The sequence below is a fragment of the Saccostrea cucullata genome, unplaced genomic scaffold (assembly GCF_032062105.1).
Source record: "Saccostrea cucullata isolate Sc308-1 unplaced genomic scaffold, CSIRO_AGI_Scuc_v1 ctg595, whole genome shotgun sequence".
Lineage (NCBI taxonomy): Eukaryota > Metazoa > Mollusca > Bivalvia > Ostreida > Ostreidae > Saccostrea > Saccostrea cuccullata.
In genome coordinates this window covers 110,494-181,158 of record NW_026931109.1, presented here as the reverse complement: position 1 = coordinate 181,158, position 70,665 = coordinate 110,494, and the positions used below count along the sequence as shown (strand labels likewise).

Genomic DNA, 70,665 nt, shown 5'->3' with positions numbered 1-70,665 from the left:
GTAAACTGCTATGTGACTAAAACTATACACAGGTCAGAAGTAAACTGCTGGTGTTTTAAACTAAACACAGGTCAGTAGTGAACTGCTGTGCAAACAGGTGTTCATGTAAATACATAGTGATGTTTATATTTGGGAAATGTTTTTTGCCTTGTTATTCACAGATATGTGTAGTGCCATGTATTAATCTAGTCCCAAATTTTCCAGCTGTGCCTGCTGGTTCTCATGTTTTGCTATTATAAATAATGTAATGTATGGGTCAAAATGCAATGTTGTGAAAGCTAGTCTCCAAAAATTTACATCTGGATTAATTATCCTTTTTTTACAAACGGAGTGAATTGTTTAACTGTTTACATTTTTTTTTCTTGTATGTTAAGATTGACAAAAACTATGTGTCAAAATAGTGTGGATATTTGTCTGCATGCCAAAACCATAAGTGCATTTTGTGTGGTCTACCCTTAGATGGCTAGTCCACTTTGGTTGGCGTTTTTGCAAACGTGGTTTGCCTTTTGTGGGCTTCTGTTTTTATTTTTGAACGCCAACTTTTTGCTTGTAATGTATATATGTTTTACAATTTTTTCTGTTATTTCATACATTATTTTGACATGTAACAGGGGAGATCATTATACAACTTTACTTGTTTATGTAAAAGAATATTTGTATAAGGTTTTTTGATCTCCCCATTTATTGTATTCTTTAATACTCATTGTCATTTTCAATAAATGACAATTCACACAAATATGGAGTTGTGATTTTTATCCAGGAAGAAAGTGGAAGGTTATTAGATCTCAATATGTAAACAAGCAGGTATTACATAATACAGCATTATTGTCAAATAATAGCATTTATGTAATCATGTGTTTTATGTTACCAGGTTTTTGTTTTCTTAAAATCAAAACATATCATATGTATGTGTATTTGGCGTCTATCGGGGAATTAGCCAAACCTGTGTACATTATCCAATCAGAAGCGTGTATTTTCTTGTGTCTCAGATTAGCGCCACTTCACTGATTTAGAGGAAAAACAACAACACGTAAAATTTTTCTACTTAAGAAATCACCCACCCACCTTCCCCAGCTTTCACCATCAGTCAAATGTCAAACATTTATGTTTATGGTAAAACATGTTTGATTATTTAATGTTATCTTCTTTTCTTAAAACACAACAGTGGGTTGTGTGGGGGGCTTCTGTTTTTATTTTTGAACGCCAACTTTTTGCTTGTAATGTATATATGTTTTACAATTTTTTCTGTTATTTCGTACATTATTTTGACATGTAACAGGGGAGATCATTATACAACTTTACTTGTTTATGTAAAAGAATATTTGTATAAGGTTTTTTGATCTCCCCATTTATTGTATTCTTTAATACTCATTGTCATTTTCAATAAATGACAATTCACACAAATATGGAGTTGTGATTTTTATCCAGGAAGAAAGTGGAAGGTTATTAGATCTCAATATGTAAACAAGCAGGTATTACATAAAAATTATTTGAGGAAGGTGGAAGACGATGGTATAAGCATGCATACGGAAAACAGTATCCTGACAAAAGTAAATTAGATGTTGTGGTTCTTGCTCTTCCACATAAAAGATTAAAATCACCTTACCAAAAATTTGAAGGGCAAATAAGGGACATATTTGAAGGAAGTGTTTATACGTTATGTTGCACTGCAATAACAAAGTTTGAATAATACACGTTGTCTTTATCGTGCCACACCTGCTGTGACACGGGTCCTCGGTTTATACGGTCTCATCCGAAGGACCGCCCCATTTAATCGCCTTTTACGACAAGCAAGTGGGTACTGAAGACCTATTCTAACCCGGATAGTGAGAGTACTACAGCAATATTACTTGTAAAACCTTTTGAAGGTTTTTTTTTCTGCATTAAACATTAGATCAGCTGTTTCTTCTGATTAAGTAGCAACATCTCCATTGGCGTCAGGATCAAAAAGATTCAAAAGCAAGACATTTTTCTGGCAAATACTGTATACAGGGTTATTTTCGCCCTTTTGAACTTGTGAACAATTTTGCCCTGTTTTAAATTCGCCCAGTCATAGTTCTGTTTAAGAAATTATGAGGTGTAATTTGAATTCGCCCCGTTTTAAATTCGACCAATCAAGAAGAGGGCGAAAGGGGCGAAAAGAAAACGGGGGCGAAAATTTCCCGGTATACAGTATAAATACGATCGATGGCGTATGACAACACAATCAAGACTTTCCAAATATATATCTCGCGCAATTGCACATATGTGACCAACTGCATGTAATTGAATTTCAATTTAATTGGTATTGTCATATAAGGGAAGACAAAGTATTGTTTTAAGGGATCGTATATTATACATTTACTATAGGATTATTTCGGAATGTGCCACATTTTCGCACTTTAAAACAAACTACATTGTATACAAATAATGTCGAAAATAGGATGTCAACCTCAGTGTACTCACATGACTGCATCAGTTGAAAATTCGTTTTAAAAACCAGTTATGTAAAATTGTAATTAAATTTTTCAACCTTGTTATTTCTTAATTTTGTTTAAAGATTTTATTATGTGAAAAATTTGCTTTTAAACAGTAAAAATACGCTTCAGTTTACTATGGTTTAGGATACATTGCGCTACGTTTGTTTGTTTATTTATTCCTTAAGTCATATGACTTATCAGATAACATAATTACAAAATACAGGATGTAAAGCACAGAATTAATATACATAAATGGAATATTTACATATACTTATTTTAAGTTAATACTGCTTGTGTAAACAATATTTCCAACCAAACATAGAAAAAATACTCAGTTTACTGATGTAAATCTCTAAGTGCTTCTGTTTTTTTTTTTTTTTTTGAGGAATATCCCTATATTACAAAGTTCACTCACATTTTCAGTTGATAATAATTGTAATAATTTATACATGCTAGGTCTATACCAATAATACTTTTTGATATACAATTTCCTGTACTCATGATAAAGTGGACATTCAAAATAAAATGATACTCATCTTCAACCTCCATCTGACAACAAAAACAAAATCTATTCTCCCTAGAAATATGAGTAAATCTTCCCTTCTCGATCATTAATAAATGTGCGCTTAATCTATCTTTTGTAATCAATTGAATATCCTTGGATGGAATTGGTTTCATTAAATAGGATTGCATGCACAGCTTATTTGTTAAATATCTATAGACAAAACATTTTGAAGCCGAAGAAAAAAACCCATCACATTCTTGCTGAAAACAGTCAGTTAATCTTTGTTTGAAAATTTTTAAAAATATATTTTTGTTTGTAATATTTTGACAATACCAAACTTCTCCAAATCCTACTGAAAATAATAAGTATATTACATTAAGTAACCAATTATATCTTGTACAAAAACTTGTCTCAATTCTTTCAAGCATATCTTGGTAAATACCTTTCAATATACAGTTCTCTGACTCCAATAGTTTTAGCCAAAACTTTATAATACGAAATGTAATACGAAATGTTCTTTGGATAAAAAGAGGTAAACGACCAAGTTCATTATAAATCATCAGTGACGAAGTATTTTTTCTCACTTTCAACATAATTTTGAGATATTCTAAATGTATTTTCTCTATAGCATCAGCTTTATGGAATCCCCATATTTCACTTGCATAATTCAAAATACTACTTACATAAGTATCAAACAAAGACAGACGAGTAACATAATTAAAATGCACATTTTTCATAGACTTCAAAAGTTTAAACATACATTTCCTCCCCTGAGTAGCCAATTTTAACTGAGCTTTATGAAAATTACCTGTGTATGTCAGAGTGAGACCAAGATAAGTAAACTGATTAACAGCTTCAACTTCCTCATTATTATAAAACCATTTAATATTTTGATTCAATCGACCGGATTTCCTAAATAGTACTATTTTAGTTTAACTTAGATTTACAGATAATTTCCAATCATAACAGTATAAATAAAGAACATCAAGCATTTTTTGTAATCCCTCAGGGGAATCAAAAAACAATACCATGTCATCTGCATATAACATTAAAAACAATGACACTTCTTGGAGATTAATATCTTGACAATTGGACATGATAAAAGCATTTTCAAAATCATTTAAATATAAAGAAAAAAGTAATGGAGACAGTGCTTCTCCCTGAAGGACTCCTTGTTCTACTTTGAAAAAGTCACTAAAATTGTTTTTGTATTTCACACAACTCCTTACATTCTCATACAGAGACCATATACTGTTAAACATTTTCCCCTTGATCCCTAATGTTATGAGCTTTTTAAAAAGTTATTTCTATTTATACTATCAAATGCGTTACGGAAGTCCACAAAACAACAGTAGAATTTTTTCCCGTTCGAAAGCTGTTTATCAATTATACTTTGCAGTGCAAAAATTGCATCTGTGGTACCAACCCCAGGGCTGAATCCAAACTGTGCATCTGTTAAAATAAAGTTGCTTTCGGACCATTTCATAACTCTATTATTAAGTACAGTCGTAAATATTTTTAACATACAACTCATGAGGGTAATCCCCCTATAATTATCTGTTACATCTGGATCAGCCTTTTTAAGAATAGGTACTATTTCACCTTCACACCATGTGAGGGGAATATTACCTTTATCCAATATAACATTGAATATTCTCGTTAAAAATGGACTTAAGTCTTCACACATATATTTAAAATATTCATTTATCAAATTATCTTTTCCTGGCAATTTTCTGCTTTTTAAACAGTTTATAACATCTAAAACTTCTTTAACAGTTATATTAACATCTAGTTCATCAAATACAACATTCATATCATATTCTGTATTCTGAAAATCAGTATATGAAACATCTTTACAGACACCTAGATTTCTGAAATGTTCAAAAAAATCGTCAACACTAAGATTACAATTATTTTGTGGCTTACGATTCTTAAAAAAGTTTTTAAAAAACTCCCTAGGCGAAGTGCGCATCAGATATTCTAACTGGCTACCATGACATTGTCTAAACTCACATCTTGCCCTATTCATACATTTCTTATAATCGTTTTTACATTCAATCAATAATTGTCTATTAAAATGACCAACTATTAATAATTTTATCTGGTGTGTTATACTTGTCACACCAAGTATTTTCCCCAATATGTATAGAGTAACAAAATATAATGCAATCCCCTTATTTCCCATTGATAATGAAGCGTATATAGGGATAAAGTACATCTCATCTGAAGGTGGAATACTGTTAAACTTGACATTTATTTTGATAATTATGGATAATAAATCTGTCCTCATGTGTGTCCGGTATGCAGCGAAAATATCTTATATAAGGGACAATGTTTATCAACCGGGTAGGAATGGTGTAAAGTGTGATGGCAAATATACTTTTTCATGAAATATAATGGAGTGAGACAAACATAGTTAACGATTGAGAGGACACTTCAAATACATAACTATGAAAAGTAATTTAAAACCCTGAAATAAACTTTTAAATCTAAGGTTCTCATTTTCAAAAGTACTTAGATATTACTTAGAGAGTGAAACTGTCTTCTACATGTAGCTCATTTAACACTGCCAAATCGTCTCGAAATTAATACAATGTTTTTTTTTCAAGTATAGGACCAAGATTTTTTGAGAAATGCATTTTATTTTATAATGTCCTACCCTGGTGATGAATGTTGTTTGGCCCTTAAACGCAGAACTATATTAACAATTACTCATTCACACTTTCATTATTATATATCAAAAGAAAATATCAGGAACAGTTAATATTTGTTTATTACCCTCCAACAAAATGGGTTTAAGGTCTGATAGTACTTTTTAGCTCACTAGAACCAAAGGTACTATTTAATTTGTCCGCTCTGTCTCGTTGTCGTCTTGTTGTCATCGTTACTGTAAACTTTAGACATTTCCTCTTCCAGAAAAAAACATTGATAGCTTTCTGACAAAACGTAGATTCAAATTCACTATGAGCAATCGAAGTTTAGCATAGAAATGTTTTTAGGATTACAATCAATCTTTTTAATTACGGTAAGGTAATGCTCAGTTATATTAAGTTGAAAGCATTCTGCAGTAGTGTAATATAAATTTTGTCCATTTTATGACCCTTTGGGTAGGTGGGACAACCACGAGAGATCAATGTACAACACATGAATACATTGGAAAGTTATATTCTCAAGAAATACAAACGTATGATTAGTTATAAATTCTAGAAATCATTCTTTTGTTGTGTACTGTCAAGATTGTTTAAATCCTGACCCCTGTTGTAAGGTTCAGCCACTATGAGCAAACAAAGTTAAAAAAAAAGAAAACTAGCTAGTTTTTGATATTTAATACAATACACTTATATTAATCTTCAGGTAGAGTTAAAAGCATGACCCCAGAGGATTTGACGAGGTCAATCGTCATGGTCGATAAAAGATTTACAATAATACGTGGGAATAAGGAATATGCAAGGAATATTTTTTTCAAAAACAGCAGATTCATGATTACTGTACATGTAGTTATAATTATGCTAAAGATTAATTTTTGTGGTTTAGGTTATAACGTATTTTCTTGAATTTTGGATGATTACGTATATATATGTTCTTGAATCTTGGGCGATTACGTATTTTCTTGAAACTTAAATTATATATAGAGCTTTTTCAGTGGTACACTGTACATGTTCAAGTAGGTTTTTTGCATGTTTTTTATTTTAATATATGTACACGGTTTCTTATCATAAAAATTATTATGGACAAAATTTATCATCATAAACTCTACCGACTACCAAAGAATATGCACATGTTGTAGTAGGCGACATTATATGCAATACAGTATATTATCAAAATTTGTTACAGACATACCAACTATCAAAGTTCTGGTGATCGGGGATGGAAAAAAGGCATCGTTAATGAGAGATATAGTTTTATCAATGGTCAGCAAAACAGAAAACGTCGAATTCTATGACTTCAAGCTCGAGAAATCAAAAGAAAAAATAACGTTTATTGATTCGCCTCCGCTGAATGAACTGTTAGCTAATATAGAGTTTTTCAGAGATCCCTTTAGCCAAATTGATGCCGTCGTGTTACTTGTAAAAGAGTCGAAAATCCCAATGCCAATTTCACTCAAGAAACTGAAGGACGCATTAGGTGAAAAGTTTTACAACCGTTTGGTAATTGGAATCAACTTATTTGGCGACGATGAGAGAAAATACGATTCAATGAAAGACAATGTCTCTGCTATGCTGAAGATATTCCACAATGACCCAAAGGTATTTCAGCTACCTGATGTCGCATCAAGCGGTGGAGAAAGTCTTCTCAGCGCATAACAGAGTTTTTGGAGCGTCGACCAGAAGGAAACATCACAACTCTAGGTATGTATATTTGGACAAAGGTTAATATATATTAAAAAAATCCTTTGACAGAAATATGGCTGCATGCCTATGCTGAAGTCTTTTTTACCCTTTTAGAGTAAGTGGAAGAATACGTTGTGTTAATACCGGGTCGAGGCAAAGAAAGAATACTGAAAGAAGTTGCACATGAATCCGCCTGCGTTAAAATTGGAGAAGCTAAATTTTGGGAGGTTCAGGTGGATAGTTATTGTTTGTTGTTTCTGAACCTTTCTCTGTGGGACAAATCTTGCATTCAGAAAACCTTTCGTCAGATTTGCAAGGACGGAGTTCACTCAATAATCTTAGATGAAGCAGACACATCAACATTAAAATCTTTGAAGAAGATTCTGCATAAAGGTCTGCAAGACGTCACAACTGACGAAGACCTCAGCCAGTTATTATATGAAATGGTCACAGAGAAAAAGGTCCATAAACTGAGAAGACTTTCTTCCCCAATGAAAATGAAAGGTGAGAGAGAGAATATATATATTACATGGCAAACTGCATGGTAATCTAGATTCATTTTGTAAAATGGTTTGTAAAACCTTGTTTCTATTATTTATATTTATCACAGATATTAAACAGAGAAAGAGGGGAATACTCGTTATAAAAATTAATTAAAAATAAAATACTAGTGTATGCATCAGATAATTAGCCTTAAGGGGTATTCTTCTCATATTTTCCGTGTTTAGAAGTCCATTTGATTTAGAAACAACGTTGTTTTATTGCTTATTATACCATCCCATCCTCTATTCAAGTCTAATACATGTACTTGATCTTCTTTTTTAAAAAAAAATGCCACCGATGGTCTATACGTTAAATCTACGAAATTGTGTTTAAAATTCAGTTCTTACTCAAATTTTTCCTATTCTGAATTTTTCCTATAATTTGTGCAAAGTTTTTAAGGAAAATTCGTTATCTTGATTTTCATATATTTTGCCAACTTTATTTACAAATAATATGCTGTGTTGAATGCGGTAAAAAAAAAAAAAAATTATTGCTAATTTTTGAAAAGAGAAACACGTTTTATTGACAGTTTCTCTCAAATTCGAATGCGAAGATTGACATTTTTTGTTTAGTAAGTAAAATAAACGGCTATCCTGATATTGCCTTAAATGAAAAGGTTATAATAAAATCGCTATTTTCTCTTTTTGAGTTTCTATAAGATATTGCTGAAGAAATATATATTATTTCTGATTTTAGATTGTAATGTTTTATTTATCGGGGAAAACGGTTCAGGGAAAAGTTCTTCCATTAATACGATCCTTAGAAGGTCTGTGTTTGAGACAGGTCTCATACGGTCCGCGAAAAAAACGATCACAAAAGATGTTCAACGCTACACTTACGTGAATGAAAACTACAATGTGGCTTTTGGCAAAAACATAACTGATCGATACACAGAATTTTGAGAGACTTAAATGGAATAAAAAAATTTCAAAAAGCGATTCAATCTGGAATAAACGTAGCTGTTATGGTTTTAAAAATTGATCGATTGATTCAGTTCCTACTTGCATTCTTTGCAAAAGTCCCGGAACTTTTCCCAGTTGGAGGTTTTGATCACATGACGGTAATTTTTACCTTTGGTGAAACGCTACTTGAAAATAGCATCGACAAATTCATAAAGGCTGGTGGGGAAAAAATGAAGCAATTTGTTGAAGAAATTAACGGACGACACATCACCTTCTGTAATACAAGTCGTGATCCAACATTATTGCAACGATATCAATTTAAGCTACATTAAATTAAATATAATAACGTAATTCTTTTTTGAATTTGAATATAAAGTAAATATTTTCCGTAGTTATTGATTTCATTATTAAGATCATCTTTTTATTCTAGAAAATCGGAGTTCCTTTATCACTTCAGTTCAGGGCATGAAGTTTTCAAAAACCGTAGAGACATGGCATTCATTAAATCTGGTATTAGAATCTTTTTGCTCATAATGCTTCTTTGTTTTACTTGCTAAGTTTGAACGCTTTCTGTTACTTAATCCCAACAAAATGTCAATATAGTTATCTATAAAGCACGACAAAGCATGCTGTAATACTTTGCTTTATTTGGATACTTCAAGAAGAGAAATTTCTTAATTTTACCATCTCTGTTCATATTTTGAACAGTTTGTGCTTTACCTTTGATTTTGCATTTGTATAAACTGTTCATAGGGACATGCTTTTCTGTGGAATAAATATTTTTAAACATTTGAATTTGGCCATTTAGTTTTAAAAAAATCGATGTATTTTGATACATGTAACCCATAACGACTGGAACTTGACATATGTTTTGGATGTATACGGAAAAAATCATTTTATGTTAGACCAGGAAGTCTGAAAAGTTTAAGCTAGTTTTACACTTATCATGTGTAAATACACTAGATATAGCTAACTGCTGTTATTATAACGTAACTGGAATGCTGACTTAATCGCATGTGGACATATATAAGTTGCATTTTAACATAAACTTTTGGATCAACCCTCGTATCTTTGTTTCACTCTACGCAAAAATACGGACCATGTCTCGATCATTATTTACAAGATGAAAGAGATATAATTCAGTGAAAATTTACTTAGAAAATATTCACAAATTTTCAAAGCACTGCAAGATTCGAAGAGTTTTTTGTTGTTTTTTTTTACTTTGTTTTTGATTTAGAGTTCTTTTGCTTGATATCCTCATATTTAAAAAAAGTAGAGCGCTATTTTAAATAATTGATAAGAAAAAGCATGAAAATTACTACAAATGACTTTAAAGTTTCTTTCCAACTATACAGATATTTTTCTCTCGTGCTTTTAAAATTTTCCAAATATGTGTACCATTGTATTACAGCTTGAGTGATTATCATGTTAAGAGCTTTTATGATGATACCACCAAAGTAACTCGAGGAGAGTGTTAAATTTCTAACACTGCAATGCTTAACACACTGAGTAGATAGATGCGGAAGATGCCTTTAAAAATTTGTCTTGAAATGCGGTAATTAATTGTTTATCATCCTTACATTGAGAAAGTTAGGGAGGCTATGTCTGGTACAGTTTGTTGTAGTTTTAGCTCTGTGTTTGTTATTTTAAACATACTGCTATGTATATTGTTTGTAAAGCATTCAGAAAGTCAGCTTATATACGAATCGGATAAAGAGGACTGTGATTTACGTGAGAGAATAATGAAAATCGAGGAGGAAAACATACGACTTCGACAGGAATTTGAACGTTAGTACTCTCTCTCTCTCTCTTAATATTTATGTAATCTTTTGCCTAGCTCCTCCAATAAACTATTTGAATTTTAATTGACACTTATTGTGCTCCTGTTTAAGCTAACCTGATGTTTATTCCATAAAGCAGAATTTATTAAAAAATTTACTACATGAGAAAATGATGAATACTTGCGAAACGTACATGTGACTTTCAAGAAACATTTTGATAAATTGATGGTGATTAATCAATTAACAATATTGTAACTTGCATTAATATGTTTATTCGATATATTCCATTGGGATATTTGGACGTCTTACTGACTACTGGTATGAATGGTAAAGATCAACTAAAAACTAGGTTGCATAAATAAGAGATGACTTTGAACAGCTTTTCCATCGCCGAATTTCCTTCTTTATATTATCATTTTGTCGAATTTTTCCTGACTTAATTTATACCAATGTTGAGGCCCCTTTTACACTGAATTTGACAAAATGGATGCTTTGTCCATATGATCAATAAATAGGGATAACGGAGGCCGTATGTGGTCAACAGGGAAAGCCTTCTCCTCCTAAGCACCTGATACTACCTCTGAAATTAACAGGAATCCGTGTTTTATACTTGTTTCCAATTGTTTGCGATTATTTATTGGATCGATCGCTACCAATTATTGTTGCTATGATTTATTGTTTTTCAATGGTAATATATTGCATAATGTAATACCGGTACGCAATACTATATATTTACCTTTTCAGGGAATAAAATACTTGTGACGTTCTCTGCGACGGCCAAAAATGATGAAAAACAAACAATAAGAGGACCGAATGAGATCGTTGTGTATAAGAATGTCCTGATTAATGTTGGAAACGGATATGATCCCACAACAGGAATATTTACAGTGCCTGTGTCTGGAAATTATGTCTTTTTCTTTGCAGTTGAAGTTCAAGAAAATAAACATTTAAGTATTTATTTATCTGTCAATAATAATATTATTGCAGAGGCATTGGCAGGAAAAATTAAAGATTCCTTTAACACAGGCAGTAATATGGTAAGCCTGTTTGTGCGCAAAAATGATCGTGTATTTATCAGATCACATCCAGGAAATTCCCTTACGCTGGATATTCGATTCACGGGCAATAGTTTTTCTGGATTCTTACATTCTTTGACTTAGAAAAAAAATGACTACTTAAAGAGTGCAGTGGGAAACATTTTACAGAGAGAGAAAGAATTGTGAATGTACAAATTCCTTGTCAATTTCTCTTTTCAGCTTTGTTCATTCATGTAGAGTAAATGAATGCAAGGAAATGTGATGTTCATTATATGAATTTTTTTCAATTTCTTAAAAAATGTTTTCAGAATTTAAAAGTTAGATGTTTATTCTGAATTATTCTCTCTTTAATTGTTTTTCTATTGACCCTATAACATTTGGAATATTTTTTATCAAATCTCTACAAATCCTGATTGGCAACAAAAAAGTCGGTATCATTTATATAGTGACCTTTTTACAAATTCAATATGTTTTTCACATTACACATTGTTACATGTACAAGAATGTTTTAAATACTTTTAAAAGTTAGCTGGAATATTTATATAACCAAACTGACAGGGACTAAAACTGGCAAATATTTTCCAAACCATTTTTCCAATCCATGTTTACAATATCAACCTTACAGCTATTAGCTATTATTAAAACTTAAACTTAAATTTACATACGACATTTAAAAGATTTTTTTAAAGCTTCTTTTAAGATTAAGGCCTTTTAAATCATTGACCAGTTATGTAAAATTTAGAAATTAAAAATTTTGAAATAATATGCCAATAAGTAAATCCGTATTTAAAATACTTGATTTAGTATAGTAAACAGGTAAACTATTAAAGTACAAATTTTGATTCCATAGTAAACTACTGAAAACTATTTTTCAATATAGTATGTATTTGTAAGAGGACATGATACTCTGCATTAAACAGATAAAGTAGAGGAGAAGTAATATGGAAGTAAAAGTATGTATGTATTGAATGAAGTGAAACATATGGACATAACAATCAGTTCACAAGATTAAAGTCCATGAAACAACACAAAATAGGAGGTTGGGTTGGGTGCCATGGAGAAGTCAGCATCCACAGTTGACCGGTCACACCCGCCGTGCTCTCCTTGTCATAATCGGGAAAGACTTGAAAAATCCGTCGTCAATTCAGTGTATAAACAATAGACTAACAATTAGTATGAAAAACGTCAATTATGTGTACATGTATTTGTTTTATGTATGATGGCATGATACCAAATAAATGCTACTACTACTACTACTAGTCAGCTTTTGACTCAATGATAAATTATATTTTCTGACAAGATCATTGTATCGACCATAGAACTTACAAAATTGTGACGTTAAATGCCGATTCTCTACTCAGTAAGTCATTATGGTTCACAGGAAATATCTAATGTATGTGTCAGCTACAATTCAATATAGATATGTACTAGTATCAAACAGTATTATGTTAAAAAAACCTAGTGTCTTCCAACTAAGACAGTTGTTAAGTGTTCAGAATGTCAAAGAAATCTCTAAATTGGAAATATTTTTAAGCGCTTCACAACAAAGAGTAGGACTACAATTTTTTTCAGCATTTAATATGTATCTAAATATATATTAAATATTTGAAAGATTTTAATATATATATTTTGGTTATATAAATTGTCTGATGTGCAATATGACATGAGGAAATAAAGAATTGAATTGGCAAATTAATCATCACAAGTTATTAAAACTGAAAGGATATTCGACACAACGACCTCTTTGAGTGTAAAACTTATCATTTCTCTTCGGCTTTCAGGCATTTGCTTTTATTTGCCTTTTTGTTTGTTTGCTTGCTAGCTTCTTATTTTTAATGTGCAAATGTACTGAACAATCAATAAAACAAAATGAAAATGTTCTCTTTTTTGTAAATATACGTTCGTCAACAGTTTAAACATTTCAAATATTTGACAAAAGCACTTTTTATACCATAAGTCGGGGCTTTAAAACTTTATTAGGACATGCCATTAATGATCAGGTTTCCTCCATGGTTCAGTGAATGCAGAATGAAAACACTGTAATTTATTTTTGCATTCAAGCAGAAAGGAGTCTGCAATATCTTAAAATCTGTAATGGACGAAAGAATTGTGCATGGTATTGCTGGATTTTTATAGCATTTGTTTTTGCAGCAGTGTACGTTCAGGAAATGAGATTAAATGATCTTAATAAGGAGGTATCTAAATGCGACCGGGAACTGTTTTTAGTCAAGCAGAAATGGGAAAATGTAGAATCGAAAGCACAGACAGATTGTAAGGAATCCATGGAATTGTCAACTAAACTGAGCAATCAAATAGAAACTTTGTCTTACTGCATGCGTGGTGGTGAGCATTACCTTTCATAAATTAAAGATATTCCAGATACAATAATAATCTTGTAGATAAGATTAATCAATAATTAAATTGTCTGCATTTTTGCATTAAATATTTCTCAACATCAATTACTTTCAACCTGCTTTTAGGAATGTGCTTTAAACTTTTGACTAAGAAATGATTTCTAACAAAAGATGGGTGTGACAAATTTATTTTATTTTTGTCCTTTTTAGCTTACCTGAGCTGAAAGCACAAGTGAGCTTTTCTGATCACATTTTGTCTGCGGTGTGTCTTTTTAGCTGTCTGTCTGTCAGTCTGTCTGTCTGTACGTCTAGCTGCCTGTCTCTCTGTTAACTTTTTTTTTAAATTTTTGACTTCTTCTCAAGAACCACCGGGCCGAGTTTGAACTTGATGCAAAACATCCTTGGATGAAGGGGATTCTGAAATAGTGAGAAATTGGTTGCATGTTTTAAAAGTCTTATCCTCAAGAACCACTAGGCCTGGAAAGATAAATCTAATGTGGAAACATCCTCAGGTAGTGTAAATTCAAGTTTGTACAAATCATGACCTCCGGGGGTAAGGCACGGTCATGAATGGGAATTCAATTTTAACATTGACAAATATAGGAAAAATCATTCTTAAAAAAATCAAGAACTTTTGGACCAGAAAAGCTGAAACTTATGCGAAGGAATCCAAAATAAAAGTAGATTCTAAATTATTCTAGGAACGATATGAAGATAACGAACAGTATTCAATATCAAAGTCCATAAAACAAAACGAAATGGGAGCAAAGCAAACACAGACCTCCGAAACATCAGAGGTGAGATCAGATGCCATGGAGTAGTGAGCATCCCCTGGTCACATCCGCTGTGTACTTCTTGGCAAGATCGGGAAATAACGGAAAAATCCGTCGTCAATGCAGTGTTTAAATAATAGACTAACAATTGGTATGGAAAACGTCAGTCAGCATTTGGTTCAATGATAAATTGTATTTGCTGACAAGGTCATTGTACCGACCATAGAACTTACGAAATGATGCCTTCAAACGAGACTGCTTATATTCTTGTTTCATCAACTTGCTTGTCAATAATTTACTTCGTTTTAAAATTGTTCATACTAAGAGCATGCTTTTGCGTTTCAACTGAGATATATACACTCCGTAAGCAGGTGATGAAGGTATATTACTGCAGTAGTAAGGGACGTTAACGGTAGAAAAGTTAAAGTCATCACTTTTATCATATTGCTTTCTTGTTAGATTACCTTTAACGACTTTTTCAAGTAAAATATCTGAGCATGTAACTAAACATGACCGACGGATTAATCGGGGCCACAATAGGGAATTTTCTCAGTAACTACTGGGCCAGAAAAGTTGAAACTTTAAAGGAAGCATCCTCAGTTAGAATAGATTCTAAATTATACAAATTATGACCCATGGGGGTAGGGTGGGGGTGGTGGGGTAGAATGGGATCACCATAATGTAAGTTCAAATTTAAAAGATAAAAAGCCACAGTTATTCCTAAGATCTTGTTTTAAATTTTGAATTTACTAGGTGGAGGTAAATATCATGTTGTAAATTTTGCATTTACCTCCCCTAGTAAATTTACAACATGATAATAGAGATAGGCAAACATCTTTTGTTAGTGTAGATTCAAGTTTGTTCAGCTTGAAGTACTTGTGCTATTTTTTAGTGAAAAACTATGGAAAATTTTGTTAATCACTAAAATGTGTGTAGAAACACTATGCCATTATATCAAATGCATCTGCTTCTGCATAAGGTGATGTGATTTGCAAAAGACGTCACAATAGCCTTACTGACGCCTGACTGTAGAAATAAAATCTTAATTTGCATTAGTTTACTTCGCATTATATTACGTGCCATGTGAATGCGATTTAATTCGCATTATTTTGATTTGCATTAGTTTAATTTGCATTTATTTACTGCGAAATAAACTGGTCTTGAGAACAGGGCATAGAGATGTATACTACAGCGTATACTACAATCTGTGTTCTATGTGGGTTGAAAACCTATGCAAATTAATAATTCTTTTTGGAAACATCTCAATGAATGAAATGATCAAATGCATTATTGTTATACCTTTATTTTCAGCTAGAAGAATAACAGTGTCCTTCTCAGCGACAGTAAGCAGTGTTGAAACACAAACGATCACGCGACCAAACCAGGTCATCGTGTTTAAGAATGTTATGAATAATGTTAGAGACGGATATAATCCTGCAACAGGAATATTAACAGTGCCTGTGTCGGGAAATTACGCCTTATTCTTTGCTGTTGAAGTACCAGGAAGTACGTATTTGAGTGTACATTTGTCCGTTAATAGTAAAGATTTTGCAGAGGCCCTAGCAGCAGGAATTAATTCATATTTTATCACAGGTTATCCAATCTTTGCAAAAAATGATCGTGTATGCGTCAGGTCACATCCAAACAATAACAAGAAAGTGGATATTCGATACACTGGCAACAGGAAAACATGTCAATAAGTGAGAAAAGGAATGAGAGCATCATATGTTTGTAAATGAGATGATTTCTCCTTTTTTAAATATAGTCATTCAAAAATTTACTACTTGCATCAAAAGGGTTCACTCATTACTTGTTGTTTCTACAAAGTGCTCTCCTCTTTAATCGCTATACTCAAACTAGTACAGTGCACAAGACACAACGTACAATACTGTAGATATTTTGAACAGTTTGTAACAAATACACAAATAAAACTTGAGAATAGCGGGGGCTTGAAATACAATTTTCTACCTTAAGAAATAAAGGTCTGAGGTTCTCAAGTACCTCCTTTCTTGTTATCAAGGGTTTGTAGTTAATGAGAGAATAACTACAGAGAAAATATTAAATGCTCCAAAATAATATACCGGATGAAATGCCGCGCAAGCGCGGGAAAGTGAATTTATTGTTACCACTACCGACAAAAAATAAATCGACAGACAGTGTAAAGGTTTATAGAAGGAAGAAATACTTTGTTTTGTTCAAAATTCCGCATGAAGTAGATGTTCCTCTGCACTCCATCCCCTATTTGTAAAAACTAGAAAAATAACAATTTCATTGATTGCCATTTATTGTGAGGCCTGTTTTGCTATTTCATTACTGTTAAGGATAAAAGGATGCAGCAAATAATGAATTTTACTACATGTATTACATATATATTGTTTTTTGGGGGAGGGAGTAAAGGGAGCAAAATTTACTTTACTTGGTATGAATGTACTCTGTTGATAAGTAAAAAAAATGTTTTTGACTTTTCTTACATATCATTTAAGTGCATACATGTACATATTTATAATCCAAGTACCTGTATATTCATTAAAATTAACTACGAAGTACATCGGGTACGTTGCCACGATGCTCTCACAAAGGAAAATTCAAATTAAATTTTTACCGATAAATTCAATAGAAAAGCTTACTACATACATGTATATGTAGAAGTCTTCGATATATTCATATATTCACAGCTTAAAATGTTATCGCCTCATCTTTCATTTTACATCGGTTTCGATGAGAGGTAATGTTTTAGAGGCTTCCGTCAGAATTAGAATCAGTGAATGACCAAAACAATTTGCACATTTCCCTTTTAAATTGGTTATCAAAACGTATCTATTTTATATTATGCGTTTTATGGTATAAATAAACGATTACTTGTTGCCAGTGTCATTAAAAAAATCCAGTAGATACTTAAATCTAAATATACTATACAAACATCACTTAAGTTTTCATAAGAAATCTGGTGCGCCAGTTTCAGGGTTTATTTGGATTGCATGTCGTTAGAGATAAACAGTCAATAATATATGTTAAAATCCCGGTTCCCAACACCTGTTCGTTCCCTTTAGGACTTTGTTTTTATACTTCATTCTTTTTTTAGTATGCTATACTAGTATACAGTACCTTTCCAAACCTAGGAACTCCTTGTAATTGAATTACTTTTCTATGTAAGCTAAACTCAATTATTCGTGAAATTTAAGTTTTTGCTGCCACAAGCAGAGACGTTTCCGTCTTTGTCCTCAAAATTTCCAAAGGAATGTAAGTAAATTTTTAGATTTAGATTTAGATTGTTAACAATATACATGATTCAGACAAAAGATTAAGACTTAGAATATTCTGAAATATTGTATGAAGACTATAGAAACAGTTCTGGTAGTTACGACTTACCAAAATCAAAACAAGCCATACATGTATAGTTTCTAATATTCAGAGACAAGAGATGGAAAAAATATTAAAGTACTCTTAATAAAGAGAGAAATTATGTTAAATAAATAATTAAATATGTTTTTGCATAAGCATGTCTTAGATTTAAAAAAAAAATTATGAAAAATTATTTTCAGTTGTTTTTCTGTTTTCAATATTGCATCTTTCCACTATGGCATTTTTTGATATTCATGGTATTTAAATTTTAATTTTAAAAATCTTGCTTGTTCACATAGACCCCAAATGTATTCTTAATTTAAGCTCAGGTAATTATGTTTTTTGAAAAATTCTCCTGGTAAATCCTAATTTACTCTAAACTGCAAGGGATTATTTTCATAGTACTTAAAACAGGATGGATATCTTAGGTTAGAAAATTTAAAAATGTCCTTTTATGGATCGGAAACTTTCATAGAACATTGTCAATATTTTTCTATTCTACGTCAAAGAAATTAAAAATCCAGAAAAAAACTGTTGCCAGTGTATTGAAGTTCCACTTTTGTACTTCATATGAGTGTGACTTAATACATACACGGTCGTTTTACTTTAACGAAAGGGTAACCATATTACTATTGTATATCCTCCATTGGTCAGGCCTGCTAGTGCCTTAGCAACAATACCATCATTAACAGACATATATACTTGAATTGAATTGAACATATTTTATTGACAAAGTCAAAAGGATCGGACACAAGTTCAGAAACTTAGATAGTCCTCTCCTAATATAACATTTTGTGAAATTGCCAAAGTAAAACAAACATATATACATATGGTCTACTATATACATAGTATACAATGTAGCAATAGAAAGGAATAAATTCTTTAAATATACAAAAATAATTTGAGATGGTGAGAAAAAACTTATTTGGAAAAACGACCACATTCATTTAAGAAAGTTTGAATAGTCTTAAAAAGTTCAGCATTTTGTTCGAAAGTTAAAGAATCATCGCCCCATAGTATTAAATGTACATCTATAATATGTAAGTAATTTAATGACAATAGCTTATTCATTAAGGAATTTCTTGCTTTTACATAATGTTTACAAACAAAAAACAGATGATATGTATCTTCTAGTAGTCCACAAGAACAATTAGGACTGGTTATTAGGTTACAGGGATATCAATCAGACTTTAAAATACAATTGTGTCTTAATCTTGTATGAATTATGTTCAAAAACCTTTTTCCATAAGAAAAATATTTCTGAGGTTTTACATTACTATTTTGAAGATAGTTTTTGAAAATTTTAATAGAAGTTGCCTCCCTTGTTTTTAGACTAAGGGAATTCCACTGTCTAACAGTATCGGGAATGAATGATTTATTGTAGAGTTCTAATCTGTATTTTGGTAAAGAATAATTTAAAGAATTCCGGGTAGTGTATCCTGAAATATTGCCTCTTGTATCAGGTACTAAGTTTTGCAAGTAAATAGGGACTAAATTATTGTGCATTTTATACATTGTTATTAGTTTTGCCCTATTTCTTCTATATTCCAGTGGTTCCCAGCCTGTTTCAAAATATAATGAATTTCTTGAAGCAATAATTGTAAGCCCAGTAACTATTCTTGCAGCATATAATTGTACTTTTTCAAGATTCTCAATGTCTGTTTTTGTGCATCCAGACCAAACTTCAACAGCATATTCAAGTTGTGGTCTAATAAAAGATATATACATTTGGGACAGAATATCTCTTGACACAGTGAATTTTAATTTTTTAAGAAGCCCCAATTTTTTGTATGCTTTCTTTATAATGGTATCAATATGATCAGACCATCCTAAGTTAGACGACAGAAGTATCCCAAGATGTTTGTGTTCCGTAACATATTCCAATTGGCAATTGTCAAAAAATAATTTAGGAAAATGCTCTATATTTTTCAAACTCAAAAACACTGCTTTAGTATTCTGTGGATTGAATTTCAATAACCATTTCTTTGACCAGTCATCTAGTATTCTAAGATCGTGGTTAAGATTTTGTTCAATATGATTAATATTATTTGAACATTGTTGTAAAGAATTATCATCAGCAAGTAGTCTACAAACAGATATCATATTTTCAGCCACATCATTTACATACAATAAAAATAATAGGGGACCAAGTACTGAGCCCTGAGGAACTCCAGCTTTTACTTGTCCAACAGAGGAAAAATGATTTCTATACATGACTTGTTGGGTTCTTTTGCTTAAATAACTATCAAACCAATCTAGCACATCACCATTAATTCCATACATTTTTAATTTGTAAATTAAGCCTTTATGCCAGACCCTATCAAATGCCTTTGATAAATCACAAAACACCATACAACAGAATTTACCTTCATCAGCACTTTTTACTATAGAATGGTATGTTTCTAATAGTTGATATACTGTGGAATGACCTGGTAAAAAACCTGCCTGGTATTTATAAAATATATTATGTGAATGCAAGAAATTGTAAACATGCTTCAAAATTATTCTTTCAAAGATTTTGCTTATACAACTCAGCAAAGAAACTGGTCTATAGTTTGAAGTGATGGAAGGGTCATCTTTCTTAAAAAGTGGAAGAACATGTGCTAGTTTCCAGCAGTCTGGAAATGTTTTTAGTGATAGGGATTTGTTGAATAGCATACACAAAGGTTTTGAGATAGTTTCTTTGCAAGATTTTAACATTTTATGGCTGATGCAATCAGGACCAACGGCTTTATTGACAGGAATAATAGAAATTATATCAATGATTTCTTGCTCTTGTATTTCAATGTGTGGAAAATTATCCGTACATCTTGACACTATATTTGGGAGCTCTTGATTACTGTCATCTAACTCTGTAATTGATGTGAAATATTTATTTAATAGTTCTATTTTTTCTATGTCTGAAAATGCAAAACTTTTAGTGCCATTGTTGTCTGTAAACTGAATAGGTGGAATTTCATTTGTTGGTTTAATGTGAAAAGTGTCTTTCAGTAACTTCCAGTATAGTTTTTGATTGTTCAGACTAGCATCCTTAAGATGAGAATCTATGTTGTCATAATAGTTTTTAATAGCATATTTTTTCATATTATTAAACTTATTCCTTTCTTTGCGAAAGTTTTCCTTATCAGATTCTCTCAGATATCTACTTAAATATTTATGAAATGAGACTTCCACAGCAAAGAAAACAGCGTAAATTCCAGCCACCGGTGCTGTAAATATTCCCGTTGTCTCGTTATATCCCTCTCCGTCATTATTCAGAACATTGTTTATCACGATAATTTGATCCACTCTGTTGACAATCTGATTTTCTTTATTCCTCCCTGTCACTAAGAAAGACACTGCTCTAGTATACACTGAAATATGTGAGGATTATCAGATATTTTACTTCATATGATTAATTAAAACAATGTATTATTATCCGATAACTTTAGCAGACTATTGATTTTGTAAACTGAACTATGCTTAATTAAGTCCACAATCTTTAAAAATAATTAAATTTTCTATTTAGCATTACAGTATTTGGAATGCTTGAAAAATTTAAAATCGGCAAAATGTCAAAATTTTAGATTTTTTGTCTAATAAAAAATAATCTAATTTTAAAAAATAATTATTAAAAAATATTCAAATAGCTAGAATTAGTTTATTTTGTTAGAGAAATTAATAGTCAGTATACATGTATTTAACATTTGTACATGTTCTTACGTTGATTTTTCTATCTTAGTCGAAATATTTCGTCTTTTAAATCTGACATAAGCAAGACTGACAAACCTACAAAAAGATAAAAGCAACAGTTTAAAAAAACGTTAATCATTGACAATTATCTATTGCTATATTCATCGTATTCAATATATATACTTACGTTCATTCTTACGTAATCGAGTTATTTCCTTTTCCATTTTCATTATTTTTTCTCCTAATTCACAATTTTCTTTAACAGAATTATAAATTAGTTGACTTTCTGACTGGGGTATACATATCAGAATGCTATTAACATTCAAAAGAAAGACAGCTGGAAAGCCAAATTTTTCAGACATGTCTTCCTTATTTCTTATAAAAATTCTTTGTGTCGTTTATTAAAATATTGGAAATCTCAGTAGAAATGATTACCATAATAAAGCCCTTCACGCAAAAGACTTGTGCTTTACTCAAGTTTGTTTAGTGATAAATTCAAGTACTTCCCTATGATGGTGCTCTTCTGTGCCTCATTTCATCGCAATACAGTACTGTATATATATTTCGTCATTTTTTTAAATACATAGTGAACATTAATTTGCACAAAGAAGATACGTTTAAATATTTAGTATGCCCTCTTCAAAAGTAACTTATAAAATAGTATATGCAGTATTTTGATCAGGTTATTGATATGCTATATGTCCATGAAAAATTGGAAGCTACATACCAAAAACTATTTTTCTTATCCAAATTACTTTATTTCTTACGGTGCAACTGCAATAAACAGTGATTAAGAAATGCTACTTGTTTGAAATGTAAAAATATACTCTAAGAAATTTTTGAGAAACTGAAGTAAAAAAAATCCTACATTTCTAAAATTTTTAAAGTTGCGCAGTTTTAACCAAATTATGTAATTTTGCAAAGTAGATAACTGACTAAGTAAACAAATATTAGTTTTCAATTAAGAGAGAAATCTATCTTAGTAAAAATATTTGAATTTGGAAGATAAAAAGTTTGTGCTATCTATTCTTAGGCACCACAAGTAGATGCACCACTAGTTTATATAGAAGTAATTTAATACTTTGTACCATAAAAGACCCAGAATGAACAAAAGCATTAAAATAAGGAGTGTATCAGTTTGATTATACCCAAATATGACATGACCAAGTGATTAAGGAATGGGCTTCATTACATGACCAATCAAATATGAAGAAAACTAATAGAAATCAAGCTGAAAAGTCAATTGAAATGATATAAATTTATAGCACCTCAAGCAATTGTTTTTATAATGGTGGTGGAAGAATCTCCTGATTAAATGACCCCACCATGCTTTCCTTGTAACGATCTGGAAAATCGAAAATCCGAAGACAACACAGCGTGAAAAATGGATATTTAATTTTTCGCAAGGACTGATTATCGCGAATTTGCTCTTCAACGTCACTTCGCGAGAATAATAATTCGCGAATAGACCGTTGATCAAGCGATTTTACATATAATTCAGCACAATACAAATAAAAGCGAGCAATTTTATTTCGTGGATGATGCTTCGCGAATTATACGATAATTAATTTTACGCGTATAGTTAGGAATCTACGTAACAATTTGTATGAAACCATCGTCATTCGAATTCACGATAAATTTACGTTGAATTGTGTTTGCTCAAATAGATATTTTTTTTTTCGACCACAGAATTTGTAAAATTTCGGTTTGAAAAAAAAACACTGTTGATATCCATTATATTAAATCATCAACATATTTGTACATTGATTGTGCTGTTTTAGAAATTAGTACGTAGAACAGGTGATCATGATGTTATAATATATGTATCGTAATTACATGTACAATGTATGTGTTTCATAAGTACGATCATATAATCATACAATTATAAGATAAAACTTAATACGAAACATATATGTATATATAGAGGTATTGTGAAAAGGAGAATACAACTTTGAAATATAAAAGCCCTAGCGCTATTTTTTTTTTAAGTTATGCTCAAGGTTAAAGATTTTTTTAAAGTTAATTAAGCTTCACGGTCAAAAGGTCAACATATTTATACCAAGAAGGATATGGAGATAACGAATAGTATTCAGTATACAGTATGAAAGGCCTTTTTCACAATGATTACCTCAGTGAATATCATAGCATTGTGCCAGCGCACTTTGAAAAAAAATAAGCACTTTGAAAAAATATTTCAAAGTGCGTTAAAATTGGGACAAAATCAACGCACTTTGATTTTTTTTTTTCAAAGTGCGTTTAATTTGGAACACACTCTACGCACTTTGAAAAATTCTAGACTTGGTTTAGTAATTGAGAGTATCAATTTGTAATTATGATAACTTTTGAAAAACTTTTTTAATTAATATGTACTCATTTAACCTCATTGAGATCAAGGGGAAAAGTAGTAGAAGGTCTCTCATCCCGACTTTTTTCTTGTACATTGTACATAGTCGTCGGTAGCAGATAGAAAGTTGACCCCCCTCCCAAGATAAGCCCCATTTTTTTTATTATGTATATCTTTGCAGAAATTTGTTTGCAACACCCCACCCCCATCCACCCTTCCCTGTACTGATGCTTATGCTACACCCAAATATATGTTTTTACATAACTGGTATGACGTTGAAAACTTTCAATAAATTTCAATTTACATAAAATGCATGCAAACTGGAAAACATTAATTACAGGAAAGAATTTTCAAGGTATGGAAAAATCAAAATCGCTAACTTTCACATCCTGAAGTGAGCTCATCACCGACGAGTTATCAAACAGGTCCAATTATTTATCATACCTAAAACTTGCAAGAATATTGACGATATTAACGCACTTTGAAAAAAAAATTTATTTTTTCAAAGTGCGCTGATTTTGTCTCAAATTTAATGCACTTTGAAAAAGTTTTTCAAAGTGCGTAATTTTTCAAAGTGCGTTGTAAAAAAGCATAAGTATCAACCCCCCCCCCCCCAAAAAAAAAAAAAAAAAAAAAAAACAGGATATGTTTGTGAAACATTGAAGCCCTTGTATGACAGCTTATTGCAAGGGCAGAAGTTTCTCAATTCCAAGTTAAACTCGCAGATCAAGGTCAAAAGGTCAGAATTATTAATATCATAACTTCCAAAGAAAGATATTGTTATAAGAAATAAACCTGTCAAAAATAAAATATACAACTGTTATAATTTTTCAAAAAAGGTCAAACTTTTTTAGTTTTGGGTCACATTTGAGTGAGTGGCGCTATGGATTTTATATTTCACAGGTGTATTCTTTGTGACATGACCTTTTTAGAATACCAGCAATTTGACCTTTTCACCTACTTTGACCTCGTAGTTTGACCCCTTTTACAAAAAATTACCAAACTTTAAACTAGGACATATTTCTTCAAATGTATATTCATTGTTACGAGACCTATCAATGGGTGAAAATATTTTTGACCTTTTGACTTTAAACTCAAGGTTTGACTTGCTCTACAGACATTTGAGGACCTTCTACCCTTGCCAAAAGCTACCATACTGGGACATCAGTTTTTCACAAAAACATCTTGTTTTCCCACAACCAACGTTTGTTTGGGAATATTAGTATAATTTTAGAATTATAATGTATATTGTCGATTGTATCTGACTGTTGCCTATCAATTCAAGAGAGTGACAATAAAAGTTTTGTACTGTATTTGAAATAGGCGTTAAAGCAGCTACTGTGCACATTATTTTTTTTCATTCTGCATACTAAATGTGCATTTTATCTATTTCTTCTTATAATCTGCTTCCTACAATTTATGATACGGGAGGATTGCATAATACTGTTAAGAAAACTCTAGTCATTCTAGTTTTATTCTTTTTTTCCCTCGCTTTCTCGCTTTCAATTAAAGTTCACTTAAAAGGGTCGGTATTAATTTCGGTCTGTCTCTCCGCCCTTTCGTCCGGTCCGTTAGTCTATCTTTCTGTCTGCCTGTAAAAAATTCGTTTATATGCGATATCTTAGAAATCCTCTGAGCTTTTGCAGTGAAATTTTATATAACAATTCCATGTGGCCTGAAAAAGACTTCTATTGATTGTGAGGTCGTTTTATAGCTGACAAGTTTTATATACCATTACACATTATGTCAAAATAACGCGTCGAAAGAACATCAAAGGCTACGACCAATAATGCTTATGTTAAATTTTCTATAGGGAATTAATATTTTATATTTTGGAACAAGTATGCAATTTACTATTTACAGCATCATAAAATATTTACGGACTTATCTTCAGAAAGCGATTTTTTCCATTTCTGAATTTCATAGGAAGGCAATTAGGACAAAGAGTTAGAAAGCCATGATAACATTATGTTGAAGATGACACGATCCCTCCTTTTCGAAATATAGTCCTTCAAAACCTTTACCACTCCCATCATAAGTTCCTTGTATCCACTCATTTTTTGTTGATTCTACATGTACAAGGTACTCTCCTCTTTAATCACTACACCCAGACTAGTACAGTGTACAAGACAAAACTTACAAGAAGAGCGATAACATGAAATTCGATTTTCTTTTAAAATGTACAACTTAAAAAATAAATGTTTTTTCAAGTACCCCCTTTCTTGTTAACAAGGGTCTGTAGTCAAAAGAGAAGCAGAACAGAGTCAATATTTGGTGTTCCAATATAGAATATTCAATTTCTTTACAGATGTCCAGCCATTAATATATGTTGAAAATGAGGGGTCCTGATACTTCACTTCCAACCTTAACACCAACGTTAACACGACACGTTTCTTTTAGACCTTTGTTTTTATACTTTACATTACTTTTTTTCAGAATGCTATACTTAATTTTCCGAAACTGAGAATTCTCTTTATAAATTATTTTTCTTTATAATGATCTACTCGCTGAATTTGTTTTTGTTGTCATTAGCAAAGACTTTTTGTCCTTAAATTTTCATAAAAGGAATTTAAATATGAGAAATTTTAAAGTTGATTTTATAAAATTCTACATGATTTAGACAAAAGTCGAAGACTATTTAAAGATATTCTGAATTTTTGGATGAAGGCTATTAAAAAAGTTCAGGTAGATACAACTTAATAATACAACAAGATAACAAAATCTGCTTTTGTATAATCATGTCTCGGTTTTGATTGAACAACGTGTACCTGCACAAACAATCAATCTAATTAATAAGCACATTGTAAGTATGTTTTTCTATGCCAATGAAATTAAAAATCGAGAAAAGCTGTTACCAGTGTAATGAAGTTCCACTGTTTATACTTCGTATGCGTGTGCCTTTTAACATACACGGTCATTTATCTTTAACGTATGTGTAGCCATATTACTTCCAGTGGTGTATCCTCCATTAGTATTCCCTGCAATTTGCCTTTGCAACAATATTTTTTTTTTTGATTTATATAATTGCAAAACATATACACTTCGCTCCCCCACTCTCATACCTGTTGGAAAAGTCAAATTCACACACATGTTTAAACATATAATAGACATACGTAAGGATAAATACATAAACACCAATATACATATTATATAAATACATGTATAAACTTATGCAATATGCAATGCATATCAATCAGTAATTATATCAAGAGTTACTATTAGACACAATAAAAAGACATTTCCACTTGGACCATCTATTTAAATTAAATGTATTTCCAGACAATTTTTTTTTCGAAAGAATAGTAATAATTAAAATATTTTAAAATATCATTAAAAACAATATTATTATTTTTTCTTGTTGAATTAAATATTTCTTTACTAAAAGGATAATCAAATTATCAGCCTTTGGAAGAATATTATCATTCACAGATATATACACTTGAATAATTATTAAATGGTACTTCCACAGCAAAAAAAGTAATTTCTGATCACTGGTGCTGTAAATGTTCCTGTTTTCTCGTAATATCCACCTCCAACATTATGCAGCTCTTTCTTCGACACAATAGTTTGAATTACTCATTCGATAGTTTGTTTATTCTCATTCCGCGGCGTTACCAAGAGGGACACAGAATTACTGTTCACTGAAAAAATACAACCAATTTATTTAACCTAATATACGAGTAATTAATTAACAAAATATGCATTCTTTTTTTTCTATAACTATATTTAGCTATTGATTTTTATTTCACCTCAGCTGAGTGCACATTTTGGACGGAATTCTAAATTTAACAATAAAAATTCTCTTTATCAATGAATTTTGTTTTTACAATGCTTGAAAGAAATAAAAATCGGCAAAATATCGTAATTATAAATTTTGTTATAAAAATAATTTAATTTGATTTGTATTGTAGCCTCTGATTGGTTGATTTCCAATTATTCCAACGCAAATTATTATGTACAGTCTGGAGTGATACACACACCCTTGACTACCAGAGGAATCATCTGTATCCATGCATTCCCCTCATTTCATGTGCTCGGGATTCATGGAGAATTATAAATTTAATAAATGCATCTTTAACTTCAAACAGTACCTTGCACAAGATGAAAAACATCCTTTAAGCCTGGTTTGATGGTGGCTTATAGGTCCTAAATGGTGGTTTAATGGTTGTCTTTAAGTCACCATTAAGTAACCATTAAGCACCTTTAAGTAACATTTACACCACCATTAAGTTACCATTAAGCCAACTCAAAGTCCTTAATGGGTGCTTAAATGTAACTTAATGGTAGCTTAATGGTGGCTTAAAGGTCCTTAATGGTAGCTTTTAGACCACCATTAAGTCACCATTATGCTACCATTAAGCCACACTTACAGGTGCTTAATGTCCAAACTCCATTAAGCTACCATTAAGCCACCGTTACGCTGTCGATAATACTGTTTTTATGGGTGAAAAATTATTTTTATAGTGAAATTTTATCACAAAATATAAATGTCGAGTTCACACATAGCTTGATTTGGTATAAATAAGGAAAAGGAACGAATTCAAAATTAAAAAATAATTAAATAAAAAAAAGTCGCCAAAAGTAGGGTGCGAACTCATGACCTTCCGATTCTGGGACCATCGCCTTGACCACTAGGCTATTACCGCTCTTATTGATGATGTGAAATATTAAACCTTTATTTTTCACAAATTTTTTTTGGACTTGTAAAAGTTTTTATGTTGTTAAACGTTTCCAAAGTCTTAAATAGATTTATTAATCAAATTTTAAACAGTTTTATTTATGGATCTTCATAAAAGGCTTATATCATATTAATATTTATAAATCGTTGAGTTCGGCATTTAGCATGTTTAGATTGTAATGAATTCTTCGCTCTGTTATCATCATTATTCGAAGACATAAATACATGTAAGCATTAAATCTTGATTGAAATGTAAATTAAATATAGACAAAACACAATTAATCTATCATCGGGAAAGGAAGATGATTTTTTTTTTTAAAATATGCTGCGGATATTAACGCTTTTTGTGTCATGTTAAATCTGATCGGCTGTTCTTTTGAAATTTAAATCGATTTTGAAATAACAATTATTGAAGACCGACTAGATTTTGACAGATACCTACCGCTGCATTATATAAAAAAAATTACTAAGTAATATTCAAATTATTCATGATGTTAATGTCAACCTTTGAAAACTAAACATTTTATACCGGTATCCCCCCCCCCCCTTCAAAAAAAAAAAAAAAAAAAAAAGAGAGATTTTTTTCATGATAACATGACTTTATATTCCTGTAAATTCTGTAGCGAAATGTTGCCTCAAACACATGAAATAAAAATACAAGTATCTTATATATATATATATATATATATAATAAAAAAATCACAACACCGAAATAAACTCAACCGGTTTCATTTCCAATCTTCAGGAGTTTGACAATACAATGCTTAGTTACACAAAATCAACATTCATATTGTGACGTCATAAAGCGCCAATACTTTGTTGCGCTTTAGCAAAGTTCATTATGACGTCATGATAAGTAAGTTATTACGGAAAATTAGATTTTTTTATACAATAGCACAGTTATATTGTGCGGGTAAAAGTATATTTCTTAAATGAAATATAAGTATGCTGCATTTAAAACAGGTTTATGTCTGTTTATAAAATGTTTTTCTTTAGTTTCACGTTCTTTTTCTGTAGTATCCCTTCGGAATTTGTAGAAAGGAAAAACAGTAAAATTGGGGGTTTTATTTTTGGCACAGTTTCTGATGTGTTCGCTAACGGCGGTACACTGGTATCTTGGTTCCCTAATTTGTTGTCGGTGTACGGTCATTCTGTGTCTCAGGGTGTCTCCTGTCTCACCGATATAATTTTCACCACAACCGGCGCAGGTTATTACATAAATAAGGTTCGAACTGGTGCATGACATTGATGTTTTAATGGTAAATTCGCTTCCAGTTTTAAATTGAAATTTGGATCCTTCTGTCAGGTATGGGCAAGTACTGCATCTGGGCTTGTTGCATCTATTGATGATTGCTGGTTCATTGTTGTTAGTAGAAAAGGATGCTTTTGTAAGGATGGATTTGAGAGACGGACTTTGTCGTTTACTCTTAATGATCTGTGAAGTTTCTAATATTTTCTTCATGTCTGGATCGTCCTCTAAAATGGGCAGATTGTTCCTAATAATGCTGAAAATTTCCGGATTTCTTGGGTTATGTGTTGACACGTATGGTATGACATTTTTTGCCTGTTTATTTTTCACTGTAAGTAGATCTTTTCTTTCTTGAGATTTGGCTTTGTTTATTCCGTTTTCAATCAATTGTTTAGGATAGTGCCTTTGAAGGAGTAGTTCTTGTAGTTCTGTGAGACGAGATTCCAAGATTTCTGCATCGGAAATTATTGTACAAAGACGTCTGGCTAAATTGTGTGGGATATTATTCCTGGTGTGTCTAGGGTGACAAGAGTCAAATATTAGGTATTGTTTGGTATCTGTTATTTTGTAGAAAACATCCGTTATTAAACGGTTTTCTTTTTTTATAACCATTACATCGAGAAAGGATAACTTATTACTATCCGATTCCATAGTGAATTTCAAAGTAGGGCTCAGGGTATTGAGAATATTAAAAAATTCCATTAGTTGATCCTCACTTTTATAAAATTTTCAAAGTCCCATATAAATACAGTTTTTCTAAGTAGCGTATCCTATGGATAAAGATAATTTAAAAAACAAATTGATTTTCGGTAGTGAAAAATTAAAATATTTCACAGCGGCTTGCTCCCGATGTGTAATATTATTATAATTGTTTATTTTCTTAAGCAAAAATCAGATACACTAATAATAAAAACAAGGCATTTAATAATTATCTATTTTAAAAAATCATATAGATGTACGGTAATGATAAAACATGCCTTTTTTTATCATTAATGTAAATTTAAAAAAAAATAATTAGACAGCGGGAGCAAGACCAAATTATTCAAGTATAACCTGGTTTAGGTCGGATGACGATTTTTGTTCATAATTCACTCTGTGGAGAGTGGATTATAAGCATAAACTGACCCAAACCAGGTTATATCAAATAATTTGGCCAAGAATTACGGGTAGAGTCATTCCCAAAAAAATGAACTGCAATGTTAAAAAAATATTTATATCCATAAATTTTCCTGAAAATGAGACAAGACATTTTTGGCTTCTCGAAGCTTGTTTTAGCTTTACCTCTTGTTTAACTTATTAAAGCTGAGTTAAACTGAGATTTATTAAAATAACAAATGACCATAACTATAATCTACAATACATAATACAAAAAGTTATATAACAATTTATTGGCTGGACTTAGATCAAGGTCCTTCAATTACGTACATTATTTCTTTTCTTTTTTTTATTAATATTTTAGCAGCAAGCTAGCCCAGTATTATTTTGCTTGTATTACAAAGGCGAACGTGATTATAATATTCCCTGTTTTCACAGTGATGGATCCAGAAGGGGTCCACTGAAAGGCCCATGTACATGTAGTAATATATGTTATTATACTTTCATGTTAAATACTAAAATCTGATTGGTTTAGACGCAGTTCACAATCCGTTCTATTACCCTCAGCCTTAGCAACACACGTGGCAACGGGTAACACAACGGTGATGCCACATGCGTGGAAATTATGCGCGTACGGTTCACTGTAGAATTCTCAAAACGTCAGTTGTGCGTTTGAAAGAACCGGAATAAACTTGACGTCAATAAAAGCTTTCGTCCGATGTAGCTTACTTGAAAACAATAAACGACAGACGAAACATGCTTGCAAGTGCAGAAATAACGAAACTTTAGATGATAAAGGACTCGTAGAGTATCAAATAAACAATAAAGAGGTCAGTAAATCTTTTTCGAAGTAGCGGGGAGTTTGAAAGCTTTATCATAACCGGGTCAACCTCATTCTGGACTCCAGCCTTAATTGATGTTAAATCCTAACCAGCAAAGGTTTAGGAAGGCAGAGTCCCAAATGACATTGGGCCGATCATGCATATGTTTGATATCCACCAGGATCTTATTAAATTCCGCAATGAGAGGTTAACCAACTTCCTTCTGAATCTGACGTCAAGTAAAAGGACTCTCCACCATTTTTCATAAAAAAAAATAAAGGATTTAAGTGTTCGTTTTTTATAATCAGGTTAACCTCCTTCACTGGGACTCGTGAAGGGGTACCGGGATGATTCATGTTATATCTTCATCTTTATTAAATATTTTCCTTCTGAACTCGCATGGCTTGTGGAGGTACCGGCCTGACGCGTCGGTTGACAATGGTTTTCCTTGGGGTGTCAATTTCAACTGTTACCCTCCAAAACAGGCACCATTTATATATAGAAATTCGTTTGTGAAAACAAAATTACATTTACGGGTTCAGAGATTTTAGACTTATTTTCCTTTCTATGTCAAAAAACTTACAGGTACTAAGTCCATCATTTTTAGCTCACCTGAGCCGAAGGCTCAAGTGAGCTTTTCTGATCAAAATTTGTCCGTTGTCTGTCGTTGTCGTTGTAGTCGTTGTTGTCGTTGTCGTCGTCGTAAACTTTTCACATTTTCATCTTCTTCTCAAGAACAACTGGGCCATTTTCAACCAAACTTGCTACAAAGTATCCTTGGGTAAAGGGGATTCAAGTTTGTTCAAATGAAGGGCCACGCCATTTTCCAAGGGGAGATAATCATGAATTTGTTAAAAATTAATGGCATTTTTAAAAAATCTTCTCCAGAACCGCTGGGCCAGGAAAGATGAAACTCATGTGGAATCATCCTCAGGTAGTGTAGATTCAAGTTTGTTCAAACCATGACCCCCGGGGCAAGGGTGGGGCCAAAATGGCCGACCCAAGTTTTACATAGGAATATATAGGAAAATCTTTGAAAATCTTCTTCTCCAGAACCAGTGGGCCAGGAAAGATGAAACTCATGTGGAAGCATCCTCAGGTAGTGTAGATTCAAGTTCGTTCAAATCATGACCCCTGGGGCAAGGGTGGGGCCAAAATGGCCGACCCAAATTTTACATAGGAATATATAGGAAAAATCTTTAAAAATCTTCTCCAGAACCAGTGGGCCAGGAAAGATGAAACTCATGTGGAATCATCCTCAGGTAGTGTAGATTCAAGTTTGTTCAAATCATGACTTTACCTTCTCCAGAACCAGTGGCAAGGGTGGGGTAGTGTAGATTCAAGTTTGTTTAAATCATGACCCCCGGGGCAATGGCTGGCTGACCCAAGTTTTACATAGGAATATATAGGAAAAATCTTTAAAAATCTTCTTCTCCAGAACCAGTGGGCCAGGAAAAATGAAACTCATGTGGAATCATCCTCAGGTAGTGTAGATTCAAGTTTGTTTAAATCATGACCCCCGGGGCAAGGGTGGGGCCAAAATGGCTGACCCAAGTTTTACATAGGAATATATAGGAAAAATCTTTAAAAATCTTCTTCTCCAGAACCAGTGGGCCAGGAAAGATGAAACTCATGTGGAAGCATCCTCAGGTAGTGTAGATTCAAGTTTGTTCAAATCATGACCCCCGGGGCAAGGGTGGGGCCAAAATGGCTGACCCAAGTTTTACATAGGAATATATAGGAAAAATCTTTAAAAATCTTCTTCTCCACAACCAGTGGGCCAGGAAAGATGAAACTCATGTGGAATCATCCTCAGGTAGTGTAGATTCAAGTTTGTTCAAATCATGACCCCCGGGGCAAGGGTGAGGCCAAAATGGCCGACCCAAGTTTTACATAGGAATATATAGGAAATATCTTTAAAAATCCTCCTCAATTACCACTGGGCCAGGAAAGATGAAACTCATGTGGAATCATCCTCAGGTAGTGTAGATTCAAGTTTGTTCAAATCATGACCCCCGACCCTGGGGATAGGGTGGGGCCAAAATGGCCGACCCAAGTTTTGCATAAGGATATATAGGGAAACCTTTTAAAATCTTCTTTTCAAGTACTTCAAAGCTATGATTAGTGATATTTATATGGAATCATAGGTAGTGTAGATTCTAGTTTGTTCAAATGATGAACGCCTGGAAGGGGGGGGTGGTAAATTCAAGCCCGATGTGCTCAGGTGAGCGCTGTGGTCCCTGGGCCTCTTGTTTCACAGTCTGGTGACTCTCAAACTTTTAAAGCGATACTACATCCCTTTATCTAATTACCTTTCTGAAAGCGTACGTTATAACAACTCGATTCCTCTTCAATTCTCCTTCTGAAAAAAAAATTGTAGATCCGAGTCTGTTTCATTTAAGTATTTACAAGCTAGTAATCTAGTAATCATGTAAAGCAGTATTAAGATTTGTATTTAGAATAACAGTAGTATCCTATAATAAAAAATATATGTGTATAACGAAAATAGTGTACAGTTTTAGCATGAAAACAGGCAATTGAAAGGGGTGAAATTGGAGATCGAGTAAAATTTAAGTGATTCATCTTGAAAAAAAAAATTCAGTCAATATAATTCACATATACTTTTTTTTAAACCTAATTAAAAATGGCACAAGGAAGAAGACACTTAAGGTTGTGAAAAATCATGTATAGAATATTCTATCGCTGTTGTCTGTGTCATTTATGTATCATTTTAATTTGTATGTGTATTATTTATTCAAAAAGTCAGTTGATATTCGATTCCAATGAAAATTGTTATGATTTTGAAACACGATTGATGAATTTGGAAAATGATTTGCGCAGGTTAAAAGAAAAGCAACGTAAGTACAATGGATATGATTTTATTATTTTGTTCTTAATCTGATTTTGTTTTCGAAATACGTTTTTAAAAGTGGGGTTTTTATCACTTTAATTGATAAACATACACAAACAGTCCCAAAAGTATATCCAATGAAGTCCCAATTGTGAATACCGATTCAATCTATAGAAAATTAAATGTTGATCAAAACAAAAATATATCAATGACTGGAGAAAATAATTTTACCAAAGAAAATTCTCGACCGATCTAATAAATATTAGACCTTTGATCCGCTCCAGTTATATTGCTTCACACTTTGTGTTGCTATCTACCTGGAGCATCAAAATTCTAAATTTTTAATTTTGATAAAATTTCTTCACTTTATTTCAATACCCTGTAACATTTTCACATATACGACATCTCTATTAAACGACCAACAGGCACGAATCTAGAAATTTTTCAAAGGGGGGTTGAAGGATTTTTTAAAGGGGTGATTGATGTAGAAAAAAGTTATTATAACGTACGTGTTACATGCATATACATATAGTTAAATAACTCAGTAGGATACAGGTTTGCGTATATGGTTTTTAAAAATGGGAGGTTGATCTACCTTGGTAAAAATACCGGTATTTGTATAAATTAATACCGAATTAAGATGAAATCTTATATCTGGTACATGTAGTTGTATATAATATATTACAACAGATAATCAGTCAACCAGTTTTTATCACGTGAAATTTATTGTTTGTGAAACTAACAGGCACTTTTTTCTTATATAAAATGTGTTTGTGAAACACTGATGCCCCCGTACGGCAACACAGCGAAGATTAAACCTTTCTTAAATGCAAATTTAATATATTGGTACTCAAAGTAGAGCATTCTCACCTATATTACAATTGTGAAATATAAATGGAGGTCAAGGTTTAAGTTTTTTCATGAGTACGGAATTCTCCAAGGTGGAAAGGTCAAGTAATTGGTATCCAATGAATGGTCTTGCCACAAAGAATGCATGTGTGAAGCCCTAGCCCTAACCCTTCAAAAGTTATTGTCAAGGTTAACAATTTTTAAAAAGTAGGTCAAACTCCAAGGTCAAATGGTCAATTGAAAGGTCTTGTCACAAGAATTACATATGAAAAGTATGAATCACTATTCCTTCAAAAGATGTGGTCAATGTTTGTTTTTTGAATATGTCCGATTCCAAGGTCAAAGGATCAAAAATCTTGGTATCCGATGAAGGGTCTTTTAACAAGGATTACACATGTGAAGTATGAGAGCACTAGCCCTTAGAGTTTAAAAGTAACGTCCAAAGTTAATGTTTTTTTATAATTTCGGAAATCTCCAAGATCAAGGTGAGAAAAGGTCAAGGTAATTGGTATTCATTGAAAGGTTTGCCACAAAAATACATATTTGAAGTAAGGAACCCCTAGCCCTAACCCTTCAAAAGTTATTGCCAAGGTTAAAAATTTTAAAAAGTAGGTCAATCTACAGAATCAGGATCAAAGTTCTTGATATCAGAAAAAATGGCTTGACACAAGAATTAAATATGTATAGTATGAAATCAGTTGCCCTAACTCTTTAAAAGTTATGGTCAAGGTTTGTATTTTAAAAGTTGGTCAAACTCCATGGTCTAGGTTAAATGGTCAAAGTTATTGATATTCAATTAAGGGTCTTTTCACAAACATAACATATGTGAAGAATGAAAGCACTAGCCCTTACCTTTCAGAAGTTATAGCCAAGGTCAATTTTTTTCATACCTACGGAAATCTTCAAGGTCAAGGTCAAAAGATCAATTTTGTTGATATCCAATGAAAGGTCTCTCAATTAAAAATATATATATGGAGTATAAAAGTCCTGATATTTACTGTTCAAAAGATATGACCAAAGTAAAAATTTGGAATGTGGAATGTGTAAAAGTGGGTCAAACTCCAAGGTCAATGTCAATGGGTCAAATTGGAAAGGTCTTATTACAAGGAGTACAAATGTAAAAAACGAAAGTCATAGCCCCAATTAATAAAACGTTATGGGCAAGGTTTTGCGGACAAACAGACAAACAAACGGGTAGACAGACACACAGACGGACAGGACAAAACTATATATCCTTGAAACATCGTTTGCAGGGCATAAAATTAATCCCATTCCTAGTATGGCGTAAATTTATAACATAAGAAAAATAAATAATATCAAGCGCCCCCTTTTGTGAAATGTGACGAAAACAAACAGTTATTATGTTCAAAAGTCCACGAGAACAATACAAATTGTATATATATATTTGCATATCCACTTCTCTCTCCCACTATGAACCTGCAGGCTTCCACTGCGTTCATAGCACTATAGACGCAATTGCTTCCCCTATGAATGCAATTGCTCTATTACACTCGTGTAGAACAATTTCTACTAAACTTGGAATCCGCGTTGAGAAGTATATATATGAAATGTTTCATAAGAGGAATAAAAATAAGTTTTTAATAATATTCTTCGAGAAAAAGGAAATTCGGAATATTTAAAATTGCTGATTCATATCTTTAAAAATTTAATTTTGGTCAATGAATTTAATTGTATAATAAAACTTTTTAAAATTTTAGAGAACTGCCATATTTTTATTTTTTCTTTTCATGCATGTTTGTACAAAGAACGATAACTCTACACACTTGGGTAATAACATTCAGAAAGAGAAATTCTTTAACTAGGCCTAGTATATCTATTTCAAGAATGATTTCAGCTATTAAAATAAATAGAAAAACTAAAAAAAAAATTAATAGAAAAGCATTCTGGAGTAATAATCATTATAAAAGCATTCTCATTTTTCACCATAGTGTTAAATTATTGGTTTTTGTCAGAGGGTTTTAAAAACGTTGATCGATGACGTCACAACGGCATCAAAACAAAAATGTGATGACAGCGATGTTTGTATGATCCAGATAACTGTGTTTGAGAGGGAAGTACTTTATAAATTGTTTGTGATTTATTAGAGAAAAGGAGCATTAATCAGGTTTACTGATTTTAAAGCCGTATGTTTTTCTTTACTGAAGACAAGAAGCTGCGTCCTTATGTAAGTCAGGATTTCCTCTGATACTCTTGAAAAAAAAATCAAAGAATGCAAATATAAGTAATAAACAACGATTATTCAGTGAACATGGCATTATGAATAGCAATAGCTCTGCTGGCATATGCCAGCAGAGCAATTGCTATTCATAACGCCATGTTCACTGAATAACGTTGTTTATTTCTTAAATATATGCATCGCCCAAATAGTGTAACAGAAATAAACAAATGTGAATATTTTTTCAGATCTATATACTTACCCGTGCGGTAAGCTTATATATGTTATGTTTGTTTGTACATATGATTTCATGTATCCTTTCAGAAGAAAGACAAAGTGTGGCCTTTACAGTGACTGATTCGGGGAATAAATATGAAACGATAACCGGGGAAAATCAGCCAATTATTCTAAAAAACGTACGTCTTAATATTGGAGCTGGGTATAATTCTACAACAGGCAGTTTCACAGCACCGGTGGAAGGAAATTACGCATTTTTTATTTCTGTCCAAGTATTCAGAGGAGATGTGCTTCATGTCGTCATGACTGTGAATGATAAATTCGCACTAGAGGCAATAGCAGGGGTACGACATGACCCTGATGATACTATTAGATACTACACTGGTGGCAACATAGCCATCATTTCACTGAAAAAGAATGATGTTGTGCGCATCAAGTCACAACAAAATTATATTTTTTCAAAAAAAAATAATACTTCGATATTCTGGAAATAACTTTTCCGGATTTTTGATCCCATTTTAATTAAATCTAACATGTATCATGACGTAAACGTATCTGAATCAGACTTGGGAATTCTAACAACTTTTGTTTCATGTTTGTATAAATAAAGCTTTTGCCGTACTTATCATTTTTATGCATTTTATCGGAAAAACAGTTTCCCTTCCATAACTTAACTATAACCCTTCAAACAGATGCTAAACACAAATGCATACCTGCTTATGACTTTAATTATAATATTTGTCGTTTCAGAAGAGATGGGGATCATTGTATAACCTTTAATAAATGTCAAATTTTGTGTAAACAGCTTTAGATTTAATAAACAAAGGAAAAAATAAGTAATAAAATCAAGGCTGAAACCTTTTTGTCAATTTTACCTTTTCTCGTTTTATTTCATGTACATGTATTCATCATTTGTTTATCTTATAATCTTCCATTCCTTTAATCTTTTATTTATTTGTTTTATCCTCAATAAATAATATACATATTCATATGCAGTTTTTCTTATGAACATAAAAGAAAAGAGTATTTAATTATAAAGGGATTTCACATTTTATTTAATTGGATGTCACTTTTGTTGAAATTGTTTGGTATTTCCTTTTTCTTCGACAAATACCAGGGGATAGAAAGAAACAACTCCCTAATAAAAAACATATCCAATCACTAATATGCGAATGAAAAGAGTTAAGATAACACAAAGTGTCGATTTAAGAAAAACTATAAAAAAGAACTGTACAAATCTGTAATAAGATCCAAAAATCAGACTACTGGTAACTCTATTAGATATTGGGGTACTATATAACAACTTCCGTAAAAACATCTTAAGAGGCACGTATTTTATAACGCTTTTTATATATAAACTTGTACTTCCGTGAAAATATAATGCTTCCTTTTCCCAAATAATGGACAAAGTACCATTTGTCCAAAATACACTGAAGCGCATTGAAGTGGTAAATTTTCCGCTTGAATGGGACATTTATGTCTCTATTTAGAACATTGATTGTCGTGTAAGGCACGCCCATTTCTTGAAAAATGACAAAACAATCAAATAGTTCACTTAACTACCTGTAGAATAAGTGTTCTACAATAAAGCGCATTAAAGTGGTAAAATATTTCGTTTGAATGGAAAGTTAAATTTGGGTGTTTTTTATCGAATGTCAGTTGTTACATAATTACACATATCTTTAGATACGAGAAAGAATAATTGTCGTAATACACCCCACTCATTGCGACTAGCACCATAAGTTACACTGAAATGCAGATTTTAAAACTTAGAAGAGAGAGTAAAGAGCCCCCGCTTCTCTAAAACACGTATTGCAACAAATTTGTACATAATTTGGAATTAATCATGTATATTGGAGTTTTCATAACACATGTATCGGACGAATCCGTGCTTATTCGTTGTTTATGTATAATGTCAATTTAATTAGCCATTATATTTATGGAATACATGTTCTACTGGTATTCGAATGAATCATTTAACCGATTTTTCCTTATTATAGAAATGGGTGTGTCATGATATGACAATAAACGTTCTGAAGATAGCTCTAAATAGTCCATTCAAACTAAAATTTTACCACTTCAATGCACTTCATTGTATAAATAAAGTGGCCAATCAAAATAATCTACATGCATGTAAATACCGATTTCGACCAGTACATTTGTTGTGGTTATCCGAATAAACGAAAAAATAATAATTATGCTCGTTGCAATACGTGTTTTACAAAAGCGGGGTCTCTAATTCTCTCCTCTACCTTTCAAAATTCTCCGTTTTCGTGTAACTCATGTTACTAGTCGCAGAAAGTGGGATATCCTAAAGCATTAAACCGAATATTTCCTTTTCGTCTCGAAAGAGATAGGAGTGTCGTTATGTAGCCATTGACGTTTGATACGAAACACCAAAACTTTCCATGCAAATAACAAATTTACCACTTCCATGTGCTTCATTGCAACGCTACTCATATTGTGTTTTGTCAATTTATAAAAAGAGGACACCATTCAATACGAAGTTCATGGTTCAAAATTTTAAATTGGTATTTATATCTTTGCTTCTTACTCTGATTTAAATAACTTTCTTTATGATAAAATTAAGGTAAATTTATAGTTTGGGGAGTTGATTTTGAGTATTTTGCAATTGAATTTACGCGAAGTATTAAAATTGTGAATAAAGAAATGACGTTTTACAAGTTATCAATACTTTTTAAAAAAATCAAAGAAAAACTTTAGGCCCCTCTGTCTCCTTTATTTAAGGGACCAGTCCCTGATTCTTTGTGTCCTTTAATTAAAAGATCGTGATACACTGCACAGTTTTTGTTCTTCATGTTTGAACAATATATCTACATTTAAATGATATTGTTGAAAAAGTGTTATAATCTCTAAAATTTCCGATCTTTTTCGGACCATATGGCGACCGCCGACATGCGGCGTTTCAGGGGAAATTGAAAGGCAAAGGGCATATCTACAGACATAGGTCTATAATTACTGAAAATTTCATGTTTGCGTTTGGAGCTAATAATGATCAAATCTGGGGACAACCCGACCTTCTAAAATCATTAAATCAACAATATATTCGGACCGGGAGGGCGTCATCAAAACGGATAAATTAAAAAAGTTCAGTTGGTGCTACATAAATCGTAAAATTTTTATGGAAATACAACTAGCCATATTTGAGTAATTGGTGCACAATCCACTGAAGGCAGAAGACCTTAAAAATCGGAGAATGAAGCGTTCAAATCACAAATGAAATACATAGGTCACAATTGAATGAAATATCAAAGCATCACATTTCTTATTTTGGGACAAAAAAAAAGAAGTAAACAAAAAACATCATTGTGAAGTCATTTCATGTTGGTTTTTGTTGTTTCGATTTTTTAATTTTTTTTTTTATTTTGGTGGCATGAATTTAGACATACCGACAAATTGATATCTTTTACAAATTGTGATTGAATTTAAATACAATAACTACTTTTTTTCTACTACTACAGCAACCAGAAAACAAATCATAACACACCAATATTTTCCCTCTAACTACCAAGAATCGACCACAGGAAAAATATTTTAACGTTTTACCTCAATTGCCCACATTATTTTTCGAATTATCTCAAAAGTGTTAATCCGATTGTAAACATAATTTTGTACAATTTTGTTTTTTTTTTAAATCATTTTTTTCATATTTACGTATTGGTAAAAAAAAATCAGGTTAATACGGAATTCTTAAAAATTAACCAATTTACATCTTATTGTATCTTGGAATTGTATTTAAAACTGTGCTTTTATTATTTAATATAACATACTTTTTGGCCGAGCTAGCAAAATAGATGCCAGTCTTGTAAACTCGATTCCTTTAAAAAATAAAAAAAATCTATGGGATTTAGAATTGACTCAAATAAAAGGATGATATTTATTTCTTATTCAAGCCAAGAGAATAGATTTGTATTCGTGATGATCCAAACAAATGAAATTGTATTTCTTTTAAGAAATTATACATGATATTTGTCTAAGGGATTTGTGTGGAGTTTCTGCCCATCAGGATTTTTAAACACAATTTCACATGTTGTGTTAAAAAGAGCTAGGTTCACTTTATGCATAACATGGCACTGTACTTGTATCAAATTATTCACTATCACCCTTTTCCCATTTCATATATCCAAATGAAGAAGACACTTGGCACTTTCATTTCCTATAATAAAATTTCTTTTTGAGATTTCAGATATCGGAAAACAGGCTTTGAGAAATAGCAATGTTCTTGAAATTTGCAGAAAACATGCGTATTTGACTACTTTCAGCAAAGAAATAAAATATGAGCACAGACCACGATCCAAAACATAAAACATGGTTTTTTTTCATCTTCAGAAACTGATCTTTCATTTTGTTTTAGAATATTTTTTGATCAGAGGTTGTGTTCTATACGAAAAATTAAACAAAAAAGATACTTCAACTGTGAAGTTACAAAGGCCATTCACAAAGAAATTTACAGGATATGAGGAAAATGACACATTTGCATTGACTAGAAGGAAAATTACGTCACGATTAATAGAAACGTGGTCACCAACACTCCAAGTGATAAATACTGGTTTTGCAACCAAAACTGAGTAGTTTTGGTTTTTCAAAAATTCTTAGTGCCAAATTAGCCCAAAGTGTCTCTTGCTCTTTAGAGCACCGTTCAAAAATAGGAAATCGCTTTTATCTAAGTATTTATACACCCCCGGTATCTTTTTCTTGTGACACTCTCTCTTGCTTTTTATTACCCCTTACAAAGGAGTTGTATAGGATATACAAATGTGTTTGTGTGCGTCTGTGTGTCTGATAGTTAGTCTTGTGCGAAACGAAAGTGAAGTGATGTGGATAAGGATCGTTGTCGAATGCTTTCATGAGTTATAGATATGTTTTTTACAAGGGGATGCTCATTTGCTTTTAGGGGAACTTTTTTGTACAATATATACAGAAGAACCAGTAACAAATCTAAGTAATTGTTTCTCAAATCGTTAATAATATCCCTACTACAATTCAAATGATGACATGTATTTATCGTCCCTCTGCATACATTAGATGGTTTAAAAAGAAATACTTTGAGAATTAGCATGGATGTGAGGTAGGTGACCATTCAGATGTACTTAAGCATAACTATATTAAGCTTGTGACTCGTCTGAAGTCCATACCTTTTTTCTGCTACCATTACAGTATATACATCATTTCTAAAAGGGAATACACATAGTTTAAATTCAGTGCTTTCTACCATCTTAGTACTTGTAGTTAATACTTCTACCAGAAGACTGTTGTATAATATCAATATATTGAGAAGTGAATGATGACGATTGAGATAGAAACAATATCATCATAATTAATTGAGAAGTTTTGATCTTCCCGACTGCAGTAACCGTGGATAATAATTTTAGATTGATCGATTGATCGATTGGTTATGGTTATGTTGCTTTCGTCTTGCTCTAAAAGGTTTCACTCATTTAGAGATATTACCATCGGCTTATACGATCTCATCAGAAGGATTCGCAACTTTTAACTTCAAAGTGCTGAGAGGTTGGCGAATGAACATTTGCTACATGTAGATATCAGTCAAGACCGAGTTCTGAACGCCTGACCTTCACAAAGTGACCGCTCTACCGAGGCAGTCAGCAAAGTTGGACAAACAACTTACCGACCAGAAGAGTCGAGTATGTTTAAGAAGTTCAAGATAACTTTCTGGGTATGCTGGAGGCGGGTTGATTCAGCATCAGGGATATATTTACCCCCCCCCCAAGGGGAACTTGGCTTTGGCCTTATTCTTCTGTATCCAAGTGCATCTCAATAAAAGACTGATTATAAATATATATCCTTCATTGATAATATTGTAGCTGGAGCTTTAGTGGATAAATCTGAAGGACATTTGCAACCAGAAGGAATATGGTGACTCTTTTTGTAGAAAAAGACCAAGTATACATTAATTCACATCTGGATAATGACCAAATAGTTGCTCTTCAACAACAAAACTTTATGATTAACGTTATGACTTCAACTTTTCTATGGTACACGTTATGACTTCAACTTTTCTATGGTACACGTTATGACTTCAACTTTTCTATGGTCAACTTTCCTTATATTTATGTAATAGCAATATACCATTATCTCTAGTATATGGAGTTTATACCTCCCATAAATTTGATACACAAAAAACATGCTTTACGCACGAACGATTTCTAAACAAATAAGTTAATGAAACATAAAACAGTCTTGTTAAAAGTCATCATTTGGCTTATTCTATGGTCGACACAATGACTTTGTCAGCAAACACAACCTATCATTAGGTTAAATGCAGACTGATGTAATTCTAAGGTCTTTATTTTCACAAAGAATTCTCTACAAAGAAGCATATTAACAAATCAAAACTTCTTACTATAAAACAGCGATTGAACAGAGTTCAAATCCCAACGATATGTGGAACTATCTTAATAAATCAACAAGTAATTCAAAGAATATTATTATTATTAAAGTACTAGTTATATAACAGTTTTAAAAGAATCTATATTTTTTTAATATCATTGTTATATCAACATATCTTTGGGATTTCCTTGCCAATGGGTATGTGTTTGTTGTTTTTTATGCAATGAATCAGGGAAAAAAACTAAAATTCTAGATAGTTGGATTGTGTTTTATTTTCTTAAAAATAAAAAAATGCAACAATCGTCTTAGAACCAAAAACAGTTTTTTTTTTCTTGAGAACAAATCCTGCCAATATTGGGAGTCTTCATTAAGTTCCTTTATTGTCCTTTTCTGTCAATACTGCAATAAAAAGAGTATCATCAGTACAGAGTTTAAGCAAAGTTAATAATTATACAGCAAATATTTCACACTATTAAAAACAGACTTCTCCAGCCCTAAATGTCATTTGTTCGTTATTGCTCCCTGCATATTTTGGGTGAGTAAATATTATGCTTATTATTTTAATCTTCATGTGAAATATTATTGTAAGATTTACAATATCAAATTACTACGCATCGAAGTATTATAAATCATCACTGCACTATGTCAAATGGGATGTGTAATTATTGAGTTTGTTTTACTTATTCTTAAACTAGAATATTTCCATTCATCTTTACTATCTACGTGATAATTATGAAATTTAAGTGAGATAATTTCTTGATAATTCAACCAGAATGTTAATTTCGACAGGTGAATGTTCAGGAGTCTTACAAAGTACAGTGAACTAATTTAATTATATAAATCAGCATCACTTATGAGCATTAGTAGCATCAGCATCCAGCTAGCATCAGGATCAGCATGTAAAAAACAGCATTACCAGCATAAGCAAGCAAACGATAAAGCAGCATTGACCTACTTAAAATCAGCATCATCCTATTAGCATTAGAAAAATCAATTATTTTTACAGGGAAAGAAAACTTCTCTTAAATTATCCGAATAATTATCACATTTAGTGAAATATTATGATTAAATTTTTATAAAAGGCACTTTAATTATTGCTTTCAATGGCGATGCTTAAATTCAATTACCTACTTCCGGTAGCATGATGCTACTTTCTGTAGCATTGACCTAATTATAAAACAGCATCAGGATAAGGATTACTTGCATTAAATCAGGAAACTAAGCATAAAAATCAACATCGATTATCATACTGTATCGAAAAAAAAATAATTTTCCTGCACTGTACACATGTCAATCTTGTGCGGCTGTGTTTGCGTCTAATGACAGTGGACGGGGACTAATGAAGTAAAAATGAAAGGCCTAGATAACTTTTAAATTTATATTTACAATTTTATTACATATATAAAGTAATGTAAGTATATGGAATCACTGACAAATTTGTTTGGTAAACCAGGGATATAAACTCTGGCTGGAAACGTTGGATAATTTATGCATGACGTGCTTTGTCTTTTGTGAAACCTAACAATGATAAACTGATTGAAGACATTCAAATAATTGTATGTTTCACTTTAAAAAAAATCATGACACTGTATCCCGAATGTTAAAAGAGCGTTTGACATACATATCTTAAGAAATTAAAAAAAAAACATAATTAGTTAAAGAGTCTGTAAAATTTTTGAAAAAAAACAACTTTTGTTAGCCTTATATATGTAAAATACCTTTGAAGATTTCAATAGCCGTTTGAGACGATCATTTTCGTTGATAAGCATTTTATTTTCCCTTTGCATATTGCTTTCAAATACCTAAAAAAAACAACAGCTTTGATACAAAATACATGTATGTTTCAATTGACAAGGTTCTGCAAAAATATCGTCTTTGTTAGTCATTCTCATTATTACAACTCAAATGTACATGTATTTTTTAAAAGAACAAAACAAATAAGTTTTAATTCTAAATCTAAATATCTATCTTAAACTTAATGTTCACATGAAATTACCACTCATTGTTATTCATACCAATTGAGGTTATTGTTTTGATACTAAATTTGATAGTGGTTTGTCTACTTCATCAATGCACAGGGCTTATGGCGGATATGACAGGTCAAAAGGAGATGTTTACACTACTAGATACATCTTACCACCTAATGGATTTCCGGGATTCTGTATTCACACAGTTCACAAATTGTAAGATTTTTGAGATCGATTAACCGACTTCGTTATATATTCAAATAAATACGCCTAAAGAATAAGCGGAATTTTTAATACAGCATTCCTATGAATAAATTTAACATGAGACAATATCAATATGATAATTTACCAATTTTCAGTTAATTTTACTTATCCAATTTAGTTTATTCCGTATATATGAGCATAAATAATTAAAACCATTCACTAAAAGTTTGTTTTAGGCATACATGTATTTACCTTCCTCCGCCCCCTGTCTCGTATGATGGCCGACAGAGTATAAAGTATTGGGTTAAGAGCAGAATTCACCGGTAAAACAAGCACTATGATCCAGGCGTAGACTTCCAATGAAATGTCAATACCATAAAACGTTAGCATACCTAGAAATGACAACATACCCAGAAATGTCAACATACCTAGAAATGTCAATACCTAGAAATATCAATACCATAAAATGTCAACATTCCTTACAAGGTCTATGTCATAAAACGTTAGCATGCCTAGAAATGTCAATGCTATCAAATGTCAACATAGTTACCTAGATATATCAATATCATAAAATGTCAGCATGCCTAGAAATGTCAATACAATAAAATGTCAACATACCTAGAAATGTCAATATCATAAAATGTCGCAATACCTAGACATATTAATATCATAAAATGTCAACATACCTTGAAACGTCAATACAATAAAACGTCAGCATGCCTAGAAATTTCAATACCATAAAATTCCAACATACCTAGAAATGTCAATATCATAAAATGTCAGCATGCCTAGAAATGTTAATATCATAAAATGTCAACATACCTAGAAATTTCAATACCATAAAACACGTCAGCATGCCTTGAAATGTCTATACCAGAAAATGTCAACATGCCTAGATTTGTTAATATTATTAATATTTTTTTTTGGCAAAGATGCATGAACAATCTTTTTAAAATCTTATTTTTTTTATTTCAGGTTCACATTACGTGTATGTGTCTCGTACTCTTTATCATCTGTTTCGAATAAGGATTCTTAAGGTCCGATAACACGTTCCTCAAATATTTCTTTTGTATCTCATTGTATTGTATTAAAAAATATTCATATTTCTCATTCTCTTGTGATTTCTAAATTGTTTTAATTTTTTTTCAAATATAAGTAAAAGTACATAAAAATTGTGATATGAGCCATTCCGATGATAACCTTTATGGGATATATAAGAAGTATCACCCTGAGGTATCTTGACCAAATTCCTGGTATGATATCCTTTTTGTGTGTGTGTGTGAGGGTGTGTGTGTGTGTGTGTGTGTGTGTGTGTGTGTGTGTGTGTGAGGAAACTTATTTAAGTACCTAAATTTAAATTAGTAACACATTCTTGGGTAAAGTTATTTATTTTTTAGGAAAAAGTCATCTGGCCTTTAAAACAATATAAATCTATATTCAGTTTCCCTATCCTCTATCATTCTGACTTTTCGGTTTATCAGCAAAACTAAATAACATTATTGAGTTTAAGAAATCATTCATACTGAGTCTTTTTTCTTAAAATTATTAATTTAAAAAACAGACATAAAACAGGAATAGTGATGGCATTACATAATTTACCTCGGTAGGATTTTTCTAAAGAATATACTTGACAAAGCATCAGATATAATATCTCTTCTCGAGATTAAGCCAGAATTACGACAAGAAAATCAGTCATACCCAGGAAAGTCTCTCTATACATTAAAAACCAAAGGAACTAAAGGTCATTGAAGATATTTTTGAGTAACACTAATTTCGAATCCACCAGTTACCTACAGGTATTCTATACAAATCCATCAGTAATTCCAATAAGTAACAATTATTCCTACAGTTATTTTGCACTGACTTACCGATAATTCCCACAGGTACCTAACACAGATTTACCAATAATCCTCAAAGGTATCCAACACAAACTTTCCTATAATTCCCAGAGGTATTTAGAACATACTTACCGACAATGTCTACATGTTACAAGCACAAACTTACTGATAATTCCCAAAGGTTTCCAACAAGAACTTAGGCCAGCATTTTTTTATTTTTAGGTTTACGAACATCAGAATGAAAAAGTCCGGTAGGAGGAGGAAATAAAAAAAATAAAATTTTTTTTGGATACATTATCGACTTTTCTAAATTAATTTTTGCTTCTTTTTTTATGCTCTCCTAACAGGCTCCTTGCCACTGGACACATAAGGGTTACAAGGGGAAAAAAGAACCCTTAATTGTTTATTTCATCTTCTAACAGTTGGAGACAGTGATATAAATGATAAATCTTGTGATGTTGGACAAAATACAGATAAAAAAAAACAAAAACAGTTTTTTAAAAACTCTTTCAATATATATGTATCTTCATATTTTTAATATGTATTAGGTGAATGTGTTGAAATTGTTCTTAATATACTTGAGACCTAAAATAATAATTCCTTTCTTAAAACAGACAGGGAGTATTGGGGAGTAGGATGGAATTTTTTTCAATTTGAATTAGTGTAAAATAATTTATCTGGCTGCCACAAACGATACTACATGCCTGTCTATATTTGTAATTTTGTATATAGTTGTTTTTGAATAGTTGAAACATTTTGTTTCTTTGGGCAAAATTATTGTTTATTTCTTCCTCAAATCAAATGGACTTAATCTCTCCCATAGTTTTATTCATTACATCTGATGCATAAGCGACCCTTTTCTGAAGAATGATGCTAAGACTGAAAGCTATAACAGAAAACTTAAACAATGTCTCTGACAATAGCTACCATGGGCAGATTTTAATCTGTGGGAGGAAAATAATTTACAGACAGATGACAGATACTTTTGAATACGGATACATTATCTCACCAACATGTCATTCTGCAACAAAGTCGTCAGCACTTTATTTGTTCTCTGAATGAATGAAACGTTTTGAATGGCACTCCTGTCGATAAATATTTACATTAAACCAAGGTTTAGTGCTGTTATGGATTTGACAAATCTACCTTCGTTACCCGCCATCATGCATTTTAAAACCGGAAGTACGAGTTCGTAAATTTGAAATCTCGATCCCGACTCAAATTTGACATTGGAAAGAATAAAATCTGATTTTCTCAATTTTATTTTTTTTCTGAAAATTCAAAAACTTGAGCGGCGGGTTTGTAAACCTAAAAATAAAAAAATGCTGGCCTTAACAATAATTCCCAAGGATACCTAACATAAACTTACCGATAATTCCCACAGGTACCAAACACAAACTTATCGATAATTCCCACAGGTACCCAACACAATCTAACCGATAATTCCCACAGGTATCCAACACAAACTTACCGATAATCTCCACAGGTACACAATACAATCTTACCGATAATTCCCACAGATACCAACACAAACTTTCCGATAATCTCCACAGGTACACAACACAAACTTACCGATAATTCCCACAGGTACACAACACAAATTACCGATAATCTCCACTGGTACCCAACACAAACTTACCGATAATCTCCATAGGTACCCAACACAAACTTACCGATAATCTCCACATGTACCCAACACAAACTTACCGATAATCTCCATAGGTACCCAACACAAACTTACCGATAATCTCCACAGGTACCCAACACAAACTTACCGATAATCTCTACAGATACACAACACAAACTTACCGATAATCTCCACAGGTACACAACACAAACTTACCGATAATTCCCACCGGTACCCAACACAGAAGATCAGTGATCACTACGGCAACAACAGACTTGGCTAGTGCAATTTCCCTTCGGCGACGGTTTGAGGCTTGGCTCTTCCTTCCAGATTTATTTACTTCCAAGATAATCAGAAATTGTCCAATGCTGATACCAACGAAAATAATGAAATTCAACCCAATAAAAATGATCATGGAATATTGCCAACCACTTTGTCTGTGGACAGATAAAGGTAAACTTACACATATAGGAGACTGGGCATAAAAATCTTTAAAGATTAACAACTCCATAGCCAAAATAGGAAATAAAGATATAGAAATAGAAAGAGCCCATGAGAATACAGATAACATGATGACCCATCTTCGTTTGTTTGGATAAAAAGGATGTTTGATTGCTATCAATCTGTCGATAGTGATAAGCAACACAAAAAGAGCTGACGCTTCACTTGACATTGTAGCTAATATCCCTGCAAAAGTACAAACACTACTGTGCCGCCATTTATAGTCCTCAAACCCATATACACCAGTATACATAAGATTTACAATAGCTATGACATATAGATATATCCCCATGAACAAATCAGCAATACTCAGATTAAATGACAAAATCAAGTATTCAATGGATGCTTTATCTTTAAATGTAGTTAAGTTACTTATGAGAGCAACGATATTTCCAAAAGTAGCCAGAAATGCCATATACCAGATAACAACACTTAGAACAGGAACACTGATTAACTGCTCACAAGAAGATATTGTATTCTGAGGGGCAACGCACTCCACTTCATAGATGCTACGTGGTTTGGCACAACATAAAGAGAAGACATCCACTTTGAGAAACTTGAGGTTGAAAAGGCCAAGGAACATTCCTTTGATAGACATTATATCATTATTGTGTAAGAACAAATTCTCTAAGTTTTCCATGTTTAAAAACAGTCCTTCTCCAAAATGTTTTATTCTATTATTAGATAGATCCAAACTAAACAATTTTTTTAAATTCCAGAAAGCCTTTCCATGGATATGTTCAATCTTATTGTTGTTTAAGTATAAAAAATGAAGGTTAGTTAAAGATATGAAGAAGTGTTTTTTGACATTACTTATAACATTATCTGATAAATTAAGAGAAAAAAGCGACTTTAAGTCTTTAAAAGCGTTGTTCTCAATGTCTTGAATACGATTGTTCTGCAGAATAAGGATTGCTAAATACACAGCTGCTTTGAAATCTTCCTTTCCTATGATTGTTATTACATTAGAAGAAAGGTCTATAAATTTTACGATATCCAGTTGAATTTGAAATTGACTTATTTTTGTTAAGGAACAATTTTGCTTCGTAAAATAATTTAAATCAAATATAATTTCCATTTCATCTGGAAAAAAACTTTCCTTGTCGTTTGAAATTATTTCCTGTAGTTCTATCGGACTTGAATGCCGAATAGCTACAGATATTTTAAGATGTCTTGAAATAAATACATACTTTAAAAAATCATAATTTGATAAAGCCAATTCGAAGTCATTTTCAAACATTTTATTGAGAAATATTTCAAAAATTTTTATTTTGATATCTTCAGATGTGTGTAAATTCATGTCGCAATAAATATCATAAAAAGATAAATTTGCATCTAAACCACTTATAAATCTCCTACCTTTCAAATCAGAAATCTCTAATTTACTGTTAAATTTGCTTGTTGTATAAGTCATCTGTGCGTACTTTAGCGAGCAGTTTATTAATTGTAGCGATTGTAATTGCTTGGAAGGTTTAGTTGCTTGGACAATTAGAAGAGTTTCAATAGAACTGTCACGAATTTGTAAATATTGGAGATTAACAATGATCCTTCTGTCTAGAAGAAAATGCTTAATATCTGACGCAATAATATTCAATGAATACACAAAAGAAGAATAAAGTTCATGAAAGGAAACATTGTCACACAAAATATTTCTCCATTCAAAGTAGTGATAAAAATTTGATTGGTAGCTCACACACTCCATTGGGACTTTAGATGATAATGGAATGCAGTGTTTAGGACATTCCTGAAAACATGTTTGTAACCCAGAAGACATGGATGAGATATTACATTCTCCATCTATAAAATTAAGACATTTTTTTACGAAACCAATTTTTCCTTTTACTACGCTAGAGTTGTCAAAGTCAGCCATAGTTTGATTAGCTAAGATAAAACCAGATCCTGTAAAGTTTTCGTGCCAAGTCCTCATAATGAAATCCTTTTCCAAATCATGTCTGCTATTTTTGGTAATGTGATCCCCTATACACCCATTGCATATTAGGAATGAATTTGTCGTACTCTCCAGATCAATAGCATGATCTAATGTACCTAAAATTAGAGTAAGCATTACATATGAAGGTTTCCTTTTTTAAAATTATTTCGCATATTATGATTATGACATTTTGAATAATAATTGAAATTTACTCTCAAAAAATCTTACAATTTTCTTCGTCACTCTTGTCGTTACAATCTTCCTTTCCGTCACAAAACAAAGTACTTGGTATACACTCTTTACTTCTAAAGCATCGGAACTCTCCATTTTTGCAGTGCACTGTGACTTTATTGTAGGGAAAAATTCAAAATTTTGTAGAAATCGTCACATCATATATATAAAAGTGAAAAAAGTAAGAAATCAGGTAGATAATTCCTTCAAAAAGAAGAATAAAGTACCGAACTGTACAACCAGGGATTCAAGTGAATATAAATTATAATATTACATATAAACTTGACATTTTATTTTGTCTAATTAGAATAAAAATTGTCGGTCATGTAAAAATGAAATAAATATTAAGTAAATATTTTTATCGTCTTTTTTGGAATCGATTTAACAACAGATGATCTTTACAAAAAGGAAACTGCTTAGTTCAATAAAGTTTTTATAAAGAAAATTAAAGGCCTTTACGTTTATATTTTGAAAAGAGTTGTCGTTCGCATGACACAGTGGTAAGAGCGTTTACTCTTGAGTCACAGAGTAAGGGTTTAATCCTTCAATTTTAAATTCCTAGGTCACAACTGAGGGATAAAGCTATTTAAACCAAGTTTTTATGTCGCAGTAAATGCTGGCACAAAAATGATCCTGTGTTTTGGCTTTGACAGCCACACATGTGTAAAGCCACACACAGGTGGACTTTTAAAATTTTTATAGTTGAGCTTACTTTTATACTTGGGCTTTTATGGTAGCATGATATTAATATTTAGCTCAACATTGAATAAAACGAAAATAACGGGTTATTTAATGTATAAGTTGTCCTTGAGGAAAACGTATCTCAATTCCCGGTCGTCATGTTACCGCCCCTAACACCCTACATATGACCACTAGAAAAATTATCAATTCTGTACTTCCGAACATGATACAAGTTTAAATCTCCAAGTTAACCGTCAACTGTAGGAGTCAGTGCTTCTCGTAAACAACAATTACAAAAAACAATAGAAGATAAAATGAACATTGATTATAGTCATAATGCAAAAGAAAAAAACGAACTAAAGAAAATTTTATTGAGTGTATAGCTCACCTGTACAAGGTCCCTTCTCGATGAATACGTCATCTATAATTACATAGCTGGCGGATTTATTGTAAAACATGGATTGGAAGACAATCTACAAACGCGAACAGAAACTAAATAATTTAATCAAGTCATGCACTCAAACAATGCATATCGTGCAGCAGGGGTTTCAAATGATCCTCTAAAACATCTGTGACGGAGGATCAGAATTTTTGTCATTAAAGGGATAATGCATTTTTCTGCCAATGTTTACTCTTGACATTTGCTCTATGCATCACACATGATTCGGATTACAAAAATCTTAATACAAGTCAGTGTTTATTATGGCAAGCCCTTTTGCTATTTATTCGGAAAATAAGATCTGTTTTAAAATTACAGAGATATCTCTCATTTTAACCTTGTTAAAGATATATTTCTCTAACTTTAAGAGATATCTCTCTCGCTTAAAGAGATATCTCTCTAGCTTATGAAGATATCTCTCTACCACGTAAAAGAGATATCTCTTTTAACGAGAGAGAAATCTCTTAAAATTTGAGCTGTTTCTCTTTTAATGGAAAAAAAGTTTTGCTAGAAAAAATCTCTCTTTCAAATGTGAAAGAATTTTTTTTTATTTGAAGAATCACTAAAGAATAAATTTTTAGAAAAAGAGCTTGTCATAGTTTATAATTATTGCCTTACGATAAGTATGAAAAATGATTGACAACAATCGACTTAAGAACCCTCTCTACACTGCACACTAAAGAGTTATGATTCTATGGTAATTTTCTGCAGTTAGAGTGATCTGCCCTTAAATCTAAATTCCAAAAAATAGAAATTTACAATATATTACGCAATTTGTAATTACTTTTAGCATTCTGAACATTTTAAAGCCCAAAATAAATTAACTGAACATGATTTTTACATGTATTTTCTCTACTGAAGTAATTAACAGTGATTTCTATTCAGTGATACTGTGTTGTCTTTGAACATTTTTCCCAGGGGTAAATGCCACACATCATATAGTGAAAATTAAATAAATAAGCTTAATATTAACTGCTTTATACAATATATTTTTCTCAATGTCCAAAACAAATGCTGCCACTGTGTAGAGAGGGTTCTTAAAGATGGATTTTTCTCATATTTATAGCATTTAAAAATAATTATTAATGAAATTTTTACAGGTTCAAGAGAAAAATATAACATTAACTGATAATATGAATTATATTCAATTTGACCATTTTATTTTAGAAGCAAAGTCAGGTTAGGGTAATATTTTTCATTTACATTAAGAGTAAAAATTTAATGTTGTTAATCATCTTTTGCAAAATTTTATTTTAAAAACTTGAACAATCCTTGTTTACATTACATGTAGTTGACACGTCCAAATTGAAACAAATGATTTTACAAAAAAGATATTGGATTACACGATTTTCCCTTTTTTAAAAAATTTTTTGTTAGGGCAGGGAGGGGGGGTGGAAATTTTTGTTTTATATAAACATTCTTCGTATATTTAAGTTTTTCTTTTATTTTCACATATTGTTACATGTAAGAAGTCATATAAAGATTAAAGGTATTATGGAACAGTGAGCATCCCCAGCCGACCGGTCACACCTGTCGTTTGCTCCGTGTTATAATCGGGAAATAAAGGGAAAATCCGTTGTCAGTTCAGTGTGTAAATAATAAACTAATAATTGGTATGAACAAAGACTCAATGATAAATTGAATCGGCTGACATGGTCAATGTATCGACTAATATGAATGATGGCTTTAATCGAGAATGTTGATATTCTGTGTTCAGAAACTTGCTTATCGATATCTTGTCTTGTTTATGGAATTGTTTATACGTATCGAATGAACTTATAAATATAAAACCCGTATATACAGTTGATAATGGAAGTACATTGAAGCATAAGTAAAAGAAATTCACGATTGAAAAGTTAAAGTCATCACATTTGTCAAAAAGCTTGGTTGTTTAATTACCATTAATGTCTTTTTCAAAAATAATTTATATATATGAAACAGTGTTTTAGACTCTCGTCTGCTAATAACAGGTCGCAACTGGAACCCTAGATTGTTAAATCTTGTCTACAAAAACCACATAGATATTGTCAATCAGAAACTCAAGCATCTTTTTGATGTCAACTTCAGACTCCTTGTGTATATCATCAGATTGGTTTTTAACAAAATAATTTTACAAATGACAAATGACAAGATAATTAATTAACGAATACGGTTTTTATTTAAAAAGCAGCTGTCAATGATAGATAAAAAAAACATGAACTTTTAATTGATCGTGGGAAACGGTTGTATATAAAGTAGAAAATTCGGAGTTAATGTTTTTGATTTTGGTAAAAGTTTCAACTTGAAAGACTTTCTGATGTAAATGTCAACGACTTCACCTATCCCGATAGAGAAGCAATGATAACAAACGAGCTCTCCGACATTCGATATCACATACAAGATATATTCTTTAGAGGTTAAAATTAAAGTATTCCTTCTATACAACACACAAACAACAAAGCAGGCACGTAGCAACGGGTGGGGGGGGGGGTGGGGGTGCAGGGGGGTCTCCCCCTTTTTTCCAACATTACTTATTCTATAGGAAATTTCATTGAAAGGCTGGTTGTCCCCCCTCCCCCAACTTTTTTTTATATAAGAAAAATGTAGCATAAAAATGTATACTGAAAGAAGAGGGATTTCCCCCACTTTCAAAAACGATGCTGCGTGGCTGCAAAGGAGGCCTGATACTGATGCAACGTCAGGGATTGCTACTCAACATTGTAAGGTTAAAACGACGTCCAAATAGATTGTTTTTTATGTGCGGTGTCTATATAATAGTAAGATATATCTTAAAAGAGAATAATTAATCACTTTAAGGTAATAATATAAATCAAAATGGTGGACAGAACGTTGCGTAAATGTACTTTTTTTCCATTAGAGCAGTTCATTGTGACGATTTATTTCTAATTTTCTGCCATGGTGTTTTATTCCTTATGAGGTCACACTATGAAACTCTACAATAGCATAGATTAAAAATTGTAATTACATTTGTATGTGTCATGATGATCATTCGGGAAAAAACATCAACAGAAAAGCAGTCTATGGAAAGAGAGACGTACCGATAGAAAATTAACACGTAAAATTTGATGGGTACAAAATTCGTATATATATTAATAGGAAATGCACATTGACATAAAACTACGAATCATGCATTATAAGAACGTTTGACCTTATTTTAATTAGCTAATAGACACTTCTGCAAGACATTCTGATTCTTTTATATTTTTCATTATAACTTATAAAATTGAATGAAACCTACATGTACCTAAAGTAATTTTTAAGTACTTCTAGCGGATATGAATTTTAATAAATTTTGCCTCTTGAATTCGGAATAAGTCAATAAGCTATTAACAAATACACTTTTGATATGACATCATTAACACATCGGGATATATTCGCAGGACATAGGTGATGCTTCATTAGACATGTTTACATATACATGTAGAAACTTTTCATTATCTTCAGAGAAAAGTAATTGTTTAAAAGTACTCAGTGCATGTCAAATCACATTTGTAAATTTACCAACAAAATTTTCTTTTTACTCCCATAGAAAATGCGGTACACTATATACATTTTTATTAAATGGGACATCTTAAAAGACTTTTATTTAAATGGATTTCTGTATCTATTCTCTAAGCATATATTGTTAACAAAAATATAACGTCTTAATGTGATGAAATAGAACGATCCTGTGACATTTCTAAGAAATGTGAAGAGATATTTCTTTTTTTTTTCGAGAAAAAACTCTGTTGTATGTTTTTCTCTGTTACAACGGGACAAGTAGAAATCGACATTATTCGTGTGTTTAATGTACTGTCAGTATATAGATACCATTGGAATAATATTTTTATTTTTGTAAATTACTATTGGCGAGGAACCTTTTATTTCAATATATAACACCACATGTTTATTATCAGAACTATACAAGAAATGTAACCTGAAAACGATTAAAATTTTAATTTATTGTAAGTAGCAATTTCTTGACGTTACGTCACTGCAAAAATCGGAAATTAATTTAGTTGCTTATAATACCTTATATTTCATTTTCACTGGCAGGTTAATAGACACCCTCTGGAAGTACTTTTCGACCGTGTGTTTCCTGTAGAGACTGACATCACTATTTTCATCGACATCCCTGCTAAGTACTTTGTGCACATTGCTATCATTTGGTACATAAGCCACAACCAATGAAGCATTTCCTTATAGCATATACGAATAATGAAAGCATTGGATAGCATGATTCCATGGCACCTCTTTACTCAACAAATAAAAATTTTGTACAAAATGTCTATTTGGGGGGTCCATTTCACCCTCTATGAATACAGGACGCATTAGTGCTGTGTTTGCTGAAGACATAACAGCTGAACTCTTCAGATAAACTCCTTGAAACATGAAAAAAGAATTCAGATTTATTATGCAAGTGTCAGAATATTCGTGCATTCAAATATGTTACATAAGAAAATTCAATTATGATTATATGTACAAAAACTAATTTAATAATGATTTTATTTAAAGTAGGTAGGGCATTGATACCATGTTTTTCTATAATAGAGTTGACAATACATGTACAGATCTTTAAATTTTTCGCAGTGCGTTTTGTATTGATTAGCTGTGCTTGTTTCAATATTCATACTTTATATATTCAACAACTGTATATAAAAAAAATTGTTGAATTTGGAAATAATCCAATCATCCAAGCAAACAATATTCAAAACAATAACTGAAAATAACGTGGAACTAATAGGCATCGATAAAATGACTGAAAAAACCGTGATTATTTTTTAACAAAAACTTATATAACCTAGAGGTTAAGAAATGAACCAAGTGTAGTTTACTTTAGAAATGTACATAATCATTATTTGGAATGGACGTTTTGAGCTTGAATACAATTTGCTTCATTACTTAAAGTGAAGCAATATCAAAGGTTATACGAGTAATCTGTTCCAAGACATTTGGACAACTAACTCGGTACCAATAGAGTGGAAAAATGGACTAATTATAAAACTACTAAAAGAAGAAAAATCGGAGTCCAACAACTGGCGTGGAATCACACTTTACCCACAATAAATACAGTTTTTACCGGAGTGTTTTTAGACAGAGTAAAACAACAAGTCGATGTACAACTAAGAGAGAAACAAGCAGGGTTTAGACCAGGAAGATCATGTTTGGACCAAAGTTTTGAATTAAGAAATATCTTCTCTATACCTTAACTTTGTAGACTTTGAAAAGGCGTTTGGTAGTGTACATAGAGAAAGTTTAAGTAAGCTCTTGAGGTAATATGGCCTACCTCCGAAGATTATTGACATCATCAGGGTACTGCATAAAGGATTTCATTGTATTATGATGGTTAACAATGCCAAAACAGAGTGGTTTTCATTAAAATCGAGACTGAAACAGGGTGCTATGCTATCCCTGTCACATTTACGGTGTTTGTATTGTTTATTTGTCTTGTTTGTATTTTAAATTTACTGTAATAATTTTTCTAACGTTGTTCCGTAGTTTCTTTCAGTTTTCTAATTCTGGACCCCTTCGAACACCCTCTTTGGTACCTCTACATTACCTGTATTTATATACCTGAGTTTAGGCTTCCGCCCTTCTTAAAACCGGCTTTTCAAGATGTAGCAGCACGAGCTCTGACTGACCAAAATTTACTGTCCAAGTTTTGTAAAGTTAAAGTACTGAGTATATTTTAAGAGTTATTACAGACACTGACTTCTGAGGTGAGTAACATGTTTTATTTACATTTTCTTCTCTGTTTTGTTAATTAAACGGTCCTGGGATAACTTTGTTATTTCAACGTATTTTAAAATTTAGTTCATTTGTTTGAATGGTCGTTCGTTTGTATAGTTTGTATGTTTGTAAAGTTACTGTGTGTAAGTGTAAGTTACATGTAAAATAATGTAATTATTGTGTAAAAGCATTTAATACAAGTTCTGTAATGCAGCGCTGTGATGTTGACCCCATTATTATTCCATTTTCGTGTATGGTGGGTTATGTGGGTAATAACTTGTATGTAGCTTTGAGTATTCAACTGTGTAACTTAATGTGTTTACAATTGTTGTATTATGTAGGTCCCGTTGGACGTTCTACGTTCTACGTCGTTTTGTGTATGGTGTCAGTGTATGGTGCACAGAGTATGGTGTGATGTAGAAACTTACCGGTGTGTGGACAGACAAGAGCCAGAATACTATGTACAATAAGTTGTCTATATAAATGTGAAAACGTTTTTTGAGTTTTTCATTATTTGGAGATCACTAGGGAAAGAACCCGCAACAATCCCCTCTGCTCTTCTTAGTGGCCATAGACTGGGTCATGAGGGTATCCACCAGAGAAAAATGACATTAGATGAAGAATGGAAAACAAACTGAATGACATGCATTATGCCGACCTATGTCTCATCTCATCCACCTGTCAGCAAATCTAGGAGAAAACAACGAAACTCTATACAACATCTAGACGTCTAGGCTTAAACCTAAATTTTAACAAGACCAAAGGAGATGGGTGAACTTACCGCGCAGAAAACCCGCTAGCTAGAGATATATAAAAATCATATTCAAATTGTGAATTTAGTATTTAGAGTAAAGTTTATGAAAGTTTATGTAAATTTTTATGAAAAATGATAAATGATAAAACAAAAAGTTTTTAGGAATATTTTTCATTAAAATTTATTCTTTTATATAAAAAAATTTACTGTGGTATCCATTGGGTTCGAACCCTGGCAATAAAAATCCTACTTTGTATTCTCTATTGAGACTAGCAAGCTAACCACTACGCTACACAAGTCCTGACGAAGTGTGGCATTTAAATCATGTTTGTGATATGACCATTAATTTGAGGGACTTCGTGTATTTCTTGAAAAGATGCGAAAGTTATGTCATAAAAATATATTTTTAAGGTATAGTGGGTCTTTGCTCCATTATTTTGGAAACCAAAATATGTATTTTTGTATGTAAACCTTGAGGATTAACTTTCAAAAAAATGGAGAGAAGACCCACTCATATCGAAAAATAGTTTTATAGTGTGAAAAAATGACTCGTTTTGTCCTCTTTCGTGTGTGTATAATATTTCATAGGCAAATAACTTCAATCTTCATGAGATTTGTGCAAGTTGTAGAGATTTTACATAAAGCATACTTTAATGTTACATGAAATATTAAGGAAAATTTTGATATAACTGAGATTTAATTTTTCACTTTCATGTTTGTTGCGCTATGGGCTTATCTCTCGTCATGTTCACCCATCTCCTTAAAGAGAATCATTGCACGGAATAACAACTCCGTACAAGTTGATAAAGAGATTTTGGATGATGTAGACACCGTCACATTCCTAGGCAGTATTGTAACAACATCATGAGGTACTGAGCAGGACATTACGTGAAGAATCAATAAAGCTCGTCATGTGTTTGCCATCTTAAAACCGGTTTTAACATAACCATTAGGACAAAGCTTAGGATCCACAATAGTAATGTAAAATCAGTACTATTATATGGATCAGAATTTAGGAAGATGTCAGGATAGGAAGACATTTTGGTGGAAATTGTAAGAAAGTGGAGATGAGTCAGACGGCCGACGGCAAGAAAAAAAGGGGCAGGCCAAAATCAACATGACGAAGAACAGCTGAGAAAGAGCTGAAAGAGATAGGGCTGACTTGAAAGGAAATAGAAAAAAAAGCAAAGGATAGGGATGGGTGAAAGGATTGTATGGCTGCCTTATGTGCCACATGACCCAAGTATGTAAGTACAGTTTGCTTTCTCTATATATTTTCATATCGAGAACAAAATAACCATGGACCTCTGCAAGAAAAGAAGAATTTATAACATCATAAATATTGTGTTAGGAATGTATACATTCAAAATTAAATTTATAAATAAATAAATTAATGTTAAGAAATACAAAACGCTTTGTAACAGATATATATTCAATAACAAATGCTGTTAACCTTTGATAGATGTAAAATTCTTTGTGTCCCCGGCCCTTATTCTGGTCCATGGCATGCTTTCCCAAATAACAAAGTTTGCAAAATGATACCACGAAAGACAATCTGTTAGAGTTATTCTGTTACGACACATGGCAACGTCTTCATATTCCTCAGTGTATACTTCCCATCCACATAAATCCTTCTCAAAGTCGCAATCAACTAATGAAAATAATTCTCTGTTTACTTTAAGCTGAAGGGCAGGATAATGAAAACAGTAAAAGTATATTTTACATGCAACTCAAGCACTGGAAAACTCTGAAAAAATTATAAACACCTTAGCTTTGGATCTCCTTCGTTCTAAAAAAAAGAACAGGTAGCTCTCAATCTCTCGAATTTAACGGGATCTTAAAATATCGAGAGGTAGATGGGTTCGAGAAATCGGAAGGCAAAGGAGATCAGTAATTTTATTTCCGATCATTAAGATTCAATAATAATATTTAACAGAAGAATTCTTACACATATTCCTTCGATATATAGTCCTTGCTGAATTGATAATACGCTTGAACATTTCGAGACAAAAAGAATGAAAAGATGTGCAGAACTTCAAAAGATACGGTTTTCGAGAATTTGGCACTTAAGCTCAAGATTAAGTATATAACTTTAGACTAATTTTTTGGTGTTAGATACGTCATAATTAATTTCACTTTCTTTTTCCCATACTTTACGGCTTTAGCAGAATTATGTGGAAAAAGGGGTATTTACATGACATTCAATTTGAAATCATATGAAAAGTGAACCGGATACCTTTATTAAATGTGATATTGATTTAAAGAAGAGGCCACGAACATACTAATTACCGGTTTCTGATAGACTGTAGGCAATCTGGATACATTTCCTCTGTCGAATATGAAAAAACTCCAATATTCATGATGGTTTTCTTAGTTTTTCATTGAAAATTACAGTTTAGAATACAGTTTTTAATCTTGTTTCCCTACAAATTATACCCCGAAACACCTTATTTGACCAAGCTAAAGTTGTAAAGCATCAATAAAGGAATTTGTTTCTCAAATTTGATAAATCTGTAGGAACCTTAATTACTAGATCTTGACCTGAATTTGCTTACTAGAAATAATTTTTCGTTCCCACAATTCTTTTTACGTGAGACAATGTGTTCGCGAAAATATCATTCTTGCGTATATTAGTAATCCTAAGGATCATATAGAGCAATAAACACAATTAGTAAAATGTTTTTGCTGTTTATAAGGAATAAATGTCTATCTCACTAAATCTAAGTGATCTACAGTAGTTACCTTAAACTTACACATTTTCGAGGGGTCAAATTTTCGTGGTTTGAGAATAATATATTGGTTCATGAGGATTTGATGTCTTGGTTGAAGAATTGATAATACATGTATATGTGAAAAATCGCATTTTGTAGTAAACATAAATTCGTGCGTCTTTTCATACTTTGAAAACAACGAATATTGAAGTCCCACGAAAATATGTGATTTCACAGTAAATATTTTAAAAAACATAACTGTGGTTTTACTTCAAGAAATGAAGAACATTTAGAGATTGGAGTTCTAGTCATCATAGTCACCCATCTTCCGTACATGGTTTACCTGTTAAGCCCTTAGAAACATTGAAAATAACCAGCATTGAACAAGATGTGTTTCTGAGACACTATGCGCCCAAACACTATGCGCCCGGCGGCAACAAAGTACGAAAAAAAATATTTTTAGCAAATAGGTCACAGTCAAGGTCACAAGGTCATTGACCTTGATTTCAGATGAAAGAACCTTATTAGTGGAGTATATATGCATACCAAATATAAAGTCTCTATTTCCAATGGTTCAAAAGTTATGGCGAAAGTTTGAAAAAAGCTATTTTTTGCATATAGGTCACAGTCAAGATCATAAATAAATTTCAGAAAAATCTTAACACAGTGTTTGGTTTCCTTCTGTTTATCTCCTTTAGTCTGCACGGACTCTTGTATATAGCCTTTGGGAAATAAAAAAACAGACTAATTTCCTAAAAGATTGATTGATTGTATATTGTTTCACGTCTCAATCAAGAATATTTCTTTCATACATAGACGATACCATATACTGGTGTAGGGCTTCAAATCTTGTCCTATACTCGGCACTTGCGGCCATTGAGCATCCGGGAACCTTTATTTTCACCAACGTCAACCGTGACACTGGACCTCGGTTTTAAAGGTATCATATGAAGTACCCGTGACTTAAACTACAAGCTAGATGCCAAGTGCATTACCCTCTCAAAAGAAAGAATTTTGTTTGATGGGGATCTTTTAAACAATGTGATATTTAGCTCACCTGAGCTGAAAGCTCAAGTAAACATTTCTGATCTCCTGTCTGTCTGTCCGTCCGTTCGTCTTTAAACTTTTTCACATTTTCTACTTCTTCTCAAGAAGCACTGAGTCAATTTTAACCAAACTTGGAGCAAAGTATCCTTGGGTAAAGGGAAATTCAAATTGTTAAAATAAAGGGACAAGTTCTTTTCCAAGGGGAGAAAACCAAGAAAATACAAAAATAAGGTGGTGTCATTAAAAAATCTTCTTCTCAAGAACCACTGAGCCCGAAAAGCTGAAACTTATGTAAAAGCACCCTGGGGTAGTGTAGATTCTAAATTGTTCAAATTATGACCCCCAAGGGGTAGGTTGGACCACAACAGGAAATCCAACCTTTACAATTAAAGTATATGGGGAAAAATTTAGAATCTTATTAAGAGCTACTAGACCAGAAAAGCTAAACCTTGTGTGGAAGGATCCTGAGGTAGTGATGAATCTACATTGTTCAAATCATAACCCCTGGGGATAGGGCAGGACCATAAAAGGGAATGCAAGTTTTCAGTTGAAGTGTATGGGAAAAAACTTTTCAAATCTTCTTCTCAAGAACCTCTTACGGCCAAAAATTTGAAACTTATGTGGAAGAATCCTGGGGAAGAGTAGAATCTAAATTGTTCAAATCATGACCCTCGGGGATAGGGCGGGGTCACAATAGGGAATCCACGTTTCAAAAAAAAAATATAAAGAAAAATATTAAAAATCCTTTCTTTCAAGAACCACTTTGGAAACATTGATGTATATGGGGAAAAAATTTAAATCTTCATCTTAAGAACCACTTGACTAAAAATGCTGAAACTTATGTGGAAGCGTCCTGGGGTAGTGTATATTCTTAATTGTTTGATTTATGACCTCTTAGGCTTGTCAAGGTCAAGAAAGTATTACAAAGGGGGTAATCTGTTAAATGACAGAATAGCCAAACTTACTTAGGTCAGTAATGTGGCCCATGTGTTCATAATGGTAACTTCCATTTTAATATCTATACGATATATCACGGTGAGCTTCAGATAAAAGATACAACTGAATCTGACACATCTGTTTCATTTTTTCATATTTTACTTGAAAAAAAAAGTTAATGGTAATCTAACAATCAAGCTCTTTTGTAAACATGATGACTTTAAATTCAGAGTCGTCAACTTCCCTTATTTATGCAGCAAACACCTTCGCCACCTGCCTACAGAGTTTATATAACCCAGTTGATTCGATACGCAAGAGCTTGCACTACATATGAAATATATCTAAAACGAGGTAAATTATTGACAACTAAGTTGATGAAACAAGAATATCAGCAGTCTCGTTTAAAGACATCATTACGTACGTTCTATGGTCGATACAATAACCAGTTTATCATTAAGTCACATGCTGACAGATGTTTTTCATACTAATTGTTAGTCCATTATTTATACACTGAAATGACGACAGATTTTTCCGTTATTTCCCGATTCTGACAAGGAGCACACGGTGGCTGTGACCGGTCGGCAGGCCTAGGGATGCTCACTGCTCTATAACACCTGATTCTAGCTCCGATGATTTGGAGGTCCGCGTTTGTTCTGCTCCAATTTTTTATTGTTTTATAGGTTTAGGTCTTGAATACTGTTCGTTATCTCCATATATGTTTCATGATAACTACTGTTAAGAGTACAGCATAGTACTGTGAAGCATTGCTATTTCATGACACTATCGTTGCAAGATAAGGTATTTGATATAAGTGAGAAAAACATTTGGCGGGCCTTGGTTATTGTTGTATGAAAACTTTGAAATGCAAATATATTTGAGAATAAAATTTATGCAAGTTGAGAGACACGCCAACTAAAAGAAAGTTTCTTGCTGGTAAAAGTGTTTTAAAGATATTTCTTTGTTCACAACATGATAAATCGCAGTTGACCTTTGTAATGTTTAGGACGCTTCATTAATAGAACCAAAATCAAACAAAGATAAATAGTAATCAATTATATATATATTCTTTATGTTCCATACCGAAAGGATATTTTATAACTAAAATACAAATTGTGATATAGATATATACATTAATAAGATATTTATAAGGCATTAATTATGTTTGTGCATACCTGGACTAGCCTCGATTCCACATATTCTTAAATAGTGAAACAAAACAAGCAATGTCCATGATTTCATTTTTCTTGCTCCGTCCGCTATTTCACTAAATGGAGAATTCTTTCTGTGGGTCTATGTCGTGGAAACCTTTTTCAAAAAATATATGATATTTTGTTGTCTATATAATCTCTGAATATTCTATATGCAAAAATGTATACATGTATAAATATCTTTGATTGGTCTTTGATCTTGTGACCTTAATATTCAATATCATTCTTTTCTTTGGAAAAAATATCCGAAACCAATTTTCACACAGTTCAAATTTGCGATCTTTGACCTTTAAACTTAAAAAACCAATAGGTTTGACTTTTGAAGTATAACTGCATTGAAAAGGCTCAAAGAAATTTTTACTGTCAGGAAACCCATTTTTGAAACACATGAATTTATGACTTGACCTTTGAGCTATTGATCTCAAAATCAATAGGGTCTTTTTCAGGCCAAAGGGAGTTGTGGTATATTTATTTGAGATCGATCAACTTTACATTGGAAAGTGTCAGAGGCATTTTAAGATATAGTTTTGGAAAGACATCATTCGGATTTATAGAAATCTGGCCTTTGAAAATCTGATAAATCCTATTATTTTGTTTTAATTAAAGATAACTAAAAGTATCAGATGAACACTGTTATATGAATTACCTGCATTCGAAGTATATATATCTCAGTTGATTCGATATGCAAGAGCATGCTCTAAGTTTGAACAATTTCTTAAACGAGGTAAATTATTGACAAGCAAGTTTATGAAACAAGAATATCAGAAGTCTTGTTTAAAGCCATCATTTCGTATGGTCGATACAGTCAACTTGTCAGCAAATACAATTTATCTTTGAGTCAAATGCTGACTGACGTTTTTAATACAAATTGTTAGTCCAGTATTTATACACTGAATTTGACGACGAATTTTTCCGTTATTTCCCGATCATGAAAACGAGAAGACGGCGGGTGTGACCGGTCGGCAGGGGATGCTCACTTCTCCATGGCACCTGATTCCCACCTCTGATGTTTCGGAGGTCCGTGTTTGCTCTGCTCTTATTTTGTATATTGTTTAATGGACTTTGAGATTGAATACATACTGTTCGTTATCTCCATATCCTTCTTTTAACCACCGAACATGTATCTCTGCAGGTGGACAGTTTGTCCCCGAGGATACTTGTCGTTCGGTACCTATTCATGCATGAGTACACAGAATAACGAAATAATACTGGCAGGCGCGTCTCCCAGTATAAAAGGGCGTCACTACTTTGAGTCTATAAGGGACACAGACTCAAGGAGTTCATTTGGTGCCCCTCGGATAATCCTCAGGGATATTAAACATATGTTAGATGTACAGACTCAAGGAGTTCATTTGGTGCCCCTTGGATAATCCTCAGGGATATTAAACATATGTCATATGTACAGTCTTCAGATTCCCAGTTTTGGTATAGAACCAATACATCATATACCAAATTGAAAGAGTGTAAATTTCTATTACAGATATATTGGATAATTCCTTTTCCGATCCCATGTCTTCGGTTTCAAAATTTTCTGTGTTTTTTACATTTATTTGCAAAGGTCCAAAGGTTTTTCGTTATATCTTGCGGAAACGAAAATGTGTCAGACAGACAGAAATAGAAATGGCGGACGAACAGACGGACAGAAATTAATATCTATCCCCCACATTCAGTGAAATCAAGAATTTCATTTACCTACATAAACTTAACATTTTTATACAAAGAAAAATATTTGTTATTACTTCGTTAAGCAAAATTTGTTTTTAAAAAAAGCAAAGACAAGAACAATTGTAAAAAAATATTTTTTTTAAACTCACCCACGAGGAATTATTTTCTCTGTCTTACAAAAAGAAACCAATCTTATTCTCGTGTCTAAATAAATTTCGGTTGTTTTCCGTATTAAAGTTAATGTTTGAATTCACAGAGAGCCTTTCTTAATGCAGCCTAAAAAACTGGGTTTAACGTATGATATTAAAGTCAAACAAAGATGACAGGCGCCATCTTTGTTAATTTTCATGTGATATTTGTATTTTCTGTAGGATATTTGCCAAGTGATCACTGTAAAGACTCATGAATGTGCCAGAATTAGTCAGAGTCTTTTGCAATTTATTGTATAAATATTAAGTAATTAATTCAAGTACTTCCCTTTGTTTGTGCTCTTCTGTACTTCATTTGACTGCAATATAGTGCAATAGCTTTCATCAATTTGTTAATGCATTTAGCATGTTTAGTAAACGTTTTACAAAGAAGATACGTATTAATAAATAACATTTAGTATACAACCGTGAACAGTAAATAATAAGACGGTATATAGCGGTATTTTGTTCTTTGGATCAAGTTGTTGATATTTTATATATTATGTTTAGCTTCATGATAAATTTAAGTGGCACAGGTGGAAGATATTCTTGTACTGTATACAGTATTCAAGGTGCTGTACCATAAAAAGACCAATTAATGAATAATCATGCTGGTTAGCAGTGTATCACTTTGATTAAACCCGAATATGACAAGTTTAAGAAACTTTGAAGAATGACATAGATATTAAGATAATTAATTAAAAAAAAGAAGAAAACAAACATTTATCAAGTTCAAAAGTCAATAAAATGATATAGATTTGTAACACAGCAAGCAATTTTGTGTAATGGAGATGTAGGCATCCTCTGTAGATGCCACCATGATTTCCATGTAACGATCTGAAAAATCGTAAAATCTGTAGATTAGTCAGTGTTAAAACATGGCGAACAATTTGTGTGAAAATATTAATTTAACGTAAGGAGAGATTGCATTTGCTCAGATGGTTATTGAATTAACGAAAGAATTTGTATAATGTTGATTTGAAAAGAGACTTGATATCTTTTTATCATTAACGTATTCAGGTATTTGTCGATATATTGTTTTGTTTACGAGATTTTAAGTCCGTAAGAGCAGGCGATAATAGCCTAATGATATATAAATGAGGAATGATGACGATAAAAAAATGAAACCATCACGTGTATTGGTAAGTTAGTTTTATTGTTATGTAACTCTTAAGTACGGAAGCCCTGGAGGGACATTGACTTACTTGTTATGACTAATTTGTTATAACTTTTTTGTTTTGACTTGTTTGTTGTGAATGTTTCGTAGCTAGTTATAACTAAGTGTAGGAAAGCTATTGAAAACCTGTTGCTGGGCTTACTTTTATGATAAAAATGATATTAAGTCCTGTTTTAACTGTGGTTTTTGATTAACAAATTGTAGTTTAACTTCCAGTACAGTTTTGATTTCTAAAGTAAATACCAGGGTATTATTTTTGTTGTTTTAACTTAATTCTTATTTTCTAAAAGTTATTACGTAATTCTTATATGTAACTTCCAGTTTGCACGATGATTGACAAACTGACAGTCACTACTATTTTATCTTGTCGTTAGTGATAAATTCAAGGCCTTTTTTCTCTTTTTTCTGAAACTGCACGTTGCCTTCATCTTTCACGCCACTTTTTGTAAACTAAACTTGTCATAACAAATTCAAAATAACAAGAATTCAAAGTTAAGTCATAAGAACTAAGTCAAAACACATAAGAACTAAGTCAAAACATATAAGAAATAAGTCAAACACATAAGAAATAAGTCAATATCCCTCAAGGGCGTCCGTAATTAACAGATAAAAATTTAGTAATCACATCAGTTTTGTACGTTTAACTACAAAACTACAATTAATCGTTCTTAATAGCTTACCTACACTTAGTTAGAACTAACAAAAAAAATCTCAAAAATAAGTCAAAACAAAAAAGTTATAACAAATAAGTCATAACAAGTTAAGTAAGTTAATGTCCCTCCAGGGCTTCCGTACTTAAGGTTTCGTCAAAGGTCAACATGTCTAAAAAAATATTTTTACAATAGCTTCAAAACAATATGTGGTATAAAGTCAAAACGTTTACAGTTTATAAATTAATCATTGATTAATAGATAGAAAGTATCACTTGATGACAAATATTTTTAAAAAGATATTTTTTGAGAAAAATTGTATCAGAAAATGTGCATATTTAAGGAAAAATGCAACTGCTTAATTCTGTCCTTTTTGTGAAAACCAACATTGTAGAAATGATATATGTTTATCATTGAAGGGCAAGTTGGACGTAAATTGTCTCTGAAAGGCTGTTATTGAAAGCATGACATGTATAAAGACAAGACTCCTATAGAATCCGCCATTTGCATTGTACTTTCACTCTCAAGTCGTAACATTTGGACAAAATAAACAGGAAAAACAACTTTCCAGAGGCTATCCAAGTCCAACTTGCTCTTCATTGATAAACATATTTTGTCTCTGCAATGAAGGTTTTCACTAAGAGCACGGAATTAATTAGGTGTATTTTTTGAAAATATATGCATTTTTAAGAAGAATTTTTCTCAATTAATATTATTCCAAGTATTTTTTATTACCAAGTGATACTTTCTATCTGTTAATCAATGAAAAATTTATAAACTGTAAAAGTTTTAACTTTATGCCTCACATAGTTTTGGGGCTATTGTAAAAAT

The 70,665-nt window shown here is 32.0% G+C and overlaps 4 protein-coding genes and 1 long non-coding RNA gene across 5 annotated transcripts; 3 read left to right on the top strand and 2 right to left on the bottom strand.

Moving 5' to 3' along the window:
* The first annotated feature begins 10,311 nt into the window (after nucleotides 1–10,311).
* Nucleotides 10,312–11,823, top strand: LOC134231420 (complement C1q-like protein 3). The gene is made up of 2 exons (XM_062713381.1): nucleotides 10,312–10,528; nucleotides 11,266–11,823. The coding sequence occupies exons 1-2, from the start codon at nucleotides 10,342–10,344 to the stop codon at nucleotides 11,679–11,681; spliced, it is 603 nt and encodes a 200-aa protein (XP_062569365.1). The 5' UTR covers nucleotides 10,312–10,341; the 3' UTR covers nucleotides 11,682–11,823.
* A 1,660-nt stretch (nucleotides 11,824–13,483) lies between these two features.
* On the top strand, nucleotides 13,484–16,385 carry LOC134231412 (uncharacterized). Its single transcript, XM_062713371.1, has 2 exons — nucleotides 13,484–13,901; nucleotides 15,997–16,385. Exons 1-2 carry the CDS (start codon nucleotides 13,580–13,582, stop codon nucleotides 16,383–16,385), a joined length of 711 nt encoding a protein of 236 aa, XP_062569355.1. The 5' UTR covers nucleotides 13,484–13,579.
* Nucleotides 16,386–21,168: 4,783 nt separating this feature from the next.
* Nucleotides 21,169–38,123, bottom strand: LOC134231425 (uncharacterized). The gene is made up of 4 exons (XR_009984552.1): nucleotides 38,025–38,123; nucleotides 21,887–22,011; nucleotides 21,730–21,795; nucleotides 21,169–21,380 (listed from the first exon to the last, which is right to left on the bottom strand). It is a non-coding gene; the product is annotated as an uncharacterized LOC134231425 (long non-coding RNA).
* Nucleotides 34,576–38,826, top strand: LOC134231424 (uncharacterized). The gene is made up of 2 exons (XM_062713384.1): nucleotides 34,576–34,744; nucleotides 38,087–38,826. Exons 1-2 carry the CDS (start codon nucleotides 34,627–34,629, stop codon nucleotides 38,491–38,493), a joined length of 525 nt encoding a protein of 174 aa, XP_062569368.1. The 5' UTR covers nucleotides 34,576–34,626; the 3' UTR covers nucleotides 38,494–38,826.
* Nucleotides 38,827–44,695: 5,869 nt separating this feature from the next.
* Nucleotides 44,696–51,148, bottom strand: LOC134231411 (G-protein coupled receptor GRL101-like). Its single transcript, XM_062713370.1, has 4 exons — nucleotides 50,224–51,148; nucleotides 46,795–46,934; nucleotides 46,090–46,173; nucleotides 44,696–44,770 (listed from the first exon to the last, which is right to left on the bottom strand). Exons 1-4 carry the CDS (start codon nucleotides 51,146–51,148, stop codon nucleotides 44,765–44,767), a joined length of 1,155 nt encoding a protein of 384 aa, XP_062569354.1. The 3' UTR covers nucleotides 44,696–44,764.
* Between the last annotated feature and the right edge of the window lie 19,517 nt (nucleotides 51,149–70,665).

What these genes read in the sequence shown, in the direction of transcription:
- LOC134231420 (XM_062713381.1), top strand. Translation starts at nt 10,342, where the DNA reads ATGTCTGGTACAGTTTGTTGTAGTTTTAGCTCTGTGTTTGTTATTTTA. An exon ending in ACTTCGACAGGAATTTGAAC is followed by an intron (nt 10,529 to 11,265) that starts GTTAGTACTCTC and finishes TTACCTTTTCAG; the next exon opens with GGAATAAAATACTTGTGACG.
- LOC134231412 (XM_062713371.1), top strand. Translation starts at nt 13,580, where the DNA reads ATGCAGAATGAAAACACTGTAATTTATTTTTGCATTCAAGCAGAAAGG. An exon ending in GTCTTACTGCATGCGTGGTG is followed by an intron (nt 13,902 to 15,996) that starts GTGAGCATTACC and finishes CTTTATTTTCAG; the next exon opens with CTAGAAGAATAACAGTGTCC.
- LOC134231424 (XM_062713384.1), top strand. Translation starts at nt 34,627, where the DNA reads ATGTGTATTATTTATTCAAAAAGTCAGTTGATATTCGATTCCAATGAA. An exon ending in CAGGTTAAAAGAAAAGCAAC is followed by an intron (nt 34,745 to 38,086) that starts GTAAGTACAATG and finishes GTATCCTTTCAG; the next exon opens with AAGAAAGACAAAGTGTGGCC.
- LOC134231411 (XM_062713370.1), bottom strand. Translation starts at nt 51,148, where the DNA reads ATGGAAAACTTAGAGAATTTGTTCTTACACAATAATGATATAATGTCT. An exon ending in GGTACCGGTGGGAATTATCG is followed by an intron (nt 46,935 to 50,223) that starts GTAAGTTTGTGT and finishes TGTCATTTCTAG; the next exon opens with GTATGCTAACGTTTTATGGT. An exon ending in GAGACAGGGGGCGGAGGAAG is followed by an intron (nt 46,174 to 46,794) that starts GTAAATACATGT and finishes TGTTTTTTTTAG; the next exon opens with GTATTTGAAAGCAATATGCA.